This window comes from Pinus tabuliformis, chromosome 4_2 (assembly GCF_031772625.1).
Source record: "Pinus tabuliformis cultivar Carrire ecotype Pingquan chromosome 4_2, CPIR1, whole genome shotgun sequence".
NCBI classification, from domain to species: Eukaryota; Viridiplantae; Streptophyta; class Pinopsida; order Pinales; family Pinaceae; genus Pinus; species Pinus tabuliformis.
In genome coordinates this window covers 296,396,958-296,469,046 of record NC_142304.1, presented here as the reverse complement: position 1 = coordinate 296,469,046, position 72,089 = coordinate 296,396,958, and positions in this window count along the sequence as shown.

Sequence of the window (72,089 nt, the reverse complement as noted above, 5' to 3'; positions counted from 1 at the left end):
GAACAAGGTGATGGACTAAGAAAAATCAAACTTGAATTTTAGTAGTTGAAAGTTGTAGTTTCTTGGTTAAAACCCTATGAGTAAGGCTGGATGACCTTATAAGTTAAGTAGTAATTAAGATTAAATGTTGAAGGGATAGATAAAGAGATAACACCTAGGGTTTGCAGTGTATATTTTAAGGTTTTTATATATTGCACATATTTTTTAGGGTTTTAAGTTTAATATTAGGTCAAGTGACATAGTTAAGAAATTTACTATAAAAATGTTTGGGTACCATTTTAATGCAAAAAGGACATTTACCATCATTTATGAATAACCAATTGCATGATGGATATTTGGTCAATTCTACCCATGAGAAAGAAGTGATGGTCTTCTTACATGCCATCAACATCTTTCACCCCTATATTTAAAAGTGTTATTTTTAATAAACTGTATCTTTTATCTAAATATTAAATTTGAATTTTTAATTGTGTGTCTAAGGAAATATAGGAGTAAATGTGCAAAGTTAAAGCACCTTATAAACAATTTTATTCACTTAATAAAATTATGTTTTCTTTATAAAAGTGATTTATATAAAAATCATTTGCGTGGGCATTCCTCATTGTTTATTCAACGCACATTTTTGCATTCAACGTGCATTCGTCACAGTTTATTCAATGTGCATTTGTCACGGTCTATGTAGCGTGAATTATTGCATTCAGCTAGCATTCCTTGACTACAGAAATTGATGGCCTCAATTGAAACAACGTCGTTCTCTTCCCCGCAAATAATTGACACACAAGGTTCCTAGGAGAAGTTCACAATAAAAAAATTCAAAGAATGTGCTAGCACATGGGAGATACAAATAATTGTCCACCAGGTATGCTAGATATCCTAAGAATAGTAGGGGTTTATAAATTTATATTTGGATAGTTCAATTTCCAAAATGATGAGATAGATGAGGCCATAGAAAATTATGATGATAAATCCATAGAATTAAAAATATTTGGGTAGAGGATTAACCTAGACCTTGATCTAGTTGCAAGAGCAAACAAAATTCCATGCAGAGGAGGAGAAATATTTAACTCCAAGAAAACCCCTAAGCTAGAAAAGATTGAAGTGGCCAGTAAAATATGTGGGAAAACGTATATGTTCCTAGGAGCGGATTAAAAGTGCAAGATGTTCCCAAGGACTATACAAATTCTTGATTCAAGCTGTCCTTAGGACAATTATGAATCATCACAAGCTTGATATTTTTGGTGACTGCATGAGGCTATTTATTTATTGGGTTGAAGGCATGACCATAGATGTACTTCATTTGTCAGCTAAAAAAATTACATTATGCCATGCAAGAAGGTAAAATTAAGAAGGTTAAGTTTAGTTTCTTGGGAACACTGCAGAAAATTGTTGATTTGTATTGACCCGGTGTTGAAACAAGGGCTCTTAAAACTTACATTAGGAAATCAAAACCAAATAAAACCATTGAGGAAAAACTTAAACAGACTCTGGTTGAAGGTGTGGAAAATTTTGCTGATATAGTTTTCCATGCTGAAGATATAACCGCTAGTGTTCTAGTGGACTTACATATGCGCGTGGATGAATATGTAGAGCAAGAAGGTATGGACCACTATATGGAAACATGTAATGATGATTTTTCTATAATAGACAAAATTCCTTCTAAACAATTGGAACCTCAATATAATTTCCTTTTTATGGGTGATTCATCATCTACATCTCCAAGTTTAAATTTGCATAGTCCAACATACAATTTCGATAACAACTTTCTTTTATCATTAAATGATAGAATGATCCATTACAAACAATTTTTAATGGACGATTCTTCCTCTATATACAACTGGAAAGAAAATTACAAACTAAAGGAGAAGGATATTATTGAATGCACGAAGATGATTGCAGTGTTGGAACGTGCAAAAAAACAGAAAAATCAGTAAAAGACATAAACACTAAGGATAAAATTATTGATGAATTACATAATCAGGTATCCAAAATGAGTTATGAAGGTATGATGGAGATAGATGAAATACATGCAAAGTTCAAAAAATTTCAAGCTACATATGATGAAAAAATTAGTGAGCTTGAAGAGGAGTTGAGAAGAAGACCATAGGTTCTCAATATACCTCCATTGGAAACTTTAGTTACTTCTGAGGCTAAATTAGTCAAGTTATTGAATGAAAAAATAAGTTTATTGATTATTTAAAGGCTGAAATTGAAAAGAAATCTAAAGATGAGGAACAACAGAAGCATGAATCACAAGTTGAATAATAAAAGAAAATAGTGACTTAGTTGGAGAAACGTTTTCATAGGAAAACTAATAAGTTGGGAGCGAGATATCTTGAAATTTTCCAGACAAAACAAAATATTATAGAACTTGAATTGGAAAATATCAACATTTTTTAGAAGGTGGTACTGAGAGTAGGGATAAAGGTTAGGGTAAGGGTAAAGGTACAATCCAGGATAGAGGATTAAGACAAATGTCTTCAAATTAAGACTTGAATAAATCTAAGTTAAAAGCACGAGTGAAGGTTTTAGAGACCACTATCTCATCCATCAAATTTGTAGGTGATATGTATGTCTCACCACCAATAGTTCAATCATTGAAGCATACAGTAGCTGAGAGAGATAAAATAATTATAGAGATACACAATGATCTCATGAGAAACCAAAAAGCATAACATTTGGGATGTGACATGGAGATAGAAAATTTGAAATCCCAGGTTTCTGCTCTGCAACAACAATTAGAGAGGGAAAAGCAACAATTAGAGATGGAAAAATAAAAACAAACAACAAAAATCAACAACAATCGAGGGAAAAAGAGCTTGAGGATAAAGTATATCAACTCACTAGTGAATTGGCCAAATGTAGATATCAATTGAAATCTACAAAATAAATTCTTGAAAGGAATTTAACTAAGAACCAACATAAATATAAGAAGAATGTGGATTTATTGAATAGGCTAAGACAAGAAAAATATGATATGAGAGAATATTATGAAAGGAAAATTCAACAGCTTCAGTAATGATCAAAGTATGTGCTTGTTGTAGCATCCAAACAATCACAATTTTCCATAGAAGTAAAGATACAATATTCTTCTGAAGAGGAGTGCCTGTAGAATCATCCCAAGCATCCTCGAGTTTCATAATAGAAATTTTTAGGTGTTGTATCTATGTAGACACATTTCAACATGTAATTAATATATATATATATGTGTGTGTGTGTATATATATATATATATATATATATATATATATATATATATATATACACATATACATACATATATATATATATATATATATATATATATATATATATATATATATATATATATATATATATATATATATATATATATATATATATATATATATACATATATATATATATATACATATATATATATATATATATATATATATATATATATATATATATATATATATATATGTATGTATATATATATATATTGGCTTGAGGGGTCCTAACCCAGGTTCAAAGTTAGCTGCGCCAACTGACAAAACCCTAAACTTCTGGCCCTTTCGACAATAGCCTGCATAGCGTAATCTGCAGTCTCACCCGAAGTAGTATTGGGGGATGAAAGAACCAGGCTTCTGTATCCAGAGGTCTCTGTGATGGGTTTTCTGTTACTTCTAGGGCTTTATCCCGACCTTCGTGAACCCTAATCCTTTAATTGTTGAAATCAAAGTAACTTATAGAAGCAATATCTAACCCTTCGCGGAACACTTAAAACATTCATAACATCATGTAAACTATCAGATCTACTACTTTCATGCACAAATTAAGTGTTTCTTCAGATAATTGCAGAAAAACAGAGTGAATACATAAATTGCATAAGTAAAGATAAAGGCACACAAGTATAGCTTACAAAAATAGTCTTTATTGATATAATCTTTCTATTACAGACTCTTCTTCCCCATGCACACAATAGCAAGGTCCTGCATACTCAGCTTGTGGACTTACCAAGGTCTCCATGCACACATCTACAAGAACATTCCCCTTCGCCTAAGTGCATAAAATAGACTGTTCTGCCTCAGATTACTTGCCCATACAATGATTTTCTATTATCTGCTTCTTCTTATGACTCGCTATGACTTCTTTATATAGCTTCTTTTAGAATACCATGGTTCATGAACCATGGGCGGGTCACAAAACATCCTATCTTCTAACAAACTAAGGGACTAAAGCCCCTTTTGAATCCTATGACCTTCACACTCCGCTCCCTCAAAATGAAAATACTATAAATAATCAAAAAAATTGATTACAAAATTTACTCCAAGGGAACCTATCCCAATAGGCCCCAACACAATTTCGTGACTCATCCTCAAGTCACTCTTCTCGTGGTGCCTCGATCTTTGCCTGCATCTCACTGAACTCAATCTTCAAAACTTGTAGGTCTGTTGTTCCCTGCGTAGCATCTTGTTGCACTTCCTTGACCTAATTTTCAGTAGTTGGGCCTTCAACTACAAGGCCCATGGTCCTTTGAGTATGTTGCATCCCTTTTAGCTTACTCTACACTGACAGAGTCAACTAGCTGACCTCATTTTCCCATGGCTACATCCTTGAAGATTGCTTCCTTGTGACGCAGCTCATCGATTTCATTCTAGATGAGCTTTCCTTCCTGTAATCGAGCGAACCTTTTCACTGGTGCTAAGGTTTGCAATGTTGATCAAATTTCGTTAAACTTCCTTTGCTTTTCCTTGATGTCTGTGCCAATATTTTGCAGAGTTGTATCCTCTTGCAGCGAGGTCCATAACTCCATGGCCTGCTCAAATAGCTTAGTGCAAACTTTGTGTTATGAAACGAGCTCAAGAAAAGATAGAAAAGATAGATTAGCGCCTTAAAATTCAGCCTCTTCGAGGGGGCAACCTCCTTTACATTACATAAATGAACAATTCTTGGATGATTCAAATGACAAAACCTCCTTTCTATATATAGGAGTCTAAGGAGTCACAATATAATCCAGCCGACCTAACAATAATAATATAAAGCCACAAAAATAACAATAGAGGGATTCTATGGGGCACAGTAATAACAATATGGGGGTAAAAGGGGCACAACAATATTAATAAGGGGTATAACTACAATAGTAATGGGGTAATCACTAGTATTATAGGGACCCAACACCTTGACTACATCTTCCAATGTGGTCATTCCTTCTTTAATAATAGCTTCACGCTGATCTCTGACTTCTGGAGGGGTAGTTGGCTGCAACTTTAGTTGTAGCTCTAAGGTTTGCAGCTATAGCTCAAACCTGATGTAAAAACCTTTTGAATCTTCTTCGCAGAGGTCAATTCTATTAGGATCTTGAGCCTTGGAAGCTCACTGTAGGCCTGTGCAATCGCTACTTCCAACTATTGTCTTTGCTTGGTCACCTCCTCCTTTGCTTTGATAGTTTGCACCTTTTCCTCAAAGATATATTGGTTATTTATTTTTACCTCGTTGATTACTAGCAGGGCGCATTTCTCCCTATCCTTAGATCATCTGACACTCATTGGTGTAGCTCGTGTAGAGTCTGATTAGGTAGTGCAGCCAAATTTAGATTGAGATTCTTCATCTGGAGTAGTTGTGCCTACTCTTCAAGTGGGTCGCCACATAGGGATTCCTCTGGAAATTGTATCTTGTAGAGATCCATAGTCATTTATGCATCCAATACTGACCTGCTCACTTGATTTAGGCTCGCTTGCTTCTCGCTCGCCTGTCCCACGCTCGCTTGCAAAAGACCTGTTTGTACCTGCAAGTCCCATAGGCCCTGTTGTACCTTACTGAGCAATTGTTGGTACTCTGCTTCAAAGTGGCTCATCATGTCGGTTGTGGCATCACAGACCACGTCCCCAATTTCATCCAAGTCCCCCTCTATGAGGACCAAAGGAATTGTGCCCATTGTTTTGTTAGAATTTTTCTTCTTGCGTTGCACTGTGGTAGTCCTCTTCTTCCACTTTTTGACCATGAAGGGGGACTCCAACTCTCCACCCCCTTCTTCTTCTGCCTTTGTTTCTTCCTCCACCTATGTGTGCTCAATGTTTGACTCTTTAACATCGATGGTGTCCCTGCGATGTAGTCTTTTCCTGTGTTGCTTCTTTCCCCTTGGCCGCCACTTCTTTTGCAGCAAATTTTTTCTTCTACACAACCTTTTCTCGAGTGACAACTTTCTGTGCCTCCTCCTTTTTCTCTTCTACCATGGTTTGCGCTGTTGAACCTTCAGTAGCCGTGTTGGTACCTGCGTCGGCATTAGAAGGGGTGAGCCAGTCACTTGGCCACTTGATGATAACCCCTATGATATCTTCCTCGACAACCAAGTAAGGAAACTTGTGCCATATGCCCCAGGCATCCTTCTTTGCATGAATGTGTAGATTGTGGAAATCTGCTTGAAATCTGTGATGTTAGTGTACTGCGTATGCGAGGTGGGTGACAACCTTGGTCACTAGTTGATCACCATCCTTATTTTTGTCTCAAATAAGACCCAAAATATTTTTTCCTCCATTACATGTGTGGAGTCTTTAGTAGCCCATAACAAACAAAAATTCACTGCCTTCGGTAGGTATGAGTCCTTCTTAGGGAATTGGCTATCTTCGGGCAAACTCCATGCCATGAGAGCGATGAACAACAACACACAGGCATAATGAAATGCCTTGCCCTCATCCTAGGCCACCCTACAGTCCTGCAAAAACTCTTTACATAGGTATTGAGCCTAGTTATACTGGACCCCTTTACATAGGTATTGAGACAACGGGCATTGGTACTTCATCTGGGTGGTAATTTCTCATGATCTTACCAGCTAAGATTTGTGCAGCAAACTACATTGCGCCATATGATATAGACTGAATAGAGTACCCGTGCGACTTCTTGATTAGCCCAAATTCAACTTTCATTTGGTCTGCCAACTTCTTCTCTTGCAACTTTCCTACGAAAGCCTCCACAAGGTACACTCCTTTGGGATGACAACAATGTTATCCAGTGGATCAACATGTCTATTATCGAGATGGGTTCTCCCAAATAGAGGCACCCATCGTGTACAAGTGTGAGAAATTGATGCACACAGATTGTGTTAATAATGGTGTGACTAAAGTGTGGCACCCACAACATGTTTAGGAGCCTCGCACCCCCAACTCCAGCCACCCAGTTTATTGGTTCTAGGTGTGTGATGCCTGAATCTTCGTAGTAGACCTTCTTGAGGTACTTGTTCGATGCCAATTTTGGAAACTTCTCATGGTCCCCAAGGTTCCAATCCTCCATTTTCAAATTTGATAACTGAGCTAGCAATGGTCCCTCAAACAACACACTCTCTAACAATAATGGCATGGACACCATAAACTTCACATTGTCTAGATCTTTTGGCACTTTAGCAGTGGATTTTTAGGGTGGGATATGTTAGAGTCGGTCTAGTAGCCCTCCACCAGAGATCAGAGCTCTTTGCAGTTCATGATTAGGTGTCCCATCAGTGTGATCATGTTGCATTCCGTTAGGCATGCCATAACCCTGGTGGAGGGAGTTTGTGTCTTTTATTCCCCTCCGGTTTGGCACTGCTGGTTCAGGTTTGTTTAAGTAAATAAAATCTTCAAAGGGTCATTCATCTTGTTTTAAATTTTGAGGTCTTAGGTCTAGGGTTGAGTCAATTTTTGTCTCGAGAGGTCATAAAGGACCAGCAGGCCAGAGGGATGTCCTTCATAAAACATCATTTCAATAATTCTCACTATTGTACAGTTAAATTTTCACCTTGTTTTCAAAACTCTGTTTTTGAAAAACAAAGGTCATTATCTCGTTTTTGTAAAAATTGTCAAAATTTCAAATTCTCCAAATGTTGAAGCGCAGCCTTGGTCTCCTTTGCCAAAGCATCTTAGAAGCTATCCCTGCAAAAATTTTCAGAAGAAATCATCATTTCAATCAATTTTTTTCAAAGAAAGGAAACCAAAAGTCAGAGCCAATTAATTCAAAAAGTGTCAACACTCAAACATTATAAAGTGGGTTTTGGGCAAATAAAAATCAAAAGGGAGCCTATAAAAGCACATCACTCTTCATTAGCAACTCATTTGCCTCTCACAAGCCAAGTGAATCCTTGCAAAGGCGATTTCAAGAGTCATTGAGCAAATTGGGCAGTTTCAGGGGCGCGCTACGCATCAACGCGATTTTCTTAGTGTAATTTTGTTCAGGCGCTACGCACCAGAGGGGGGCTACGCGTTGGGAAAGGTGCGCTACGCGTTGGGTTTTTCGCCCAATAAACCGCCAGCAAGCTACCAAATCCTCTTTTATCTCAAGCAAATTTCAGGTAGGCCTCTCCTCCATGGCTAGTTTTGGTTTTGCAAGATGAATGAGAAATTAATATGTTAAAATGCCATGAAAATGAGAAGTCAAAACCCTACATTGCTGTGGAAGATTTAAAGACTTAATGGTGCTAGGGTTTCAAAATATTTTGCTGTCCAAGGTTGCCCATTTTTTATCCCTCTTTTCCCTCATTTTCATCAACATTCTCCTTCAAATTTTCCCATAAAATTTTATAATCTTCCTCTATAAAATCCTTAAAACCTACTAAATTCCCAAACCCTACTTCCACCTTAAAGTCCCACAATATTATGATTTCCTATGTTGCCTTCCCTAAATTCCTTATTTATGTTTATTGTCCCTAATTCCCTCATGTTCCCCTTTCCCTAACAATCCCCTTGTATTTATGTCCCCTTGGTGACAGCATTTGAAAAAGTCAAACAACAGTTAATTGGGTGCAAAGTCAGCAATACATTTCAGCCATCTTGCCTTCAAAACCATGTCAGAAACCGAATCAGATTATGAGCAGAGTCATGACAGTGATTCAACACCGGAGGTAGAAGTGCCAAGGAGGCATCACAAGGGTGGTAAAGGTGGTCGGCATGTCAGGGAGGAGCCCACTTCTTTGGCTCATTTGCAAGCTTGTCCACTTGCAATGACATGTTTTCAGTATCAATCATGCTTTGGATATTGTGAGCGGATCTCACAAATTCAACATCACAGAGAACTAGTCCGCTTGTTTGTCCTACATTTACAGAATGGTCATGTGAACCTTGCAGGAGTGGATTTCACCCTATCACCCGAAATTGTTGCTCAAGCCACTGGGATACCAAATGTTGGGGAGGAGTGGAACAAGCACCACCAGTTAGACAGATTTCATTATCAACCATATATCAAACCTGGGTGTATGAGACACCTAACTGCTGTTTTTCCCTTCAGATTCCTAAGGGATGAGTATGCACCCTTGATGAGGCTCATTATGCGCTATTTCACTTGTGAGGGTAGATTTTCACGTTTATATTTGTACCATATCCGTTTGTTGATGCATTTCACCCGGGTATGAATGATGAACATTCCATTTTCCATGTGCCGAAATATAGAGAGGATGGTGCCCTTAGTGCAAAGGAAGAACCCCACACAGCAACACAAGAGTATATATCATTATGCATTAATCAAGATCATAGTGATGCATTAGTTGGCACAGCAGGGTATTGCTTGGGAGGATTTCATCTCTCGTGACTTCTTCACGGTGCCACAGCCACCCCCTGAGATTGTCCATGATGAGGGAGGGCCTTCACATCAGTTTCACTTTCCAGAGCCCGAGCATGTCAACACTCCAGCATGTGTTACATATCAGAGAGGCCACAGGGCCTTATTTGCATCTGCACGACGAGTATTATCTCCACACCAGGTGGAAGGGGTCTCGCCTTCTTCATCAGCACAACGAGTGTTATCTCCACATCAGGTGGAAGGGGCCTCGTTTTCGACAGTAGCACAGGTACAGGAGAGAGGCAAGCAACCCATGATTGATGAGGGGCTATCAGGTGATCCGGAATAGACATTATTGACTTTGACATCAGTTCTCCTAGCTCGGAGCTAAAGGAGATCATTCAGCAACAAAAGGCTGAAAATCACTTGTTGCAGCAGAAGTTGGAAATGGAAAATTGGACAATCAACTACGTAGAGCAGCGCAACAAACAGTTAGAGGATGAACACACTCTTGATGAGTTGCGGAGGATCCGAGAAGACCGGAACTTGGCTCACAAGAGACCCGGTGATTTGACACCTATTGAGCAAGGGTCTATGCTCATTCAGGTGAACACTCATTTAGAGAAGTTGCTAGCCAACGCAAACAGGGACAAAGATATGCTCCACCACATGAAGAATCATTATTGGGCCCGCATGCATGTATGCAAAGCGAAAATGAAGGTACTCAAAGGACGATTGGCCAAGGCACTAAAACAGAGAAAAAGGCCTGATCCACTTTAGATTTTGGCCGAAGCCTCCTTGAAGGAGCATGGTGCTCAATGATACACCCCAGCTAAAAATTCAGAAAATTTGGAGCAATTTTGGTCAATTTTGAATTTTTTTTGCTAAAAACAAGTTTTTGCTCTCAACGCGTAGCGCGCCGCGCGCTACCCTGAAAATGGGGAGGTCCATTTCACAAAAACTCTGCATTTTTGGATTTTTCATGACAAATTACACTTGCTCAGCCACTACCAAGACATTTCATTGAGGTTTGGGCCCCCAAAAGGACAAAAAACAAGAAAAAAATGACCTTCTGCCACTTTTTGGACACACAAGAAGCAGTCTTGGGAGATTGCATTTTTGGAGGGGTAAATGGGCACCAAATTGAGAAATTCCACTTGGGCTGGAGAGTATACATCCAAAAATTTCCAAAAAGCACACCTGAGCCTCATTTGGATGCCGGGAAGTGCCCCAAAAGTGGGCTGAAAGGCGCGCTATGCATAGAGATTTGGCGCGCTACGCATCAGGGAAATTTTCCAGTTTTTCATCTACAGCACATGACAACGCAGCTATTTGACCAGTTTTGACTTTTTATGGGATTTTTCACCCTCTTTGATGTAATTAATGTATTTTCATGTTGACATGACACTTTTTTACCTATTCTAGAAGATTCATTCATAAAATGGCAAAAATTTAATGAATGAATTGGTTTCCTAGCTTATAGAGGCAAGTTGTTTTGATTGCCTAGATTGTAGTGCTCAGTTTAGAATTGGTTGAAACAGCTCCTAGGATGATGAGCTAGACCCCTAGAGGCAAGGAAATGTGTTAGCTTGCCTATATTATGTATCTTCTTAGTCATTTTCAGGGTTGGACTCTTGAGGGATAAGCTTAGACTGTATTACTCATTGTATCTCTGCAATTTTGGCAAAGGAAAGACCAGGGTTTTGCAGCACTATTTGGGATTCCTGTGGTGATTTGTGTTGATGGTGTGTTTCTCTCATGTACTTGTAAGTTTTTTATGTGTATCATTTTCCTACTTTTCTCTTCTGCAAATTAAGTAAATGAAGTGTTAAGGTAGAATTCATGGTTTCTATGCTCTGCCTTTAAGTTTGCTTAGTATCTACGTTTTCATCTGTTTAAGGAGAACTCCTGATAGTTTCTTGCTCTCCTTAGCTCCTCACTAGTCATACCTATCCATTCACTTCCTTCAAAGGCATCAAGAAAATCTCCTACCTTGCCCCAAAAAGACCTCTGCAAAAACTGTGTCTCATCCTCGCACCCAAAATTGCCGTGCTCAGTTTTCCAACAAAACCCTAAAAATTTGAAATCAAACTTTCCCTATCAGTTTACTAGCCTAAAATCAGTGTTCTTTATTGGTCATCTCAGCCCTTTGAAGACCTTTTGCCGAGATAGACCCGGAGAGAGCCCTCTCCTGTCCTCGTAGGGCTAGCTACGAGGCTAAGTAGTTTGATGTTGCCTTGGATTTTGCCTTCTTCAGCCTGAGGCCAAATTTGAGCGCTAACAGGATATACATCGATAGTCGAGTTATCATTTCAACCTCTTCGGCATCAAGCTCCTCTATTCCTTCGTGTAGTTCTCTGTGGTGAACTAAAATTATAAGTGCAGACACGAATGAATTCCTCTAGCCTGATAATGGGTCTAGCCACAATAGATACATTCTATGAAATATTTCCTTAGGTTAGAATCAATCAAGAGGGCCTACCTCTTTGTCGCTTATCTTACTTGATGATGTCCTCGCTTTTGCTCCAGCAATCTCTAGCTTCCTTCTTCAAGCTCTTGAAATAAGTAAACAACAACAAAACACAAACATAATAATAGAAAAATTGCAATTCAACCTACTTAATAAGTCAAGAAGCATTAAGACACGAATATGTAATATTAAAAACATGTAGGAAATTAATCAATCGTTGCATATATTAATACTCAAAGAGAGATTACAACCATTCGTCTTGATGTCGCAGTCTTCCTCTAACAAGACTAGGTTCCCACACACTTTTGCTAGCACTTCATGGTGGCTTCAAACAACAATAGTTTAAACACTCTTCCCTTTAGGTTTCACTCCAAACCAAACACACTTCTCCCTCACACAATTAGATGGCTACAACTAGTAATAGCTTGCTTGTCTAAAATAGTATATTCACACTTAGCCGAAACTCTAACTCTGATTTTCACACACTAGTCTGTACTTGGGAAGAAGGGAGGTTTATATAGGAGCGATGAATGGGAGATGGATCCCCTTCTCATTGGAGAAGGACTTATCCCTTGGGGTAGTTACATCATTATAGGGGAAAGGAGCCCAAACTGTCATCCTCGACCCCATTCGGCCAAACCATTTACCAAACTTATGTTATGGAGCTTCTAGAGATGGAAGCTTCAACTCTAATTTAAAAAAATTTCCATAACAGGACCGACATGACTGGAACACAGCTCAGTTGCATTGATTGGCACGGGGAATAGTGCTAATATCTACACATCGAAATAGGGGAGACAAAGGTCATTATCGATGGTCTTTTAAATTGAGAAAAACAAAAGTTCCAGGGGAAATGGTGCAAAAGCAAAATGATCTGCTCAGGAAGAGGGACATAATGGGAGTTTCTCCATGAAGGCAAAGTATGCGGGGTTCACTGTAGAGGTCCTCCAATATCAAGGAATGGGGATTACAGGGATAGTGACAAAATTCTGTGTAATAGATGCCCCCTAAAGCGTGAAGGCCGAGCCAGAGCGAGGGATGAAATGCTTTATAAATCAGTGCGGGGAACGGTCTGCCGTCAAAAACCTACAAGCAAGTACAGATACATATACATAAACTGAGAACTCTATCAAATGATACATGAATCATAGCATGGACGCAGCCATCCAGAGAATGATCATGTAAATGGATCCAGGCATGGGCATAGCCATCCGTTAAAGAGGATCACAATGAAACCAAGGTATGGTTGTAGCCATCCGATAATGAGAAGGATCCAAGATGATGACTCATGGTCTAGTCGTAGCTAGCCGTCTGAAAGAGACATGCATATCATCATAACCATGTCACACCACTTCGCAACCTAGAATTTTTTGTAATTTGATTCCAAGGTCTTGTGCTCCAACGTGACCCGATCAAAGTACAGATTCTAGCATGCAAATAGATGTGTTGACGTCGAACATGCTAGAAATCCACTTGATTACTAGTTAATGATGTAAACTGTTAACAAGTGCAAGAGAAACCACCAATAATGACAATGGTCCTGAAGGTACTATCAACACAATTCACGAAATGTGAATACAGGAACTGAAGTCGACCACCCGTGAAATCACTTGATCGAAATCCAATGATGTGAACTTGTCATTGAGTGTGAAGAAATTGTCATTGAGGCATGCAAGCTCTAAGGTACTGGAAGGGAGTCTTTCGATCAACTTCCCAGATAATGAGTTGATGTCGACGGAAAGTGACTGTGTCGAAGGAGGGCCATAATGAATTCCACATCATCAATGCGAGATGAGAGGATGAAAAATGATTTGGATGATACATAGAATCAAAGGTAAATGTAACTGTAGAAGGACAATTGTTGAACATATCAGCAACACAATTGGAAATTTGGTAGCTTTTAGATCCATAGGATCGGTGGTCATGATGACGTGGTAGAGATCAAATGGAAGGCAAAAATGAATGGCCCAAACCCAGGAAGGTTAATGATACAAAGGAAGATATCCCAACCCGACATGAAGCAAAGAGTGTCATGTTCAAGAGTAAGTTGCCGACACAACTCGATAGATTTCCAAATTTTCCCCCACCATTTCTGGCGAGTACCCCAATTATTTTTTAATCACAAGCTTGAAGGGGATAGCATATGCTTGCACTGTAAGTTCATCCTTTGGATGAATCCGACCTAGTAAGTTTAACGAGCCCTAGGAAGGAGAAGTTGGTGTTCATCATGATGATGAATCCGATGTTGTTTAATAGTTTAATGAGTCCGACAAAGGTGTAGCTCGATATCTTTTTCATTTTTAGAGAGTTTGAAAAAGACACGTAAAAAGCAAACTCCACATGGTCCCTTTTCGTACATTTGTGCCTCTCGAGCTTGAAAAGGTAGAAAATAATACTTGAGAGAATCGCTTGACCATTTCAGTCAAGGAGTACCTTTTTCGTAAATAGTGCCTCCCAACCTAAAAAAGGGGTAAACTTATACTGGCCGCACAAAGTTTCACATTTGTTAACGAGTTCGAAATGACAAGGGCTCGAACATATTTTCGTTTTTAAAGGGTTGGAAAAGAGCTGAATGCGGACCCCCCATTTTTATTCTCTTTAACAAGTCAAAAAGGGAAAAATACTCGCCGATCTTTTCATATCGGTTTAACGAGTTGAGAAAAGAGCTGAAACATGACTCATTTTCATCGTCAAACTTCCATCACTTGTTGCTGCACAAGTAAGGAAAAGTGTATTATCGAGTCCTTGAGGCAAAATAGGTCAAAAATATTTACAAAACCTGATATTTTCATGAAAAAATGAATAAAAAAAGGGAAAAGTAAATATATTTTTACCTTTTACCATTTTACCTTTTCAGTGAAGCATTCTTACCCTCTTTTGCCCCTTGTTTTTTTTGGAGCAGATTGTGAGAGATCCGGGAGGTCAATCGATGAGCCATCAGTTCCAGGTAACAGATGAAGCCCTGAGCTCCATTTTCATGCCATTTTTTTATATGTTTTTAGCCATTTTTTTGGATTTTTAGGGAGGTTTTTGAGAAATTTTTCGTCCTCGGTCGGTGTGATTTCCAGGCATAGGATCACGCTGGCCGAGGGTTATTTGCATATCCATTCGCGCCGACCGGTGCAACTGTTTCTAAAATAGGTGTGTTGGCACCGTGGATAGGGAAAAAACATTTTTTCTCAAGAATTGACTGTTAAAATTTGAATTTTATGTGTCAAAATTGATGATTGACTCAAATAAATGGCTTTTGCAAGATAGAAATCACTGAAAATGATGGATTGGAAGGAAAGAGAACACGGAGGTGTGAACACCCAGGCAATGAATGATCCAAATTGCCTAGAGGCTTTGAGGGCTTGTAGGCTCCTCAATTTTTCCTTACACCAGGGATGCGGGCCCAACCCGAATTGCTTCGATACTTGATAAGTCTTTGGGACATCAATCATGAGATTTTTGTCATTGGGGACCAGGAGCTAGAGTTGACAAATTAAGACATCTACTTCATCAATGGGCTATCCCACAGAGGTGAGCCAGTGAACTTGTATGGGTCACGTCTGAACGGGGCAAGCATATCTTCCCCGCTTGCCGAGCATTGTCTCGAGGCCCTGAAATCCAAAAGTGGGAAGATCGAGATTTACAGTGTACGATATTTTACACTGAGGGTGCTTCTATTGACCATCAACAGAGTGGTGAGGTCCCAAGCAGAACATGAGACTAACAAATCGAAGTTCCTTTATGCTATTGACTGCACAACTCCTACGATCTTTAACAGGGCAAAGGCCATGAAGATGAACATCAAGCACCAGTCGTCTAAGGCTAAGCCAGGAAATCTAAAGCAATTTGGCTTCGAATCAGTACTTGTGACCTTTTTCCTAGAACGAGTGCCATTGTTCCAGTATCAGTTGACTAAGGTTGATCCTCCTGTGCCATGTGATCCGTGAATGGCCCGTTGGAGTCGTTTGATGCCCAGGATCAGTGGGGGTCAGCAGATGTCCTACTGACCAACATTATTTTCGTGGTTATGATGACAGAAAATCATCATGGAGGACTGGCCATACAACAACACTGATTTCCATGGAGACCTGGATATGCCCTTGCTAGATGGGGAGGACTTTGATGACGAAGGTAAAAACCAAATCAAATTTTTGATTTTGATGTTTTTTAAATTGTTTTTGGTATATGCATGCTTATAACATTTCTCTTGTGTATGCAGATGTTGGACTAGAGCGGCCAGCCAAGATGTCCTTGATAGCCAGGCGCTATCCCCGTCCTATTGATGCTGTCACCCCTTATCAGGAAGGGAGCGATAATGAGGAGGAGATTACCAGGAACCTCGAGGGGTTGACTCATGGTATCTCAGAGTATGCTTGGATAGGAGACATGCCTCGGCGGTACTAGAGGCACATAGTGGGAGTCTCATATCGGATCTGCCGATTGATGAGTTGTGTCATACGAGCTGTCTCATGCTATCATGACCACCATGCTGAGTAGTTCCTAGGTCCAGTACTTACATATTTTTTTAGGCTTGGATGCCACGGATGTACGAGGCCTGTGAGCTACCGATGTTATTATGGGCATACATATTATTTTTTGGGGTTTTGATGTATCAAACATTCACACACACACACACACATATATGTATATATGTTGTATTTTCCTGTTTATTATGGTACAAATGGTTTGCCTTATCTTTTACATGTTTCACAAATGTCTATCCAACACGTAATTAGCTAATGCATCTGTTAATGTATTCATGTGTCTAGGAATATGATGATATGTAATATAATCAAAATGTCTTTCCAACAGATGGATACGAAGATGCATTCATAATATTTGAGGGTTCCTGATAGAATATTTCCCGTTGAGTTGAAGGACGATAATCTGTGAATCTAGGTTGACAACCAATTCTCTGATACCCAGAGTGATGGCTTTTGACAACAGTTCGATGACCACACTGTACTCAACAATGTTGTTGGTTGTACAACCTAGGCAAATACCATGAAGGTCAATCAACTCACCGTTAGGGTTATATATAGTCCATGTCGCAGATGATAAGTTCCGGGTACTACGGTAAGCACCATTTGCGAAACCAACGTGAGGAGACGCAGACATCTGCAAAACAAGAAAAGCATAGTAACCATTTGCGAAACCAACGTGAGGAGACGCAGACATCTGCAAAACAAGAAAAGCATAGTAAATAGGAAGGTTGTTTGAAAAATTTCACACAAAACCATGATGTACAGAAATGAATCACACACTAATGTACGTAAGTAACCATGCAAGATGAACTAAGCATAGTAATTTTTGAGGTAAAGCCTATTGCAAGGCTTATCAAGAGGATTTCCTTCATAATCAATAAGCTCATAGGATCCTTTCTGCAAAACACATTTTACAATATAGGGCACGTTCCACATAGGTTCAAACTTGCCTGCCCCCAGCTTATCGTCAGCTTGGTTATATAGCAGGACCAAATCACCCTCAGAGAAAGCGTGAGGGGAGACCAATTGGTCGAAATGGGTTTTGACCTATTTCTTTTGTGCTTCGATGACCATGGCAACGAGACGATGAGTCTCGTCCAGTCATTCTAAATATAAGAGGCATTCCTCTTGAGGTGATGTTTCAGGGAGGAGTTCAACAGCTAACTTAAGTGAAGAAATCTCACATTTGATCGGCAATGTTGCTTCTAGACCATAAACCAGCTGGAATGGTGTGAAACCAGTGGCGTCTTTGGTTGAAGTTCGGTATGCCCACAGAGCTTAAAAACGCATGAGATGCCAATTTGACTTGTGCATCTCAATAGTACGCTGAAGCATGGTGACCAAAACTTTGTTCACGGCTTCAACTTGGCCATTGGCCTAAGGGTAATATGGGATCAAGCCATCATGGCACAAGCCCAATGCAAATGTCAGTTTTGCCATCATGTAATCTCTGAAATGGGAGCCATGATATGTTAAAATGGCTTGCGGTATGCCCAACCTGGAAATAACATGGTTAAAAAAGAATTGAGCTGTCGTCTTACCATCTACAGAATATGTAGGCATCGCTTCAACCCATTTGGTGAAGTAATCCACATCAAAGATAATGTAGCAATGCCCCCCTATCGAATGAGGGTTACATGTCATAAAATCGATGCCCCATTTGGCAAAGGGACCAATGATAATGACAGGGTGTAGGTGAGCAAGTGGGAAGCGCATCTTGCGTTGGTAGATTTGGCATTTGTGACACTTGCGGACAGCAAGAATGCAGCATTTGAAGATGGACGGCCAGAAATAACCAGCGCGAAGGATTTTCTTAGCTGTAGCATAACCAAACATATGACCACCATATTCCCTAGAGTGGCAATCATTGAGATCTCTTTTAGCTTCCTTAATCTTGAGGCATCGGAAAAGAACATAATCAACACTGACACGGTATAAAGTATCACCAATAATGCGGTAGGATTGAGAATGATTCCGAATCCTTCGATGATCATCTTTGGTCAACGTAGACCGAAACATGGAGATTTGGAGATACATGATGATATCACCGTACCATGGATCAAGGGTGCTAATCAGGAAAAGGGTATCATCTGGGAGTTGTTCATCTGCACCAGCAGGGAGAGCTTTGGAGGGAAGGGAACAAATCAATTCAACGAAAACAAGTGACTTCTTAGATTTGGCTGCAGTGAAGACCAAATCGAATTCTTGCAGGATAATGATCCATTTAGAATATTTTCCCCCTAGCAACTGACGAGTGAAGATGTAGGTCATAGGGTTGCATTCATAAATCATTGCAGTCATTCTTAAGAGAATATAATGCTAAAAACATTGAACAACCTGGATGGCGACCAATGCCAACTTCTTGACATGTGCATAATGCATTTTGATGTCGAGGAGATTCCGACTCAGGTAGTAGATCACATGTTCAGCGCCTTCGTCATCGTCTTGAACCAACACCATAGCTATGGTGTTAGGGGTTGCAGATAGGTAAAGGAAGTAATCTCGATAATAGTCCGGTGGATGCAATAGAGGAGCATTTATGCGGACATCCTTAATATCGTCAAAATATTTTTGGGCTATCTCATCCCATGCAAAGGGTGTTCCTTGTTTGAGAAACCAAGTAAATCCTGTAGCTAGCCCGACATAGTTGGGTATAAAATGATGAAGAAATTTGGCCTTTCCCTAGAGGCTCTAGAGTTGGTGCAGTGAAGATGGAGGGGTTAAGTTTACAATGGCATCAACTTTTAGCAGATCTAGGTGGATTCCATCCTTGGAAATGATGAAGCTAAGGAGTCATCCTGATTCCACACAGAAAACACATTTGTGTGGATTTAACCGGATGTTATAGTGTCTGCAGCGTAGTAAAATCTGTCGAAGGTGGTTTGGGTGATCTCATCGCTTACGAGAATGGGTAGGAAGGTCATCCAAGTAAGGTTGGACAATGTTGTGAATATCATGAAATGAATAGGACATTGCCCATTGAAATGTGGCCCGAAATTTTTGAGGATGAAAGGGAGCTTCTTGTATGTGAACGTACCCCATGGGAAGATAAAGGTTGTCTTCTCTTGGTTAGTTGGTGCGATATTGATCTAGTTATAGCCATAAAAACTATCCATAAAGGAAATGATCTCGCTCCCGGCACATTCATCAATGATTTGATCAATGAAGGGAGTAGGATAGTTGTCTTTAGGACAGGCATGATTAATATCTCAATAATCCATGTAAACGTGGATCATGCCTTGTTTTTTAGTTACTGAGACAATATTGGATGCCCAGTCTGTAAGGGGAATGGGATAAATTAACCCAGCTTTGAGAAGATTTTCGACTTCGCCCTTAATAGCAGCGGCCTTCCTAGGGTGCACCGGATGAAGTCGTTGGTGAATAGGTTTCGCATTCGGATATGTTAGTATTTCATGCACCACAATGCTGGGATCAATGCCAGGAATTTCTTCGTAAGACCATGCAAACACATCACGAAATTCCTGAAAAAGATGAGTATATGTCTTGATCTCATATGGAGAACAAGATACCCTGATATGAACGTGTTCAACGACATTGGGTTTGATAGAAATGTCAATCGACATAATTTGGGTAATATTACCCAAATTTCCTTTTGACCATATGTCATGAGTAATAGTCGGTGGTGGAAATGGAGAAGAGGACTCTTTGAAAGAGGTAGACACAACTGTCGGGCAAGGCATGAACGAGGAGCGATGATGGGCATCGAACCATGGTAGTTCCTCGAGAGACATGATTTCCATGGTACCTTCATTGGCGAGGAAGTTCTCGGCTAAGGGATCAAATGATTCCAAAGGGCCAAGTTAGGGGGATTGAGAATACATATCAAGAGAGGTCTTCGAGATATCAGAATCAAAGAATGTAGAGTTTTTAGCCAAAACAATTTCCATGTAATTTACTTCGGCGGGACTAAGCGGCATGACGTCGCCCCAATCATCAACCAGATCCAGCACAGATATGACCCAGGGATCAGATCTGACTGATATCATGTTGATGAAGGCAACATGAGGAGGTGGGAGTGGAAAAATCCCCATTAAGGTGGAATCTTTCAAGAGACCTAACCCACACTATCAAAGGGAACACCAGAGTGCTGGACATGCAGAACGTTTCCATCAGACGAGGAAGAGGCAAAGAAAGGCAACTAATCTACGGTGACAATCCTCCCTTGATGGGGAAAATGGATCACATGAAACAAATAGGAGGCCATGGAATGCATGGCATGAGTCCAACTTCAGCCAAGTAGAAGATTATAATTGAGATTGGCGTCAACAATCTCTACTTCGAGTTGCACTGTCTTGCCTTCCAAGGTGATGGCAAGTTTGGGTAAGACACCGAAGGGTCGCAAATCACACCCATTGAAAGCTTCCAAAGTGTTCGGAGATTGGTTCAGTGCAGGGGAACCAATAGCCTTCCAGTACATGGTTGAAATGATGCAGGTAGAAGCACTTTCATCGATGACAGTGTGGTGGATGTTCTTTTCATTAATGATTACTTGAATAAGAAAGGTAATCTGATGAGGGAGTCTCAGAACATGGTTCTCTAGATTGAAATAGATCAAATTAGAATCAGTGGGATCAATGCCCCCGATAGTTGACAACAAAGATTCCCACTGCGATGGGCAGCTTTGGAGTACCTCGAGAGTTGACATAGCTGACGACTCCTGAGGAAAATCTTCAACAATATTGTAATGATGAGTGGCTTGGGTGTTGGGATTATACGAGGATTTCCATAGCACACCTCAAGAGGGCGACCGTGTAGCAGAATCAAGGTTACGGTGCTCAATTTGTAGAGGGCCAGAACTCGGGGTAGAAGAAGAAGGTGTAGCTTGTTTTTCTTTCCATGTTGTGGGAGTTGGAGTTTGATATTCTTTCGATCGGGTAGCCACATTAATGGGTGTGCTCGTCATGAACACTTGAGATCCAGAGGAAGCAGATTAGGGTTGGTCTACCATTTGGGTCTGCTGATACGGAAAAGGCTCTTTGAGGACAGCAGGGGTCCCTTTGAGAAAACGACTAACTTCGGATCATCATGGAAAATCCTTAGTGTAATGATCCTCCTTGCAAATGAAGCAGGGATACTTAGGTTTCCATTGCGAAGATTCGCCAGCAGACAAATTGGGATGACCCTGTTTCAGGGCATTGACTTCAACTTTGCCTTTGCCTTTCTTTTTTCCTTTCGAGGATTTGTCTGTTGTGGTAGATTGGACAATGTGGACCTCTGAGGTTTTACCAATGCCTAGAGGGTTTTGAGATGAACTGTTGGGAGTAGTATTCGAGACCGACTTTTGTTTGGAAGAAGTTTTGGCAGGGGCCTGACGCGGGAACAGATGATGGCCGCAGAGCATTGGGTAATAATTCGTATAAGGTGCCATACTGAGAGTAGACCAGGTCCAAGTACTAGGCACGAGTGATGGCTTGCTCTTCAATGATGCATCCACCCATGGCTATATCATGAGAAATTGGTGCTACGAACGATTTGGTAAACCATTCAGTGAAAAACTGATCAACTATCTCGAACTTGATCAATCGACGTCTACATCTCCATTCATGGCTATGATTAGAGATGTGCGTCGCGGTGTCTTGCTTAAGTGATGTGAGCAAATAGGTGCCCATTTCATAATGAACTAGTAGCTGAAAATGTGTGAGAAAGGCCATGGCTAATGAATTGAAGTCATGAAAATTACTTCGAGGTAGCTTGATGTACCATTTTGCTGCGGCACCAGTGAGGGTTCTTTCAAGAAAACACAGACGAATGGAATCGTCCACGTATGAGTTCAACGAGCACCAGAGGTGATATGTCATCACATGGGCTTGAGGATCTTCTTTAGCTTTTCCATTGAACTTTGGGCAATTACTTGGTATCCTGAATGGCACCAGAGGCCAGTACGACGAATGAAGAACCAGATCATTCTTAAGATGCGATACATCAGGAAACTCAAGTGTAGACAAGAAAGGTAATTAAGTGTTAAAAGGCATGGGAGGTCGATTGGCGGGCCCATAAGGAGGAGCCCATCCCTAATGGAAAGGATTTTGACCCCACAGTGGGGGGTTTTGGCCATATGGCATCTAAGGCTGCCCCCATTGTGGATTAACTTGACCAAAGGGAGGATTCAGACCTTGAATACCTTGAAACTATCCATGCATAGGTTATTGATGGGCAACGTATGGGTTAAAAGGCTGCTAAGCTTATTGACCTTGGACATATGGGTATGGGATCTGTTGTCCTAGAACATACGACTGTTGGGCTTGTTGTCCCTGAACAAGAGGGTTCTAGACCTACAGTCTTTAGGCATAAGGTTGATATGCTTATTGCCCTTGAACGTAGGGATTTTGTACCTGGTACCCTTGGCCGACAGGATTATGAACCTGTTGGAATTGGACAAGAGGATTTTGCACCTGCTACTGCAGGACTTGACCTTGAACATGTCCCTGCAAGGGTTGCCCTTGTTGATAGGTATACAAGGGTTGTTGTTGCCCAAGTTGGTTTTGTTGACCTTGCGGTTGCAAAATTTGTCCCTAGGTTTGCAGAGGTGGGCCCTACGAGGTTATGGGTTGAGAGGTATGTAGAGCATATTGCATCTGCTGCTACATGACCCGCTGCAACGATTGTTGTAGGTGACATTGCTATGGGATAATCTACCCTTGTTGTTGCAAAAGATGTCCTTGCTGTTACAAGGGTACTTGAACAGTGCCCGGAAAATTACCAAACTGAATCTGGTCGTGGGCAGGCTGGATGTACTACCTAGGTGGGATGTTGTAAGGTTGATTAACCAAATCTTGAGAACCGTATGGAACGTAAGGATTTTGGTATTGGACCTGAGCCCCATAGGGCTACTAATACTGAACATTTCTTGATCCAGACGGACCACTAGGATTGTGAACCTGTTGGTACTGGACATTGCTTGATCCAGTAGGGTTAGCAAGGTTGTAAATAATACTAGAAGAGGGCTGGCTTATACCAAGAATGTGAGCTTATGAGCCACTCACATTAGTGGCACCTGACACCATAAAGACATTCAGGTTCTGCCCCCTAGGCGGTGGCACAATCTGGCCACTGACTAATGGGACAAAAGAACTAGCAGTGACAATCTTTGAAACTGTCGGTTGAGACCAGCGTTTTTAAAACCGGAACCGGTGACTGGACCGGTCCATCTAATAAACCGGTTTACCGACCAGAACCAGTCTAACCGGGACTGGTTTGGTCTAAATAAACCAGTTTTAGAAAAATACATTAAATAATTAATTTTTAATTAAAAAACTATTTTTAAGATTTAAAACCATGATTCCAAGCCAATAGAGACAAAATATGCAAAGATTGCTCATTTAAATACCGTGTAAAGGTGAATATATCAAAATGGCACCAAGTGCAATACATATCATCGACAATGAGGCTCTAAATGGCCTCTAGAGTGCAAAAACAAAGCCTACTAACTATGGGGCCAGTGGTCTACTACAAGACTCAAGTCTACATATATGATAATACCATAATAGTGATCAACATTATCACTTGAAACTTCTCATGAGTCTTCATGATCAAACTCAATTGGTTGAGTCTCGACCCCCAAACTTTGCAGTCACAAGCTTCTCTATTCGTTCAGTGACTTGAGTCTCAAACTTCTGAAGGTATTCTGCCCTAATATGCCCTATTATTTCATTTGGTGCTCCACATGGCTTTACACCCTCCTATCCCAACCAAGTGTTGCTTGAACCTGTTAATACCCCCTCCTTGAATGGATTTTTGGCAATATTTGTAGATCATTTTACCATCAATCATATCACAATGAGCCCGTGTAATATCGCTGGCTTTTGGAGGCATGATGACTACTACTTAGCTTAAACTCTATTGTTCCACTACTCCAGCTAAAACTCAACACTCTCCAAGCTCCCAAGCAAACTCACAAACACTCCAAATGAGATGTGTGAGACAAATGAGAGGGAGAGGGGCCTCTTAAGGTTTGGAGAGGGTGTTTTTGGAGGGAAAGCACCCTTAGTTTCCCTCCAAAACTCCTAAAACATAGTCAAAAAGTCGCTATTTCAGTTGACGGTGGGCGTGCCTCCTAACCGGCCGGTTTAGGATGAAACATTCTGTCCTAAACCGACTGGTTAGGATTGATTTTTTGCAAAAAAAGGAGAAATGCCCCCCTGACCAGGTTTTTTGGCCGGATTCGACCTGTGGGCCTGATAACCGGCTGGTTAGACTAGTAATCGGTTAGCAAGGCTAGTTTTAAAAACTATGGTTGAGACTGACGCGTAACTGGGATCGATGATACAAGAGTGTTCGGGAGGTGGGTTGCACCAGGACTGAAGTAATAATTGGTTGGGAAGTCGTGTTTGTGACGAAAGGACCTAACGTAGGCCTGATGCTTGATGCCCAAATAGAATTATGGTAGAGTGATGAGGCACTAGGTGTGCCTAAAACTAAGTGTCCCAAAGACACATAGTTGGGTGGAAAGTTGGCAGGAATACCTTTTGAATAAGGGAAACCCTCGGGAGGGAATTGGAATTGCAATTCTTCCCCCTCAACAGTGTACGGATTTGAGACTTCAGACTCATTGGGAGAGGTGACTAGAGCATCGCCTTCGGGTTCCATGTCTAAAAACAAACGATGATGAATAGTTGAATGTGTACTGGGGGATAGTTCCAAAGGAACACTCGGTTGATCGTACAGACTGTAAGGGCGTTGTGGTGATATCTCAACAATATCAAACAGAGGGTTCAAAGGATAGATAACTAGTCCAAGCTAACTGTCAGTGGTCGACGAGTTCTCTAGAGTTCGAACGGGATTGTCTGGAGATTCCGGGTCAAGATCAGCAAATGACCCTAAATCAAAAGTAGGTGGAGGACGAGATGATAATGGTTGAACACTCAAAACTATTGTGAGTTCAAAATTTTGGTCCTCAAATGGATCTGATAACTTGGGAAGCGGCTCCTTGGACAATCTTTCAGACATAGGAGAGGAAGAGGAAATGGGTGAACCTGATGGTTCAGCCACGATGACCTTGTCTTAGTCTACAGAACAAATAACTTCAAGGCTTTAAAATGTCCTTTTAAGGGAACTCACGATTTGGTCAAAAATCTAACAGGATGTTTTGGATCGTGGGAAATCAATTATTTAAGACGCATAAATGATTGATGTTCTTTCATTTTTTAAGAGTCGAGAAAGAAAAAAAGATGACTCTATCACTTTCGATTGGAAACGAGCTCGAAAGGACAAGTGCTCGGATGATATTTTAAGTTTAATGAGTCAAAAAGATAAAGTGACTATTCTGGATGATCTAGGTAAACAGGATTACCAGGAAACTGTGAACTGTAGAATACTTCCCTGCGAACCAAGAAGTATGAGCAGGCAATTTCCCTGAATGCTATGTTCGGTGTATCACTTTCGCAAGGTGGACCACTCGGATTCCTAAGGACAAAAGGATTTCAACCTAGTGGGGTCTCCTATTATATACGTGACAGTATGGGGAGCACAAATCCGTGCTAGTGTTGTCTAATGCAATAACGAACAACAATTGCTATGTTTACAGACGTCGGAACACATCTCTAGCCTAGACCTTCTAGATGTGATCGTTAATGTCAAATGCACCTTAGGTTAATTGAATTCATTTTAGAGTTGATCTTGAGTTAAGTTTCAATTTTCAGGTCTTAGCGATGCTACTCGAGAAACCTAAAATGCAACTAAATGGGCCAAGATGCTTTCAATTCGATGAAATGCCTACACTAGAGAGGGTATAGAATACTCAATCAAATGCAAAAAATCAAGCAACTGAAAACGAAATGATCTTTCACTACTTCACTTATTCAAAAAATAAACTAATGAAAAATGCATTCCAATTCCTAATTTACTGACAAGCACTTATCTATCAATCCTTTCGAAATGAAAAAATTTCTCTTCCTTTTTCAAATGCTAATGAAATTCTAGTTTTTAAGAGATGCGAATCATGATGATGCAACAAGCTAGAATTTCATATTTTCTCATGAAACAACGAAACAAAATTTTTGCATACAGTTTTTTAATGAGAAATTTTTTGAGACTATGAGCTCTTCAAGAAGATGCAAACATGAAAAGATAAGTTCATTCAGATCATTGAAACACCGACTTTACCAAACACAAGACCGAAAATGTAATCTATGCCAGAAAAAGATGTTCAAACTAGTAAACAAAACTTTTCCAAACTTGTGCAAAAGAGGTCAAAGTTGCAAGAGGGATCAAAAAACAAATGCAAGGATCAAACACACCTACAGCCGAACTTGATGAGCCCACAAGCTGCTGAATGGACGAATAACTAGATGTCCTAGTGTAGTGGCCACTCAATGGCTCGGTCAATCAATTAGCAAGATGATAAGCCTACAAGCAAGCAAAAACCAAATGAAAAGTAGCTTTCTAATAAGGGAGAAAATAGTAAAAAACCTCACAAGATCAAAAACACAAGAGAAGAACACACTGGCCAAGATTGGGGTCTAGCGCTAATCTTCACTTACAAGGATCGACACAACTACCTAACTGACAACAAGCGCCAGAGGTGGGTCGGCACGACTGTTCCTCTGCAATTCACGTTAATCTGCGCAACTGTCAGCCAACTAAATGTGCTGTCTGAGGGAACTAAGAAAAAATTTAAACAAAAAAATCAAAACAAGGACCAGATCTGCTACTATGGATTTTAGAGTTAGGCGAGTAAGCAGGATAACAACAACAGAACAAAAGGGAAAACATGAAACTAGCAAATTTCTCACAAAATCATGAAATTTAAAACAAACAAAAGGATGGGATCTCCCTAGTGGAGTTACGAATTTGTGGTGAAGTAAAATTATAAATGCGGACAGGAACGAATTCCTCTAGCCTGATAATGGGTCTTGCCACAACAAATACATTCTATGGAAGATTTCCTTAGGTTAGAATCAATCAAGAGGGCCTACCTCTTGATCACTTATCTTGGTTGATGATGTCCTCGCTTGCTCGCTCTAGAAATCTCTTGCTTCCTTCTTCAAGCTCCCGAAACAAGTAAACAACAACAACACACAAACATAATAATAGAAAAATTGCAATTCAACCTACTTAATAAGTCAAGAAGCATTAAGGCACGAATATGTAATATTACAAACATGTAGGAAATCAATTGATAGTTGCATATATTAATATTCAAAGAGAGATTACAACCATTCGTCTTGACGTCACAGTCTTCCTTTCACAAGACTAGGTTCCCACACACTTCTGCTAGCACTTCATGATGGCTTCAAACAACAATATTTTAAACACTCTTCCCTTTAGGCTTCAGCCCAAACGAAACAAACTTCTCCCTCACACAACTAGATGGCTACAACTAGTAATAGCTTGCTTGTCTAAAATAGTATATTCACACTCAGCCAAAACTCTAACTCTAATTTTCACACACTAGTCTATGATTGGGAAGAAGGGAGGTTTATATAGGAAAGATGAATGGGAGATGGATCCTCTTCTCATTGGAGAAGGACTTATCCCTTGGGTAGTTCCATCATTATAGGGGAAAGGAGCCCAAACTGTCATCCTCGACCCCATCCGGCCAAACCATTTATTAGACTTCCATTACAGAGCTTCTAGATATGGAAGCTTCAACTCTAATTTAAAAACATTTCCATAATAGGACCGACGTGACTGGAACATAGCTTAGTTGCACTGATCGGTGTAGGGAATAGTGCTAATCTCTGCACATCGGCATGGGGGAGACAATGATCATTAACGCATGTCTTGTAAATTGGGCAAAACAAAAGTTTTAGGGGAAATGGTGCAAAAGGGAAATGATCTGGTCATGAAGAGGGACATAAATATGGGAGTTTCTCCATGAAGGCAAAGCCTGCGGGGTTCACTGTAGAGGTCCTCTAGGATCAAGGAACAGGGAGTACACGGACAGTGACAAAATGTTGTGTAACATTCTCCCTCATCTAGATCCAATGGCTCCGTCGGCTATTTGGATTTACCCATTTTTCCCTTCTAATGAATTTCTGTTGGATTCTTCCACGGCAATTGCCACACTAGTGCTTGCTGAGGTTTCTTCTTCTTCCTATCTCCCACCGTAGAAGTAGATGGATTAGGCCTTGGTGACCTAGGTGCAGTAGTACGCAACCCTATAGGTGCATATGGGGCTACTTCTGTTTCAGGTGGAACTGGCTCCGTCTCAAGGCGAGTTGTAGTCATTGTCTCAAGGAAGCTCGCATGGTAGTAATCCAACAAGTTTTCAAACTCTAGTTGTGAAAGGAGTTCCTCCCAATCCGGCTCAAACATATAGCACTATACTTGGTGCAAAGTAAGGCGAAAAATGTTAAGGCAAACTCTTAGGAAGAAAAGTGTTCGAATGTGGAGCGGTATGCCATATTTATAGATCAAAATGAATTAATATCTGATCGTTCCCTCCAATTCTTGGTCATTAATGCACATTTTGCGGTAGATTTCCAAAGATATGCATCTTAAATTCTCCCCCTGCCTTGCTCCTTTCAACAGAAAATTCTCCATCCAATCAGATATAGTGCTTCTAACGGTCACATTTTGGCCATGCTACGTGGGGCCCAACTACCTAGTGTAGCCCCTTCGGCGTAGCTCCCCTCGGCGTCATCCTTCTACTTGTCGTGTAGTCCCTTTATTTTGCCTTTCTAACTTTTGAGTAGTGTAGTTTAAAGTCTCGTACTTCCTTGCAGCTGCCTGGAGTACTAAGACTACCTTGCAACCATATAGTCATTTTGTAGGGGTGGGATCACCCTTGTACAACTTCAAGTGACTGCCATTGACTTTTCCTGGAAATAATTCCCCATTCAGCTTCGCGAGCTGAACTGCACCTCCATCTATAATTTCCTTCACAACATAGGGCCCCAACCAATGCATCTGAAATTTTCCCTGGAATTTTGTGAACTTATGGTCATATAGAAACACTAAATCTACAATTTTAAATGTGCATTGTTTGATATGGTGATCATGCCATGCCTTCTGACGGCCCTTCTACACTTGTTGATGGAATCTAGCCAAGAAGCGATCTTCCTCCAACTTAATGAGTTGCACGAGCTGTTCTTTCATAGTATTGCGATCAACCATGTCAGTAACTGCTGCAATCCGTAAATTTCCAATATGTACTCCATTGGCATTACAACTTCCTTCCCATATACCAGTCTAAACAGTGTTTGTCCTGTCAACTTTTTACAGGTAGTCCTGTATTCCAAAAGGACCACTGGTATGCGCACATCCCAGTCATTTCGCTTTGCGTTGCAAATCTTCATCAAAGCACTTTCCAGAATCTTGTTGAAGGCTTCTACTATGCCATTCACTTGAGGGTGATAAGGCGTACTCTTTTAATGATAGACCTGGAATTCTTCAAGCATTGCAACAATTTTCTCTTTCAAAAAGTGTGTGCTCCTATCACCTATCAAAATCTTAGGGAAGCTGAACCGAGACAAAATATACTCAAAAATAAACTTCACGACAGTAGGTTCACTGCAATATTTTACAGGTTGTGCCTCCACCCACCTGGTTAAGTATTCAGTCATGGTAATGATATATCTAGCCCCTATCTTCTTCCCCAATGGTTGCATTAGTCCTAAAAAATATATTGCCCACTTATCAAACACATGCAATGTCACTTACAAATTTAGTGGTAATTCATCTCTTCACGATGGTCTCCTTGTCCTCTGACAGACATCGTATGCTCTGCAATATATTTTGGAGCCTTTATGCATAGTCGGCCACCAAATTCATATGCGTCGGATATTCTGCACATTTTCTCTTCTTGCATAATGTCCTCCTTCCCTCCTCGAGTGCTTCTGCAAGGATATTTTTCTGCTCATACTCCAGAACATACCTATGCAATATTTTATCAGATCCCATTTTATATAGATGTCTAGCAATAACAAAGAAATTTGCAGCCTAGACCACCAGTTCTTTCTTTTGTTGCATCGAATACCTTTCAAGAGCTGCACCTGTAGATAAGAATTAAATGATATCTGCAAAATTATCATTTGTGATTGGACAACAAAGAGCTACGCATCAGGCAACCCTTCCTCCAGACTCGTAGGCTCATCTCCATTCTCAATTCACGATAGGTGATTTGGATCAACATTCAGGCACCCTGGCTTCACAATTACTTTGAAATCATATTCCTGGAACATCAACAACCATATGCAAATATTCCCCCTAACATAGGCTTGTTGACCAAGTATTTTAGAGCAGAATGATCTGTATACATCTTGAAGTGTGCACACAATAGATAGTGCCTGAATTTCTGCAGCACATACACCATTGCCAAACCTTTGCACTCTATGGTTGAATAGTTCTTTTCCGCCTTAGACAATTTTCTACTTGCAAATGCTATTAGATGGTCAATATCTCCTTCACCTAGTTGGTTCAGAATAGCTCCTAACGCGATGCAGGAAGCATCTACATGAATTTGGAACTCCTTCTTCCAATCGGTGAACACTAGAATGGGTGCAGTGACCATTTTCTCATTCAAAATATCTAAGCTCTTCTCGTAGTCCTCGTCTTAGAAAAATGTCGCATCCTTCTTCAATAATTTTTCCATAGGTGCAATGATTTGGGCATATGCTTTGATAAACTTCCTATAATATCTCGTATGGCCCAATGTTTCCCATAATTGTTTAACATTCTTCAGGGCTTCCAAATTGAGGATTACTGCAATGTTGGTAGGGTCTACCATCAATCCCTGCTTGCAAACAACATGACCCAAGTGTATCACGTATGGTACACAGAATATGCATTTCTTCAAATTAAGTGCTATCTGATGCTTTCAACAAGTATCCAACATGAGGAGCAGGCTAGCAACATGTCTCTTTACTAATCCAAACATTGTCTAGTCATCGAAGTAGACCTCCAAAAATTTATGGATAAATTCCTTGAAAGGCTGCAATTACCACCCTAGAGAAAGTTGTAGGGGAATTCTTAAGCCCGAAAGGCATCAATGTATACTAAAAACAACCCCATTCAATTGTGAAGGTGTTCTTACTTCAATCTTCTAGCGTGATCTTGATATGATGGTACTGTTATCGGGAAAACTAGTGTCTATGCAAAACTGCTAGTCCCATTAAGGGTGATAGCTACCTTAGAAACAAACACACTAAAGCCACTTTCGTTTTCCTTTATGGGAAATAGATGAGAGAAGAATAAAGGAAACCAACCTTTGTCTTGCGCTTGGTTCCTTGTTTGATTCCTCTCCCTTCTGATAGTCCTTTGCTACTTGCTTCCTTGTATACCTAGCTTCAAAGAGTACCTGTAGAATCAAAGTAGCATAACACTATACGAGAACATAGATCTATTATCATAAAAAATATAGGATCAGATGTATATTAACCACACAAGTGCATACAACATCAATTACATGAGAATGTGGAGGAAAACTTGAGTAACTTTATTAATAATCAAGAAAGAGCAAAGAGGATTACAACCAATTGTTCTGACCTAGCATCATCCTCTCAGCAAGAAGCCCTTCTTCACCTCATCAAAAGCTTATATCACCCAACACTATGAGATTGCACCAAGAAACCAGCAACACTTCCTTACAAGATACACAATTCTAGCCTTTGGATCTCTGAGATGAGGGATCCATATATAGATGTTTGCAAGGGGGGTGAGTCAGCTTTTGAGATTTGATTAGTGTCTTCTCTCTGATAGTTCTTGATTCCACTTGGAGATTGATGATCTCTTACTCATCCCTGGTCGAATTCAGAGAGGCAAGTGTCACAGGAGAGGTTTCTGGAAGATTCCATGCTCCTCCACCTTGCGGATTGACCTTGCCATTTGTCTCTTCTCGCCCATCGCACCCCATAGAAGGGATTTTTGACATGCATCGCACCTACTGAGTGTATTCAGGTGGGATGCAACGCACTTTGCCTATGGAGTAGGTGAAATGGTCCAATTTTGACCAGTTCTGAGTGGTTTTTCATGGAGAACTTTTGGGAGAAGATGTAATGAGTTGACCTTGTTCTTTTAGGGGTCAGAACAACACTTTTAGGGACTTAAGAGCCCTTAGTTTATGGACATTTATGATTGGGGTTGCAGTGCCCAAAAATGTCTATAACAGTTGCCCCCTAAAGCATGAGGTTGTTAATTTGTTGATGTCGGGTGAAATGCTTTATCATGAGGATCTGAAGTTCTTTCAAGCTGGAAGGAGACCTGTAATAAGATACAATACAATACATTATCTTCATAATATTTTCATGATCTAGTTGAGGCGGGCATTTCCCATGCTCAGCTTTATAAATTCATTTTCATGTACATGGGATAGACAATCATCTGAGTGTAGTCTGATGATTCTGGTAGAGCCATCATCCCTTAGGTTGGATGATTATCTGTGTAGTAATGATGTACATTTTATGTCTTTATTTTCCTGAATATATATCACAGCCCAGATGGATGAAACTAGATTCGGGGTCTTCAATCTCATTCAATCTTCACTCAAAGTACAAGTCGATCCATGTGAGAGATGTTCTGGAGTCGAACATGGAAAGACATCGCCTGATTACCAGCCAATGATGTAAGCTGTTAACAGGCGCGAGAGGAATCACCGATAATGATGATGACCCTTAAGGTATTACAGTACAATTCACGTGGTGTGAATAAAGGACTTGGTGTCGAACACGACGCAAAATCTTTCGGTCAAAGGCCATTGACGTAAACATGTCGCCGGAAGTGAGAAACTTGCCATTGAGGCATGCAAGCTTCAAAGTACTGAAAGGATTGTTCCTAGATCGACTTCTTGGATAATGAGCTGATGTCGACAAGAAGCGATCCGTCATAGGAGAGCCTTAAGGAATCCCACATCAATGACACGGAACGGAGCAAATGATTTTAATGGAGGTGAAAACGATCTGATGACATAAGGTTCAGGGTGTAGGTCATGAAAGAATGGAGCATAAGTGTATTGCAATGGGTGAGACACAGGTGAATTCTCTGAGCGACTTCTCTTGAACATATCGGCGACACTGACATGATGGATTGGTAGCATTAACCCCAAATGTGGATGGTGTGACGGAACCATGGTGATGTGACCAGTGAATGGAACAACCCAACCCGACTCGGATGCGGAGTGAAAGTGTCATGTTCAAGAGCGACTTGCTACCAACAAAGTTTCTTCAAGTTTTCTTCCCAATTTTTCCCCAGTCATTGCTGACCAGTACCTCTTTATTTTTTTCAAGCTTGAGGAGGATAACATATGCTTGTTCTATAATTCGCCCTTCGGGCAAACCCATCGCTATGTTTTAACGAGCCTAGTGATAGTGAAACTCGTTCTTGTTTGCTGTGGACAAGTTTGTCGCTATTAGGTTTTAACGAGTTTAACGACAAAGATAACTCGGTCCTTTTCAATTTTAGAGAGTCTGAAAAGGGACGTAAAGGAAACTCCACAAATCCTTTTTCGTCATCTAATCCCTTAAGTCCGAAAAAGTATAAAACAATACGAAAGGGATGAATTTTCAGTAATTTTAACGAGCCGAACAAAACAAGCTCTCGATCTTTTTGTGTAATAATCCCTCAGGTCCAAAAAGATTAAAATCTAAAGGGGAGATAGCACTTCCGATCACTTTAACGAGCTTGAGAGGCCAATGGCTCGTCAATCTTTTCATATTTTACGAGTCAGTTGAAAAGAGCTTAAAGGAGACTCGTTTTTGAGGAACGAGTGATAAATTCGGGTAGCAGTTGATTCCAGGTAAGGTTTGGAATTTTCCAATCACGGCAGTGTCACAAGGATGGCTAACAGGATCACTCTTCGCAGCTGTTCCTCAAAAGGGGTAAACAATCAAGTGGAAGTGAATGATCGGCCAATACATAGTGGAGGTGATGATGGGAACATGACCAAGGCTTTAAAGGCTGAAGTACTACATTCACAACGGTTATTTATCGGAAATTGGTTCATTTTTTTTTTAAATGAGCTTAAACTCTGGAGGAACATTTGCTCATGACTTATGTTTTTTTTTTAATGAGCTTGAACTATGCGCTAAAAATGCTCGATCCAGTCGTAAAATACAGGTGTCTCATCTAAGATGCCATTTTTGTGGAGCTTGCACCTTATGAAGCTTTGCTCCGAATGCTTTCTTTATGCAAGTTAGGAAACGACTAACCTTACGAGTTTAAAGGGTTAGAGGTCCTATAAATTTAAAAAATAAATAGCCACTCTTCACTTGCATGCGGAAAGGTTTGCATGCCCCCAGGTATAGCGAAAAATTTCCAGGTTACCAAGAAAGTTTCATTTGCGTAGCAGATAAAATTCTTTCTCGGCGATGCCTATCGAAATAGGCAAAGGGGAGTGGTGTCACCCGGCATAACCTTAACGAAGGTATCTTATTACAGTCTGTTCCCATTTTCCTGTAAGGACGGGTTCGCCAGATTAGTCATATATCCCTCGCGGAAATCAACCCTATACCCAAGGTTTTCTTGCCGAAGCAGACCAGGGTGCATGCCCCCTAGGTTTCAGTCCCATCTTCTTGAATCACTCGCGTTCATCAGGTAGACAGACTGGAATTTGATGAGACATTCCTTGCGTGAAAAGACCATTTAGGGATGGTGTTTGACTGTTAGCTATGTGTGAGCCGGGAAACGACAGTTGGTCTATGAGCTTGACCATTCTGCCTTCGTGCGGAAAACACATTACTCTAAAGAGTGAGGAGACGATGGCTCCCATGCTATAAATATAGTCACATCCAAGGAGTAGATTATAATATAAAGGTCCTTGAACTACCATAACGTTCATGTGAACAGTTTTCCTTCTCAAAGTAATGGGTACACTCGGAAGGATCCCTAAAGGTCGACTGGTTCCTTTGTCGAAGCCTGTTATATTTCTCATTTTAGGCAAAAGCGATGGCGAACCAAGCACTTTCCAAGCAGTTGAGGAAAGGATACTCATAGAAGCCCCTTCATCTATGATGGTACCAACCATGACCATTCTGTAAGCTTGTACAATGATTCTGAATGGTACACTGGCTAGTAAATGGGGTCTGCCTAGTAGATTCCAGTCGAAGGAAACAACTAGGTTGCTTGGTGGTGGGACTGAATAAATGACCGGGTAGGGCTCTGATGAACTTCCTTGCTACAATAAAGGAATGGGAGGACTGCTCCCAAGATCATTTGAGTCAGTGTTGATGAAAAGAATTTGAATGGTGTCGTTCTCTTTCTCTTCAGTGGCAGTATCGTTCGAAGATGAACATTCTGAAGGCAATACTGGGTCAACTGCCGTATCGACCCTTTGAATTTCATCTGGTATGGATTCTGAGGGTTCATTTTCAATGATAGGTGCTGCGGCTGACCACAAGGATGGGCCAGCCGGATTTTCAACCGGTGGAGGGCTTGGTAAGAGTTTTTGATATCCCGGAGGAAGTCGTAATGGTGAAACCGGACGATTATCTAAAACTCCTTTAGCCTCTTCAAGGAAGGGACAACGGTGGATGGCGTGATCACCTTCACACAGTTTACAAGGAAATCTGGGGTTCCTTTTTTGTCCAGAGACTTCGCCTTCACTAGTTGACGGTGTGTTCTCAACATGATCATCAGAGGTTGATGACACCGGGTTGTGCAAACGAGGAGACCAGTCCCTCAAGATCTGAGGGATGCAGGGACAATCTCGGTGATAGTGGTCTCCAGTGCAAATGACACATGGCAATTTAGGCCTGGTCGGTGCATTGTGTGGATTTTCACTAGATGATGTTTGGCTCCCCTTTTTCACTTTTGGTTCCTTCTTCTTCTTTTCTTTCTTCTTCTTCTCCTTCTTCTTCTCAGTTACTTGATTTTTGGCTTTATCAGCTTCATCAAGCGAAGAGGAAGGAGGAGAGGAAGAATTAGATGAAGTAGAAGCAGGGTGGCTTTGGCATCATTTAGTTGCTGATTTGACTGTTCAAGAGTTACGGTATTCTGAATGACAGAAGTTGAGAAAAGCCATACGGGCAAACCAATCGTCAATCCAGGAAGTGACAATGTAGCCATGTGGGGTGCACCAACATCTCCCCAAGAGGAGAAGGGACTAGGATTTCCTCCAAGAGGAACCCCTTGGTTGGTGGACTCCATTTTCCTCAACTCAAGATCAAAAAAGAAAGGTAATATTTATTCCGTTTAAAATAAATTTTAGACGCTTTGACACAACTTGTTTTTTCAATTTTTAAGAGTCGAGAAAAAACAAAAGATGACTCTAGTCGCCTTCGATTTTTAATGAGCCTGAAATGACAAGTGCTCAGATGGACCTTTTCCATTAAGGAGTGTAAAAAGGAACGAAAGGGACTGCTCTGGAAATCTAGACAGATGGATTACCAAATCAATCAAAAAACTACAGAATACTTTTTACGGTACGGCAGTCAATCTTCCTGAATGCTGTGTTCAGTGCATTGCGATCGATAGGGCGACAGACACGGCTTCCTATGGATAAAGGATAAAGCCTATTGTGGTCTCCCAATATATACTCGACGATACATGGGAGCACAAGTCTGTATTGAAACTTGTCGTCTCAAAGTGGAGGAATCACCCAACCAACAATGAAAGCAACAGTTACCACGTTTTACGACGCCGAAACACGTCTCTAGCCTAGACTTCTAAATGTTGTGCGTTAGGTTCCAAAGCATTTTTAGATTCATTAAATTTATTTTATAGTTGATCTTGCTTAAGAAATTTGCCTTTCAGGTTCACTGCGTGATGTAGATGTACAATTCCTAAAATGCAGTCTAAGATGATAAACAGTCATTTAATCTTCTTTCAGCAATGAAAATCCTAGCTACTAAGGAAAGAGAGAATGCGTTCTTTCAACAAAGAGCAAAGAGCACACACTATATGCACTTTCCTAAATCAAACGACAAGCAGTCTAAAAGCAAATGCACATGCATGTATTGTTTTTTAGCTTCCTTAATGTATGTGAAAGTAAGAAAGCTAAGCGCAAATCTGAATTACTTTTAAAAAGACAGTACTTTAACAAATTTCTTTTCAAAACGAAGTGAGGGTAAGAGAGACACTTAGCGATTTTTGAAATGAAAAATTTCTTTTCGACACTTTAAAATTTACGAATTCAAATCATATGCAATAGTAACTTGTATAATCGACTACCAAAGCAAGGGGATTGTCTTCTATGGCTGAAAACGATAGCTACGACACTTTCAGATCAAAGAACGACAACTCGATTATGTTACTTTTTCGCAAAAGAGAACTGAAAATGATGATAAAATACACAAAAACATTTAAAGTTCTTTGCACAATGGAGGAGGAATAACATCAAGGAAGGGGGTTTCAACAGAGGTGTACTGATTACAGGCAGCAAAACTCCTGAATAGATGTGAAAAGAGTGAACACAGAAACCAAAATTTAGGAACAAGGCCTAGTCTGATCAGCGCACCTGTAACATAGTGAAACTGAAATGCAGCACACCTACTACACTCGGGAAGTGCGATGCATTTGAGGTTCACAGAATAGAGAGTGTGATGGACCAGGGATGAAACTTTGAATGGGTTTCGGGTCACAGTTTGCATTTCAGTTCAGGGATTTAGGCCGAGAAAGTGGTAATCAGTAAATCAATCACAGGGGTAGATCCAAAGAGGTTACTAGAGCTACCACAAGGGCAATTAGAGAGCTTGTAGATCAATTTTTCAATTCATAAACAAACCTGGAGATTGACTGAAGCAACATTGATCTACTTTGCATTCGTAAAACAAATGCAGTTCGAAGGCTAGCTGGCTTGGCTTCAGGCTCTGTCTGTAAGTTTATAAAGTAAACAAATGTAGATAAACAAACAACCTATTCGCTCCCCAGCAGAGTCGCCATTTTGTTATCAGGAAAACTAGTGTCTATGCAGAACTGCTAGTCCCACTAAGGGTGATAGCTACCTTAGAAACAAACACACTAAAGCCACTTTCGTTTTCCTTTATGGGAAATAGATGAGAGAAGAATAAAGGATACCAACCTCTGTCTTGCGCTTGGTTCCTTGTTTGATTCCTCTCCCTTCTGATAGTCCTTTGCTACTTGCTTCCTTGTATACCCAGCTTCAAAAAGTACCTGTAGAATCAAAGCAGCATAACACTATATGAGAACACAGATCTATTATCATAAACAATATAGAATCAGATGTATATTAACCACACAAGTGCATACAACATCAATTACACGAGAATGTGGAGGAAAACTTGAGTAACTTTATTAATAATCAAGAAAGAGCAAAGAGGATTACAACCAATTGTTCTGACCTAGCATCATCCTCTCAGCAAGAAGGCCTTCTTCACCTCATGAAAAGCTTAGATCACCCAAAACTATGAGATTGCACCAAGAAACCAGCAGCACTTCGTTACAAGATACACAATTCCAGCCTCTAGATCTCTGAGATGAGGGATCCATATATAGATATTTGCAAGGGGGGTGAGTCAGCTTTTGAGATTTGATTAGTGTCTTCTCTCTGATAGTTCTTGATTCCACTTGGAGATTGATGATCTCTTACTCATCCCTGGTCGAATTCAGAGAGGCAAGTGTCACAGGAGAGGTTTTTGGAAGATTCCGTGCTCCTCCACCTTGCGGATTGACCTTGCCATTTGTCTCTTCTCGCCCATCACACCCCATAGAAGGGATTTTTGACATGCATCGCACCTACTGAGTGTATTCAGGTGGGATGCAGTGCACTTTGCCTATGGAGCAGGTGAAATGGTCCAGTTTTGACCAGTTCTGAGTGGTTTTTCATGGATAACTTCTGGGAGAAGATGTAATCAGTTGACCTTGTTCTTTTAGGGGTCAGAACAACACTTTTAGGGACTTAAGAGCCCTTAGTTTATGGAAATTTATGATTGGGGTTGCAGTGCCCAAAAATGTCTATAACAGGTCCACTGAGAATCCATCCGTGAACAAATAGGCTTCTTGTCCTCCAACATTCTCCAATACCTCATCCATGAATGGTGTAGGGAATGGATCATGGACACACACGTCATTTAACTTTCTTAAGTCTATGCATATCCGAATTTCACTAAACGTTTTCTTTTCTTGAACCAACATGGGAATAACTCAGTCTGATTCATTGACAGGTTCAATGATCCCGACTTCAAGCATTTTATCCAATTCCTTGCACACTTTTTCCTTATACTTAGGATTTAATCGGTAGGGGCATTGTTTCACCGACTTTGCATCTAGCTTCAAAGTGATCTTCATGACTCCTATATCTCCTACTATCATTTTTATATTAGAGAACTTGGTGGCAAACAAGTCCTAATACTCTCGCAGGAGCTTCACGACCTTATCTATTGTATCTTCATCCCAATAGTCACCTATGTTCGTGAACATCAGTTGTGCTTCCGATCCAATATTCACCTGTTTTGTCTTTAAAGGCTTTGATATATCAGGGATTTATGCCTTAGGTCCCTCGACTTTGCGCTGTCCTTCAGACTCAGGAATCTGGATGTTCTTGGATCTTCTTCACCATCCTCCGTGGTTACATTGTAGCATTCAAGTGCATTGCGCATCTGCGTACCCCAATTTGGTTAGACCCATTCAACCGGTTCTTCAGGAATTTTGAATATAGAAGTTTTGATTGTTTGAAATTCTTCATCTATACATTCAAATCCATCTTCAAAGCTAAAATTTAGCATAAAAGTTTCTTTCAAAACATCCCATTCAGCGGTTCCATGTTGCAACTCCATTTCCTGATACTAGTTCATCGGTCTTGTATCCAATGTGTGGCAAAATATATGAACCCACTCTAGCTGTGGTTCTTCTCTCCATGTTTTTTTTCCAATGAGCTAAGTGCTTGCATGAATCATCCTTCCCTATGTATTTCTTTGTTATGTGGGTATTAGCATATCCAAACCTCAACTTCATCATTTTTCGACACTCCTTCCAATATGTAAAACTATTTTTATGCGTGCCCCACCAACGGGAAGGCGTAGCTCACAACACAATATCTAGTGATTGGAACCAATGTTCCTCTAGACGTCCATTTCAAATTTATCTAGAAATAAATTGACATCCCCTAAACCATCATAATATGGTAAATTGTGTACTTGATGGATATACATTGTAGCAATTTGGTAAGCCTATTGCAACGCAATGAAGATACTTCATGCAATCGGTCTTGCCAGTGTTCGAGCTCCTCATCTGAATCTGAATTACAAGAGTTGTCCTTCTCTCATGTGATTCATCCATCCGCCATGGGGTTAATTCAATCTTCATCCCATGTAGTCAACTTATAGATCTGATCAATGTCATCATCTTCCTCATAATCGTGGACTGGTTCAGTATACTGCGCACCTTCAGCTGGATCCAATGGCATAATCAGCCTTATTTCTTTCTTTTCAAATGTCATACTGCACTTCTTCAGATTGATGATTGCGTTCATATCAAATGCCCAATCAATTCCAAGAAGTTTTGGATAAGGGTTACTGTCATCCACGATTTCGATCACTTCAAAGTCGGCTGTGGCGCGTGCCCCTTCAATATCCACAGTCACTCTGTGTAGGCACTGTTAGCGCTTGAAATTTCACCTTAGGCTGAGAAAGGCAAACTCTAAGGCAACATCAAACCACTTAGCCTCGTAGCTAGCCCTACGGGGCAGGGGAGGGCTCTCTCCGGTCTATCTCGGCAAAGATCTTCAATGGGCAGAGATAACCAATAAAGAACACTGATTTTAGGCTAGTAAACTGATAAAAAGGTTTGATTTGCGATTTTTAGGGTTTCGGTGGAAAGTTGGGGAAAGGCAATTTTAGGTGCAGGGATTGGACACAGTTTTTGCAGGGGGTTCTTTGGGGCAAGGTAGGAGACTGTATTGACGCCTTTGAAAGAGTCATATGGGAAAGAATGACTAGTGAGGAGCTAAGGAGAGCAAGTAAACACCTTGATTTCTCCTTAAACAAATGAAAACATTGATATCAAGCAAACTTAAAGGCAGAGCATAACAACCATGAATTCTACCTTAACACTTCATTTGCCTAATTTGCAGAAGAAAAAGTAAGAAGATGATTCACATAACAAACTTAAAAGTACAAAGAGAAACACACCATCAATACATGTAACCACAGGAATCCCAAAAAATACTGCAAAACCCTGGTCTTCCTTTGCCAAAAATTGCAGAGATACAATGAGTAATACAATAGAAGCTTCTCCCTCAAGAGTCCAACCATGAAAATGACCAAGAAAGTACATAATATAGGCAATCTAACTTCTTTCCTTGCCTCTAGGGGTCGAGCTCACTATCCTAGGAGTTGTTTCAACCAATTCCAAACTGAGCACTAAAATCTAGGCAGTCAAAACAACTTGCCTCTATAAGCTAGGAAACCAATTCATTCATTAAATTTTTGCCTATTTCATGAATGAATATTCTAGAAGAGATAAATAAGTGTCAAAGTATCATAAAATTACATCATTTACATCAAGGAGGATCAAAATACACTCCAAAAAGTCAAACCTAGTCAAAACTACGTTTTGCTGAGCTGTAGGTGCATTTCTGTGAAAATTGCCCAAAGCGTAGCGCCCTGATTCTGAACGCGTAGTGCGCCATTGGAGCAACTTTTGAGGCACTTCCAGGTGTCCAAATGAGGTAAAAGTGGGCTTGTTGGAAAGGTATGGATGTATAATTTCCAACCCAAGTAGAATTTATGAATTTGGTGTCCATTTTCCCCTCAAAAATTGCAATCTCCCAAGACTGCTTCCTATGTGTCAAAAAAGTGGCAGAAAGTCATTTTTTGCATGTTTTTTGACCTTCTGGAGGCTCAAAACTTGGTGAAATTTCTTGGAAATTGCTGAGAAAGTGTATTTTTGCATGAAAAATCCAAAAATGCTGAGTTTTCCTGAAATGGAGTTGCCCATCTTAAGGGTCGCGCGCGGCGCGCTACGCGTTGGTGAAGGAAACCTGTTTTTAGCCCAAAAAATTCACAAGTGACCAAATTTTCTCCAAATTTCTTGAAATTTGGGCTGGGAGTCCCAAATAAAGTACCATGCTCATTAAAAGAGTATTTGGCCAAAATTTGGAGTGGATCGGGCCTTTTCCGTCGTTTTAGTGCCTTGGCCAACCTCCTTGGATCTAGCGATTGTATTTTTGACATTTCTCTAAAACCATGACACCTGTAAAAAAAGTGAAGGAGGTTTTTCTTTTTTGGCATGTTTTGGACAAAAACCTCTCTCAGTTTTCCAAAATTCATCTTTTATTTCTCTAAAACATCTTTTGAGTGAAACTTTTCCCGATGTGTGAAACAAGGAATTTTGTCGAAATGAAGCGAAATGAAGGGGATGAGGGGCTTTTAAATTCTTGTGGAAATTTTTGGAAGTAGGGAGGGATGTTAGGAAGCAAGGGAAAGTGGAATCTCAGAGATCGAGTGAGGGGAAGGGGTTCAAAAGGGCAAAACACAGGCCCAACCTAGAAAATTGCCAGGTTGTAGCAAGAAACTAGGGTTTGTGCGAAAATGAGGAATTTGGGGGATTTCAGTGATGGGAAGCATTTTATAAGGTATTTTAAGGATAGGGGAAGGTGTATGAACATCTGGATACAAGTTTTTCTGATGATTTGACCGTCCAAGAGAAATTGCCTTCAAAACCCTAGGAGAGGGAAATGACCTTACCTAGGCGCAACTGAAGCATGAACAAGCTGTAAAATGACCCTATGGAACTTGAAATGATGATGAAAACCCTCTGAATGATGATAGGCTCAGCTGAATAGTGACATAGATTGGCATTTGGGCAATTTTGAAAAGAGTGAAAGAAAACCCTAGACCTAATGCCTAGTGACCAAATTTTGCTTGAAGACTTCACTGAAATGACAAAATTTGACCTTGACACTTAAAAATCGCTTTGTAAGAGCACGTTTGATCACTGGAGGAAGGCTGGAAAGATTGAAACTAACAGGCACCACATAGGAATAATCTTCTGCTAATTGGCCATTCTCAGCTGGATCAGGGACCACTGTATTGCTGACCTTCCCATTGTTTCCTAGGTTTGTTTTCGCAGAAATTTGCATCATACCCTAAATCTAGAATTACCTGGTCCATCCCATATTCTCCAATCTGCACAGTTAATCTCATTTCATGACCAATCCTTTTCTTAATTTTTCCCACCTTATGTACTACGCGCTGTTCTGGTAGAGGTTTGTTCTTACCAGTGCAATTATCTATCAACTCTTGCAGTCCTTCTACTACCTTCTTATCCCTTAGGAGTTTCATGCAGGTTTTCAAAAATGATGTTAATAAGCAGGGGTTTTCCTCCTGCGCAGTACTGGTATCTTCAGGTTTTCCCGTATTTTGAGTCCTTGATGTCGAATTTCCTTCATTTGCGAAGCTCCTTTTTTCTTCCATAAACATTTCCTTCACCTTATTTACATCAAACCTCATCTCCTTATCAACAGGCTTGTGAACCCACACATTGGCTTCTAGTTTTTTCCCTTATCCTCTCCAGTAGCTACACCGCTTCACGTAACAATTTTGACACTAGGCCTAGGTTCGCAACGATCTAACCTCATCATTTGGATGTTATGTGTAGGCTATTGGGACTAAGTCATATTTTTTTGCATCATCGCAATAAGTACTGGGCAGTCCTCTATAACATGATCAAACTGGAAAAAATACTGACAGGAAGGATGTGTTGGATTCTGACAATCACGTGCAAAATGTCCCACTTCCCCACAATTATAACACATGATCTGACCACGACCCCTTCCAAATCCTCCTCCTTGCCCTCTTCCTTGGCCTTGGAATCCTCCACACGCTGTAGTTGCACCCTAATCTTGAGGATGAGTCTCTAGTTGCATTCTATACGTAGGCATCCTATCCATCATTAATTCATAACTTTGACAATGACGCTCATCATGAACTACAAATTTGTAGAAATTACAAAACAACAGTTGGCGGTCTGTAAAAAATTCTGTAGTAGATGACAATTATATGTCGCATGTTTTCCTATAACTAGACAAATAGTGCACCAAAGTGCTACTCCCATGCTCTGACCAACAATGTTCTCTGGCTTCAGGGAGACAGGATCACCCCCAATAAGATTAATTTGATAGACCGGGAAATGGTCCTTATCATGACCATGGCCCTTGCATTTCAAGCACCAAAATTCTGTGTGAACCTCAGTCTGGACTTCCTTTCCCTTCTTTAGGCTCTGCAACTACATATGAAGTTTAGCCAGCTGTGACTGAATCTGTTGCACCCCTAGATTCGTATCCTGAATGGGTGAAGCTTCCAATCTCACAACAATCTCTAATGTTTCAGCTTGCGTGCCAATTTTCTATTGTGACAACGAAAATCTCAGATGGGGCAACATCAAAGCAATGTACCAATCCCTATGTTGATCATCCATGATCCGCATATTAGCCTGTTGGAGAAGACACTTCAACCTCTAATCAAAGTCCCATGCAGACTCATTTACATTCTCCTAGATTTCTTTGACCTCAATTACTAACTGGGCTTGTGACTTAGGCTTCTTGAATTCACTATTGAGCACATTCTCTGTCTCATCCAACGCTACATTTGGATGCGTTGAGAAATACTTAATGTACCAGCTTAGTGTTCTATCTTGCAGTGTTGTAACCAGCTGCACTTTCTTTAAATCATCATCTGTAACCTACTATGAATTCCACACAGCATCTGCTACAAACCAAAATTGTTCAGGGTATTCTGTCCCCAGGCCCTTGAATATGGGCATCTTCATCGCGTTGACCATGTTGAATAACGGAGGTGGATGTGGAGGTGGAGGTGTCGGTGTAGGTGTGTGAGGCAGAGGTGATGGTGGAGGCGGAGTGGATGAATTTGGTATCCCTACGATACCCTACTTTACCATCTGTAGCACACCTAGATGCATCCTTATAATACTACTTTATTCATGACTATCATACGCTCCCAATAGGGAACTATATTCAACACCTGAATCTAAGTCTCTTCTCAATTTTTTTCCACTTCGCGTAGCTCCTGTCTGATCCCTTATAAACATTAATTCAATGGCATAACCCTTTTCTTCCACAACAACATTTTAATCCAAGTCTTCAATGATTTCAGATACTTACCTCTAGGTCCCTTGAAGAATTGACGTTCAACTTCGCTATAACTTACAGATGTATCGATTGCGAAATCAGTGATGAATCCGCCCAAAATTCTATCTATCTAGTAATCGACAGTCCTTGCGATCTTGTTCTCTGAAGCTTCCAGATGCCTTACCAACTCTAGAGTCCACACAATAGGGTTGTCCAACTTCCAAGTACCTTGACTGTCCACCAATTTAGATAACCACTAGTGTAATTTGCACAAAAAAGAGCAAAAGAAAATTTTATGCTCGTCTGTATACATATATCTTTTCATCCACTCTTCCTTTGACAAATGCGGATTCCTATTTTCCCGTGTTGCAAATTCGTGCAACTTCCGATCTATCCACTTCTTGATTTATTTCTTAGTTGGAAAACATTTATTTGACATCACACATTCCTCAGACAGAGCATGGTCTTGACAACGAAACCATTTTTTGGCTTGAGGGGTCCTGACCCAGGTTCAGAGTTAGCTGCGCCAACCCAAAAAACCCTAAATTGCTAGCCCTTTCGGAAATAGCCCACATAGCGCAGGTTTCACTCTCACTTGAAGTAGTATTGGGGGATGACAGAACCAAGCTTCTACATCCAGATCTCTGTGTGATGGGTTTTCTGTTAGTTCTAGGGCTTTATATTGACCTTCACGAACCCTAACCCTTTAATTGCAGAAATCATAGTAACTTATAGAAATAATATCTAACCCTTCACGAAACACTTAAAACATTCATAAGATCATGTAAACTATCATATCTACTACTTTCGTGCACGAATTAAGTGTTTCTTCAGATAATTGCAAAAAAACAGAGTGAATACATAAATTTCATAAGTAAAGATAAAGGCACAGATACACAAGTATAGCATTCAAAAACAATATTTATTGATATAATATTTTTGTTACAGACTCTTCTTCCCTGCACACACAATTGCATGGGCCCGCGTACTCAGCTTGCAAACTTACCAAGGTCTTCACGCACACAATTGCAGGAGCCTTCCCCTTCGCATAAGTGCAAAAAATAGACTGTTTTGCCTCCAACTACTTGCCCATACAATAATTTTCTATTATCTACTTCTTCCCATGACTTGCTATGACTTCTTTATATAGCTTCTTCTTTTACAATACGATGTGTTAGAGTCGGTCTTGTCAGTCCTCCGTCAGAGATCAAAACTCTTTCTGCATTTTGTTTTTAGATGTCTCGCTCCATTCACTCAGCTGCATTCCGCTAGGGGCATGCCATAATCTGACGGAAGGGCCTTATCATTCATTCCCCTCATGTCTTGTACCTGCTGGCTTAGGTCTTTTCATCAATGTTTATTAAAGTCCATGACAGTCAATGTTTGATTTTTTAATGGACAAGAGTCATTTCGGTCATTAGGTCTAGGGATTAGTCATTTGGTCTTCAAACAATGTCCAATAAATCCAGCAAGGCTAGAGGGAGGCTCTTATAAAGTTGTGATTCAAAGATTTTCATCATCATGTTGATAGATTACGACTGTTCTTTAAAACTCTGTTTTGAAGAAAAGTCAACATTTTGTCATTTGTAATAATTTTCAAAAAGTTTCTCAGTTGATTTCTCCAAGCGCAACCTTGGTCTCCTTAGCCAAATTCTATGTCGGCTAGCCCTGCAAAAAATTGCCAAAATTTTCATCATTTTAGTCAAAGAAATCAAAAGGAAGTGTGAAAAGCAGAGTTGTATTAATTGTGAAAAAATGCCAAAGTGAAAACATTACAAAATGGGTTTTGGAGGAAGAAAAAATCAAATCCAACTCTTGCAAGATATTTCTCCAAGTTATATAAATCATTTGTGTCAAGTTACATTCATGAAATCTTATAGAAAAGTCAAATTTGGAGGTTGAAGAACAAACTACAGTTTGAAAGGCCGTGACTGTGTTAAAAGTTGGAGTGCGGCGCACAGGTGGAGTGGCGCGGCGCACTGAGGGAGCGCAGTGCACTGGGCGTGACCACACAGTGTTAAATAACACGAGTGCAGCACACTCAAATGGCGCAGCGCACTGGGTATGTTGCGCGGCGCATACACATAAAAGCCCGATTTTGCTCAGAATTGCAACAAATTACCTTTCAATCCCTTGAATTTTCTAGGTGGGGTCGATCTCTCAGTGTTTCATCTATTTTTATGTTAGTATGATGATGGTTTATGGCTACTTATGGTTGAAACAAAAACTCTTAAACCCTACCACTTAAAGTCATCAAAACAATTGCTGCTAGGGTTACAAATTCATTGTGTTGGCGCCAAGATTCCTCCTCCATTTCATTTTTCCTTCTTTCCCTCATTCCCTTCTTCCCTATTCCACTTTTCCCATTTTTCCCTATCCTAAAATGCTACTAAAATCATATTCCCTATCCCCTCCGCTCTTTTTTCAAAGGTAAAACCCCAAACCGTACCCCATATAAAATTTCCTAAACCCCCTACATTGTTGGAAATACTGAGAGGGGGGGTGAATCAGTATTTCTTTTTCCCACTATTGTTTTACCAATTGAAACATATATATTCAGAACACAAGATGAACAACAAGAATAAATGCTTTTATTAATATAAATTGTGCAGTAAAATAGATACAATATATAGATGGTTACAATCAGTTGCCAAGCTCCAACTTAGACTTTGGTGAGGCTCCAACCTCTAGAGCACCAACTCTATTTTGCCAAGACACCAATCTTGGACTTAGGAGCACCAACTCCCAAGGACTACAATCAGTTGCCAAGCTCCAACTTGGACTTTGGTGAGGCTACAACCTCCAAGGACTCCTATCCTTCTTGCTTCTGAGGCACCAACCTCAAGGACTCCTATCCTTCTCACTTTTGAGGCACCAACCCCAAGGACTCCAATCCTTCTGCTCTCAGAACTCTTCTCTGCTAAGTTCTGTTTATTTACAGCTTCACTGTAGTCTCCAAACTACAGTATCAATGACAACCATGTCTTCTTATGGATGACTCTTTACAGCTCTGCACACTGCCCATGCATAGTCTCCAATAGCCTTCATGCTCTCTGATAATGTCTTCACATAGCTCTAGTCGGTCTACTGTTAGCTGCACTAAGCTCTGCATAAAGAACAACTTCTAGTTCAAGCTTATAATCTCAGCTGGTTGCTTCTCCCCTTCGACTGTCTACTGTCTTGTTAGCCTTGCGACCCTCTTTCTGTTCTGCTGGATCCTCTCGCTGCCTCTGTCTCCTCCAGCTTATTTCCACAGCGTTCAACAGCCTTCAACAACATTCACCACTTCTGCTTCTGCTATCTCACATTCTGATGCTTCACCATGCCAACAACAGCAACCAAAGTCTTCTGTTTTTACTATTTTATGCATTCCTGTGCCTCTGTCCATTCGTTTCCTCTTACATCGCCTCTTGGACTTCCTCAACGCTCGCTGTCATTTCCTTTGTGCTCGCTTGCTTCTTCATCTTCCCATCTTTCAGTTTCTTTGTCTATTCATGCTCACAAGACACGTTGAATCAATGGCCAGGTCCAAGTCATACGCAGAGGACACATATTCAGAAAACTGTAACAACGCTCCTGTCTTCTCATGATATCAGGCATACACAGGGGCCACTTCATTTAACGGATAGCCACATCCTTTCGACAATGATAGTACGCATACACAGAGCTTTACGGTGTAACGGACATGCCACATCCTATCGCAATCGCAACCGGCATGGTTCAGCCTCCTGATATATCGGGACCGTTATCATATGCATTTTTGCCTCACAAGCCCAGTGTAATACATTTTTGAGTTACACAGGAAATATATGAAAAACAGTAGAAACTTATTAAAGATCCGGACTTCAATTTAATTCACCCGCAACTATAATGTATCGGGTCCGCCTTGTAATCGCAATCGGCAGTCGCCAATGGCTGATGGACGATGGGCCGATCCTTCTATGGACGCGATATAACATTGAATCATGTTGTATATGCCTGTCGGGTCCGCAGCTTTCATCGCTATCGGCGATTGGGTGTGGGAATACTTTATAACATATCTGATTACCGCGGATGTGATATTATTATAGACTGTTTTTAATGCCTCCATCGGGTCCGCAACCTTATCACAATCGGCACTCTTGGACGGACAACCCTCTGTGTAGCATAGCGATGGATGGATACGATAATATATTAACCATAACTAATATTCTCATCGGGTCCGTAGCCTTATCGCAATCGGCGATCGAAAAGGGGCACCTTAACATTATGTGACTTCCGCTCCGAATTCCCGATGCGATGATCGCTATCGGTGATCGCAAAGGGGCAGGGCTCACCGTTAACATAGGTCATTTGCTTATAGCGATGCGATGTGCCAGACCCGATAGGATCCAAAATCTCCTGTGCATATATTTTCAAGTCCGGTTTCCACCTGCGTTAATGTATTTGCCTATGTACACGCCTTAGCCTCCATTTGCGCCTCCGATAGTGTTAAACACATATATGCATAGTTTTTGTTGCCGATGGTGTATTTGCATATATAACCAAGTCTTCCGCCTCTATTTGCATTAAATGCATATTTCTATGGTTTTTAACCGCCGATAATGTTAAAGCATGCATACAATGGGTTTTACAAGCCCGATAATGTAACTAGATATATCTATATGAGTTCTGCTCCCGCTGGCTCCCGATAACTCGGTCTAATGAGTTCTGCTCCCGATGGCTCCCGATAACTCTGTCTATATGAGTTCTGCTCCCGATGGCTCCCGATAACTCTGTCTGCTTCCTCTAATGCTCTGTCTACTCCTTTGTTGCTCCGATGGCTGTGTCCTCCACTCTTTCTCTATGCTCCTTTGATCGGTCTCTGTGTGCTCCTCTTCTATGTCATATATATGTGACATATACATATATATGGCTCCATCTCCTCCGCTTGGTGGCTTTGTCTATATAATACTCCATTTGCTCTATATTGCTCTGTTTGCTCTGTTTTCTCTGCTCCCGATAGGCTCCCGATAGCTGTGTATGCTCCTCTTCTTTGACATATATATGGAATATATATATATTGCTCCTCTTGGCTCCTCTTGCTCCATCTTCTCCTCTCGGTCTGTCTGCTCCATTTGCTCCTCTTCTTTGGCTACGATATGCCTCCTTGCTCTGATATGCCTGTTTTGGCACATATATTACAGGCATCGTTCCTCTTGCTTTGACATGGCTCTCAAATGGCTTTGCTCCCGTCTCTTCATGAATCTGCTCTGCATCCCCTAGGCTTCATGTCATCCTCTCGTATCCATAATATTGCCATATTGACATCAATGACAACCTGGGTCAACAATCTCCCCCTTTGTTATTGATGGCAATATTCTTCTTCTCTCCCCCTTTGACATCAATGGCAAAGGAGTGCTCTAGGGCTCCCCCTATCAAACTTCTTATGTTCTTCATGAATGGTAGATCTTCATGGGTCTGTGACTCCCCCTGTCGTAGTGCTCTTCTTCTTTTTACTCAAGATAAAAAGATTGATATTTTATCATCAATTTACACATTATTCGTTCTTCATGTCTCAGAACTGTTTTATCATGGCTTCAACAATGCTTAAGGATGCTCTACTTTAATGCTTTCATTCAGATTGCAAATGGCCATACACCAAGTGTCCAAGTTCAGGCTTTCATGCTCAATCCATATTGATGTCTTCATAAGCATAATTGAGAGACCTTCATAGTCTGAATCAAGGGAAACTACCACTGAGATTGTCTTTCTTGCTGTCTTTCTTCAGATATGAGTTCATTTGTGCCTTTTTGCTTCTTCTTAACTCACTGCCATCCTTTCCTTGTGTTCTTGTACATATCTCTCCAGATTCAGATATCCAATCTGTGACTGTCTTTAAATTTGTTCTGCTGATTTGCTTCTATTGATTTGCATCTTCATGCAATGCTTCAGTTTTGTTATATGCTGCCAGTTGCTCTTACTTCAAACTCCATTCCAGATGTATCTATTTGTTTAAAGACTGCCTCCATTAGTGTCCAGAATTTATCTGTTCTCACATTAAATTCCTAAGTTAAGACATGAACTTCCGTGATAATAGCACCATGGTTGTTTGCCCTATTTCTTTAACAACAATCCAAAGGATGGTTACAGGATCATATGCTTCAATGGAGTGCTCCTGAGACATGATCTTCATCAAAGAATGATTGTTAATATAGCTAAACAAGGATTTCATAAGGACCCTTTTACTAATAGCTTCAACAATAATGATCGAGAATCACAGGCTCCCCCTAACTGTATGCATCATCTCCTTTTGGCAGAGTCTTCTCATAAAATTCTTAGATTGGCTAGAGAGCTCAAGGGACTTTCGGATTGTATTTCCTTCCTTCTCCATACTTGTGCAACTTTCTTCTTTTGCATGGTTATAGCTTGTGTAAGAGCCCATGTTAAGTTACAATCTCGTGCCATATGACCAATGTTATGACACTTGAGGCATTCTACATTGTACATGAATAAGAATTCATGATTTCTTCTTGCAAAATTGTTTCTTGTAGATTGTTGGGGACTATAGCATCTATCTCTATGAGATGGTTGGGGACCATAACATCTATCTTTATGATATGCTTTACAGTCTTTTGCCATGTGACCAAAGTTTGAACAAGAATAACAATAAGCAAAAAATGAACTTTGGTACCTGGGAGATGGAGGTTTCCTTGATGTACTTCTGAAGCCTTTCTGCCTTGAGATCCTTTGATGATAACCATTTCCTCTCGCATCTTTGTCATCATCTACATTTCTTCTTGGAGTTGGTTTTCTTCTTGGAGTAGGATTTGTTCTATTGTAGCCTTGATTTTTCTCCTTACCTTCACTGGAGCTGGGAGCATTACCATTTCTTTCTGTCTTCTTCATATCTCTTTTGTTTGAATCATTTTCATTCTTGTTTGAGGATTCACTTGCATACCCGAGACCTGATTTATCAGATGGACTTCTATGATAGCTAAGAATGTCATCCAAGGCCTGAGAGCTCTTCAAGATTTTTTTCATCCCTTCAACCTTTTTTCTGAGGAGGACAATCTCTTCTTCCAATCTTTCACACTCATTATTCTTCTTAGCAAGTTGTTTCTCAGTTTCTTCCTTGCTACGAGTAGCTTCATCTGCTACTATTTTAAGGGAGATGATATTTGACTTCATTTTGAATATTTCTTCATTCTTTGCTTCACTACTCTCCATTCTCTTCTCAGCTCCTTGTACCGGTTTCCTGGATTCTTGTAATTGAGACTTAAGGGAGGAGACTTCTGCCTTGTACTAATCAATCTCTTCTTCAAGTTTGTTCAAGCTCTTGTGACTTTGTTCAAGTTGACTTGACAAGGCATCTTCCTGCTTCTTTGCTTTATTCAATTGATTTTTCATGGATATGACTTCTTCATGATGCTTTATTTTGCTTTGATGAAACTCCTTCTTAAGCTTGGCAAGCTCTTCATCCCTTTCTTGTACTTGAAGCTTAATGAGGTCAACTTTCTTCCTTGTTTGATCTTGGTCAACAACTGGAGCTATCTTCTTAACTGCCTCATTTTCCTTTTTCAAATTGTTAATCTCTTCCATGGTAGTCATAAGTTGAGCAAGGAGTTCTTCTAAAAAGTATTTTTCATTCTCTTCATCTTCTAAGTCTGTTTTAGCCCTGATATCATCATTCTCATGTTCAGCGTCTATGATGGGTTCTGGATTTCTTTCTAGATTTCCATCATCTTCTTGACTGATGGTCATGTTCAATGCTCCTTTTGAGTGAAGGTCATGAAGTTTGTCCCATATACCCTTTGCTGATGAACATTTTCCTAGATTGTTCTTTATAGAATCAGGTAGCCCATTCAAGATTTCCTTTATTGCTTTTGCATTGTACTCCTTGGATTCTCTATCCATCTTGCTATCAGCAATCACTGATTTCCAGAATTCAATGCCTTGAGTCTGTAGGAAATTCCTCATTCTTGATTCCCATATATTAAAGTTCCCATTGAGCCTTGGAGCCTCCTCAAATTCATTGTCTTCTATTTTAGTAGTAGAGGGAGACACATCCTTAGGAGGATTGGAGACTTTCTTCCTTGACCTCGCTATTTGTGTTCTAAGAGTCAACCTTCAAGCTGTTAAGCTTTGAATGAAGGAACCTGCTCTAATACCAATTGTTGGAAATACTGGGGGGGTGAATCAATATTTCTTTTTCCCACTATTTTTTTACCAGTTGAAACATATATATTCAGAACACAAGATGAACAGCAGGAATAAATGCTTTTATTAATATAAACTGTGTAGTAAAATAGATACAATATATAGATGGTTACAATCAGTTTCCAAGCTCCAACTTGGACTTTGGTGAGGCTCCAACCTCCAGAGAACCAACTCTATTTTGCCAAGACACCAACCTTGGACTTAGGAGCACCAACTCCCAAGGACTACAATCAATTTCCAAGCTCCAACTTGGACTTTGGTGAGGCTCCAACCTCCAAGGACTCCTATCCTTCTTGCTTTTGAGGCACCAACCTCAAGGACTCCTATCCTTCTCACTTTTGAGGCACCAACCCCAAGGACTCCAATCCTTCTGCTCTCAGAACTCTTCTCTGCTGAGTTTTGTCTATTTACAACTTCACTGTAGTCTCCAAACTACAGTATCAATGACAACCATGTCTTCTTATGGATGACTCTTTACAGCTCTGCACATTGCCCATGCATAGTCTCCAATAGCCTTCATGCTCTCTGATAATGTCTTCACATAGCTCTAGTCAGTCTACTGTTAGCTGCACTAAGCTCTGCATAAAGAACAACTTCTAGTTCAAGCTTATAATCTCAGCTGGTTGCTTCTCCCCTTCGACTGTCTGCTGTCTTGTTAGCCCTGCGGCCCTCTTTCTGTTATGCTGGATCCTCTCGCTGCCTCTGTCTCCTCCAGCTTATTTCCACAGCATTCAACAACCTTCAATAGCATTCACCGCTGCTACTTCTGCTATCTCACATTCTGATGCTTCACCATGCCAACAACAGCAACCAAAGTCTTCTGTTTTTACTATTTTATGCATTCCCGTGCCTCTGTCCATTCGTTTCCTCTTACACCGTCTCTTGGACTTCCTCAACGCTCGCTGTCATTTCCTCTGTGCTCGCTTGCTTCTTCAGCTTCCCATCTTTTGGTTTCCTTTGTCTATTCATGCTCACAAGACACGTTGAATCAATGGCCAGGTCCAAGTCATACGCAGAGGACACATATTCAGAAAACTGTAACAACGCTCCTGTTTTCTCATGATAGCAGGCATACATAGGGGCCACTTCATTTAACGGACAGCCACATCCTTTCAACAATGATAGCAGGCATACACAGAACTTTACGGTGTAACGGACATGCCACGTCCTATCGCAATCGCAACCGGCATGGTTCAACCTCCTGATATATCAGGACCGTTATCATATGCATTTTTGCCTCACAAGCCCAACACAATACATTTTTGAGTTACACAGGAAATATATGAAAAACAGTCAAAACTTATTAAAGATCCGGACTTCAATTTAATTCACCCACAACTATAATTTATTGGGTCTGCCTTGTAATCGCAATCGGCAGTCGCCAATGGCCGATGGCCGATGGGCCAATCCTCCTATAGACGCGATATAACATTGAATCATGTTGTATATGCCTGTCGGGTCCACAACTTTCATCACTATCGGAAATTGGGTGTGGGAATACTTTATAACATATGTGATTACCGCGGATGCGATATTATTATAGACTGTTTTTAATGCCTCCATCGGGTCCGCAACCTTATCACAATCGGCGCTCCTGGACGAACAACCCTCTATGTAGCATAGCGATGGATGGATGCGATAATATATTAACCGTAACTAATATTCTCGTCGGGTCCACAGCCTTATCGCAATCGGCAATCACAAAGGGGCAGCTTAACATTATGTGACTTCCGCTCCGAATTCCCAATGCGATGATCACTATCGGTGATCGCAGAGGGGCAGGGCTCACCGTTAACATAGGTCATTCGCTTATAGCGATGTGATGTGCCAGACCCGATAGGATCCCAAATCTCCCGTGCATATATTTTCAAGTTCGGTTTCCGCTTGCGATAGTGTATTTGCCTATGTACATGCCTTAGCCTCCGTTTGCGCCTCCGATAGTGTTAAACACATATATGCATAGTTTTTGTTGCCGATGGTGTATTTGCATATATAACCAAGTCTTCCGCCTCTGTTTGCATTATATGCATATTTATATGGTTTTTAACTGCCGATAATGTTAAAGCATGCATACATGGGTTTTACAAGCCCGATAATGTAACTAGATATATCTATATGAGTTCTGCTCCCGATGGTTCCCAATAACTCTGTCTGCTTCCTCTGATGCTCTGTCTACTCCTCTGTTACTCCGATGGTTGTGTCCTCCGCTCTTTCTCTATGCTCCTTTGATCGGTCTCTGTGTGCTCCTCTTCTATGGAATATATATGTGACATATACATATATATGGCTCCATCTCCTCCGCTTGGTGGCTCTGTCTATATATTACTCCATTTGCTCTATATTGCTCTGTTTTCTCTGCTCCCGATAGGCTCCCAATAGCTGTGTATGCTCCTCTTCTTTGACATATATATGGCATATATATATATTGCTCCTCTTGGCTCCTCTTGCTCCATCTACTCCTCTCGGTCCGTCTGCTCCATTTGCTCCTCTTCTTTGGCTCAGATATGCCTCCTTGCTCTGATATGCCTGTTTTGGCATATATATTACAGGCAGCATTCCTCTTGCTTTGACATGGCTCTCCGATGGCTTTGCTCCTGTCTCTTCATGAATCTGCTCTGCATCCCCTAGGCTTCATGTCATCCTCTCGTATCCATAATATTGCCATATTGACATCAATGACAACCTAGGTCAACAATGTCCCTAAAAAAAATTCCTCTTCATAGTCCCTAATCCCTTCATATTATTCCCCTTCCTAATAGTCCATTGTTGCATTTTTCCCATTTGTGGCAGATTTCAACACATCACAAAAGCAGTCCAAACACAGTTTTATCATCGGCATCTTTTTCTCTAAGACAGTGGAAAAACAGCAGGCATGGCATTTGAACATGCATCGGAATATGAAATGGAAACCCAAAGCGACTCATCCTCAGAAGAACAGGCTCCCCGGAGGCCTCACAAAAGTGGCAGACATGTTAGAGAAGATGTAATGCCCCACTTAAATCTTATCCTACAAATTGTGTTAATATTTACATTATCTGAAAATATTGAGAAATATTAGTCTAAAATAAATTTATGATTTCCATTATTCAAATTCCCCACTTACCTTCTCAATTTGAATATTGTGTAGGATATGGTCTCCTTCCATTAATTCAAAATATATTTATTCATTTCACATTCCCCAATGTACCCTCACATTTAATTGGGAGAAGACATAGTCCTCTCCATCTTATCATCAATATATATATATATTTATTCATTTCACATTCCCCAATGTACCCTCACATTTAATTGGGAGAAGACATAGTCCTCTCCATCTTATCATCAATATATATATATATATATATATATATTTATTCATTTCACATTCCCCAATGTACCCTCACATTTACTAAGGAGAAGACAAAGTCCTCTCCATCTTATCATCAATATATATTTATTCATTTCACATTCCCCAATGTACCCTCACATTTAATTGGGAGAAGACATAGTCCTCCCCATGTAATTACACTTCACATTCCCAAATGTACTTTTCAGATTTACATGGGAGAAGACATGATCCTTCCCCATTAAATTCTCAATTTTAAATTCATATCACAATTCCAAATGTACTCTAGCTTGGAAGAGAAGTCAACCAAGGATGGGTGAGAGTTAATGACATTAATGAGAGGTGGTTGAGGAAAGAGGGTATAAAAGGGAAGGGGGAAGGAAGAAGAGGGGAGTGGGGAGTCTTGCTTAGGATTGTGGGGGTTGGTTGTGATTGTTTGGCCTTGTTATGATTTTTGGGAGACCTTGGAAACCTGTGGAGGTTTCTTGGGTTGAGGGGAGGAAAGTATCATTTTCTAGTTTTGCACATTCTTCTTGAGGACACACTATACCTGGTTGGACTTGGGCACGGAGGGCTAGGGAACCTGTGGAGGTTTCCTGGGCTAGGAATTTATTTCCTAGTTGGCTGGGAGGTAAATCCGGTTGGGTCGGCCAGAAGGAGCGTTCAACTGGAGCTATTAGACAAAGGTATCGTCATCAACCGCAGGAACAGGTATTTTTCCATGGACTACTCTTGTTAAGTTGATATCAATGGAATGCTCACCTTAATTTATGTTGCTTATGATAAAATGATTAGATGTTAAATGTTTAAAAATATGTGAAAAGGTCAGCAAGCTCCTTTTATTATTTATAAATTAACAGGAAAATAGATATGTTAGTGTATAACGAAATAAAGGCTCTAATAATAGGATTCAGGTTCTTACACATGGTATCAGAGCTTTGGTTCAAAATCTGGACCCAAAGCCCACTAAACCCACAATTTATACTTTCCACAAGTCTCCTTGTCATTTGATGTGAATCCCCACCCATGACTACTGGCCTTTACTTCTGCCAGGATCCCATATTCCATTCGCATTTAGTTTGAATCTGCCCTTTCCTCCACCAATCTGATGGCTAGTCTGAGGAGCTTCTGTGTTTTATAATTGATTTTTTTTTGCGCTAGCCAATTATCTGAGGACAACATAAGGATTAGACTCTCTGCAAGATAAATCTGGGCATGTGCAGTTCATAGAGGGACCAACAAAGTCTAGCAGAGGCGGTCAACAATAAGCTGAGCTTCCCTCTTCTGTGATTTTATTTTACCACCGCTGAGTGCTTAAACTTGGCCACAAATACCTGGAAATTTGAAATCTTTAGAGCGTAATTTGGTGGAAACTTAATGCCAGCGTTAATGCACCAGGCAATCGATACAGCTGCTATACTACAAGGCTCTGGATTGGAAAGCCGCCACAAGAATTTTCTCTAATTGTGGATTCAGGAAGCACTGTTACATATGTTCCCTGTTCAACCTGTACACGATGTGGCAATCACGACAAGTATACATTTGGTCCACATCAAGGGAGTTTAAAAGTCAGACTAATGTCTACAGGTTAAAACTCATTGTTTGGTGAAAATCCTGCATGGATTCTGTAAATAATAAACAAACTGACTTCTGCTTGGCTAATTCTATCCATCATTGTTGCTTACCAAAGTGTGGCGAGAAATTTGTTACTTGATAAACAAATTAATGTGTATCTCTATCTAGAACATAGTAGCTTTCCATGGACTTTCACTTGTCTAGTGGAGTGTTGGGTTGTGATGTCATAAAGAAGGCATTGCTGCTCTGAGCATATGTTCATATTTATCCTTGATGTCTCAATTAACTGAATCCCTTTGAGCTACAGACTATGAGGAGGAAGTAACTTTTACGATTGGGTTACAAGAATAAGCAAGAAGCCTGAAATCCGAGGGAGAGGTTGAGATTCCTGAAATCCGAGACAGGCCTTTGCCGTTTCTGCTTCATGGTCCATCTCTCGCAGGCGAAGCAAGCGGTTCCGTCATAATATCTGATCGCGTTTCTGGGCCTAGCTTTAGCTGATTTAAGTCGCCGCATTCCTTTTGCTAAAGTAGCAGAGGAGGTTCATAATTGTATTTTGTGGATCGCATGCGGTAGAGTTCCGAGGCAATTTGTATCAAGCGTAGTAGTCCAGATGTTTTCGAATTTTATTTTTAAAGATGTTTTGGGATTTTATTTTTAATATTTTTCTGTTATATTTATCATTTTTTTATAAATTAAATATATTTATATAATCAAAATATATAATTTTATAAAAAAAAAAAAATTATTAAATTTTAAGAATTAAAAAATCCCATGCTTAATCGTATGCTCAGATTCCTTTGTATTATAGTCGATAGATTTGCAGTATCGAATGCTCAAACTCTTTTGTATTATAGTCAATAGATTTACAGTAGTCCCACCGTGTTCACAAATTTGTGACGAACGACCGATTTACACTGTACAGTCGCCCAGTATTTCAGCGGATCTGTCGGTCAAAATAATATATTAATACATAATATCCCTCAATAATATCGGTAAAAATTATCCCTCAATGATACTGGATTCATGACATAATATTCCTCACGAAATTTATGCTTTTGTGACGGCAGATTTATAGTGTCCCACTGTTTCTGCGGATCTGTCGGTCAAAATCAATATATATTATATTAATATATATAATATGATATAATATAATGGGTAAAAATTACAGATTTACTATGGTTCATTATTTCTGTTTATTTAGTGTCATAATGAGATTTAGTGTCAATGGGATCTTGACTGCTTGTAGTCCGTCAATGATTTATTGTTTTGCAGTTTACGCCCATTCCTTAGCACTGGCTTTTGTTAAGTTCCTCTAAACCCTTTGATATCTTCGACCGTCCCAAAAGCTGGTAGCGAGGTGTAAGTTGTAACTAGTAAGGATTAAATCCCAATTATCCTCATTTGATGAAAGGAAATGCTGAAAGTTAGTGCCATAAGAAGAAATTCAGGAATAAAAAAAAAAACTAAATTCCAGACGACCTTTTTATGCACATTGCAGCCAAGCACTTCGAGTTTGCCAAGTAGGTTACATACTGTGTTGTGTTAAGTTTCTGTTTTAAATGGAGGGTGACATGCGTATTACTCTAATGCAAGCCACTTTTATGCAGCATATACTTATTACTTGTGTTGTAGCCATTTGTCTGAAGTGGATTATGATAGAGAAGTTGCTGGAGACTCATTTAATATTTTAATCCATTCAGAAGTAAATATGTACCATTTCACTCAGTGGTTTATATATATAGCAAATCAGAGCAAAAATTAAATTCCAGATGACCTTTTCATGCACACGCAGCGAAGCACTAAGAGCTTGTCAAGTAGGTTACATACTTGTTACACTAAAAAATGTCACCTTGACTACTTACAGTTAGTATGGCTCAAATCAACAGTCATGCTACCCTTTTAGGCAAGTCTTATACCTCTGTTATCCATCTCAAACTCAAAGAAGAGAGAAATTCTTGTAAAAACTATGTTTATCTCTGGGGTCGCAGGTTCTCTCTAGCCTTACCTGCGGGGACGCTGACCATGTTCACAAAAGCTGCGTCCATGGACGCTCTGTATGTTAAGGGACAGGTGCGTCCTTCTGCAAAAGGCAAAATGCGCGAGTTTTATCTTTTAAAAGTTACTTGTGGTTACTTCTAGAACCTTCTAGAGGTCGGTTTGATGAAATGGATGCGCCTCCAGTTGGTTCATGTATCTCTATTAAGAGGGAACTTATCCCATCAATAAGGGAGCTATCCCACCCAAAGAGGGGGATTATCCCATTGATGGTGGACCTGAATAACCTCTTTACAGCACTATAAATAAAGACATTGAGCCAGAGGGAGGAGAGGTTGGAGCTATACATTTTCTTTGGGTAAATGCTGCAGGATTTAGGTCTCCCATTTAGAACCTTGTGAGGAGAGATTGTCTTTACTTGATTCTACTTGGAAGTGGGTGAGCTTTGTCAAAGTAGAGGAAAACCCTTGATGGACCCTGGGAGGAACTTGCACAACACCAAGGCCAGGTTGTAAGAGTTTCTTTGTTTCGTTATTAATACAAACTGGTTTATTTTTCTCAATAGCTTGTGTTAATGAGTTATTTCATGTGTTCCTTGGTCTACATGTTGAATATATGTTTTATTATATGAAATACAAGTGCTTGGTAATGGTTTGATTGTTGGTGGTTGCAGGAATTGATGTGAAGGAGGAGCTCATCCGGATCGGCAAGGACGGACTTCAACAACAGCGTTTTGGAATAAGGTAAGCCTAAACACTTGTAGTTTTCATGTTGTAAAAGGTATATTTAGAGAAAGATCACTCCATTTTGTCTTGTTTGTCGCTAGAGAGTTTAGACTCCTAGGGAGGTCAGTTGTGTCCGCACAAACGACTTGTTCCGCCACGACAAATTGGCGACTCCGCTGGGGAATCCATTAATGAGAGAGTCTTTTCCTTTATGTGAACTTTGCTTTGAGAAAATCATTTTTATTTTCTGGTTTTTGACTGTGAGAATTAGTATTTGGGTGGCTTAGCTTTAGATTTAGTTAGATTTGGTTTTTCTTCATTTTTCCAGAAGGACGCACCCTCTGAGTACTGCACAGTGCGTCTTTGGACGCGCTGTTGCCGTCTGCACAGAGAGGGCCCGCACCTGTGGTAACGGGTTGCCTGCGTCTTCCTGTAAAATTTAAGAAAAATCTATTTTTGCTTTAAATTGCTTTTAGATTTTGATTTTTCTTAGTGTTTTCTGCCCAGATCCTTTAGTACCCTGTCAAAAATTTTCACCTGAACTTGTTTTGTGAGCTTTGAGTGTTTTAGTGGATTTCAACGAAGTTTAGACCTAGGGTTTGATTTTTGGATAGGTTCTGTAGTGACTTTGATAGTAGAAAGTTGTCCAGCCTTAGATCTCTCTGGTTAGTCAACCTTCTTAGAAGTCGGGCCTGTCGTAAAGTCTCCTTGTGTGAGCAGCTTGCCATTTAAGTTGTTTTGGGTCAAATTTCGAATTACTTGTTTATAAAGTGTTGATTTCCATTTTACAAAAAGAACAAAAAGATTAGAGTTTTGTTTTGGCTAGTTTTTGGTTCTGCAATAAGCTAGTCCTTGATTTGATTGTGATCAAGTAAAACACCTTAGAATAATCATTGTTAGTTTTGGCCTCGCTAAAATTGCTTAGAATAAATTTGCCTTTAGTTTGCTTATGAGTGGATTTTCGTAGATTTTAATAGTCGTTAAGATTGATTTTTGGTTATATTAGATTTATTTGCTTTTATTAAAAGAAAAATACAAAAACATCTTCTTTAAAAGTCTTGTTTCAAGTAGCTTTTTGTTTTTAAAAAAAAGAGGAAAAGAGTTTTTTCGTGCATGTAAAGAGCGGTCGTGTTTTTATGCTTTGAAAAGACAAAAGAATTGTTTCTTTGATTGTCTTCAATTAAGAAGTTGCTTTTATAAAGATTGCATTCTCTCAACTTTTTAGTTAAAGCAATTCATCGAAAAAGCAAAGTAGTGGGTAAATCATCCTAAGTGCATTTTGTAGTGGTTTCGAGTCGAGTCAACACACCACTGGTTTCACTTCCATCACCTTTTGACTTAAGAAACAACCTTAAAAAGTAACGCTTAAAGTAAAATTGAACTAGTAACTTTTATTTTCTAGGGCTCTGAAACACCAACATAGCTTAGGCTAGGGTCTTGGAGTAGGTGAGTACTTAACTCTCCAAGACTACAAAACCAAACAGATAGTCTATCTTGAGTAGAACAAATCCAATTGTTTCAGTTACATTCTGGGAAAGCTCCTCTTAAAGGAGAAGCACGAGCTCGTGTCCGAACCAGTGAGGGGATCATTCCTCCCTCGTTGGGAACGACGCCAGACAGTACGTATTACAAACGGTAAACCTCGGATTAACCATTGTCGAGGAGCCAGGGGTCACTTATCGGTAAACCTTGGATTACTGTCAAGGAGCCGGTAAGGGGATTGAGCTTGTTACTCTGCCCTTGCGTGCTGTCGGAGTTTAGACTGTTCCCCCAGGTGTAATTGTTGTGATTGGTAACCTTAGTGGCCATAATATCTAGGATTCTACCCAAGGTGACGGTGGAGGGAAGGTCCCACTGTACCTGGAGCAGACGTCGGCTATACTCACTTGGATTTTCTGGGGGGTTCGCTTCACTTCGAGACGGTTAAAGTGGAGGAACTTGGTCCAGTCTATTCATTAAGCAGGTTGTCGGCGTAACTGTTCCACCCGCCATTTCTGTACTGAATCCTGCGAGGTTGGACCTAATCACCAACTAGCGCTTTTGGTCCGGAAGATACTGTTTGTGTGTGGTTTGATGCTCTAGATTCTTTAGGCGTGTGCTTCAAATTTGTTTGCTTCTTTAGAAGACTTTAGGTGGTTTGATTTGAAATTTTTACTTTGTTTTCGTGTGTTGTAGTTAAAAATCTTTAATTGTGGCGGAATTACCGAGACAGTCCCGTAGAATTCGGGGCCAGTCTCCTGAAGTTGTTTCTGTGGCCGAATTATTGAGAAGATCCCGTAGACTTAGGGGTGAACCTCCTCGAGACGACCCCAGTAATTTAGAAGGTTTAAAGGTCCTTGTAACTCCTCCTAGTGGCAGTAGAGTAGGTTCACCTGAAGAAGGAGAATCTTCCTTGGTAGTCCATCCAGATTACCAAAGTTTAGAAACAGGTTACAATCCCGAAGCTGTTACAGTTTCCGAGCTTGCTGGTAGTTTTTCATCTGCCAGTGAAACAAGCGAAGAACCTGAAATTTCCGAACCTGTTACTCCAACTCCTAGTGTTCCTGATTCACCAAGAATAGAAAGAATTATCACCGAAAATCTTCCTGTTGGATTAATTGCTATAGAAGAACTTGTTCCAGAGGAAGAAATAGGCGTCTTTAATCCTGAAGATCAAATTACCCTTGATCTAAGGGAGCGTGAATCCATCTTTTACAGTCCTCCTAGAAATACTTCTTGGTACCTTGCATTAACCAATTTTTTAGACAACTCAGTAGGTTTTTCTACACCTCGTACTCCTTTTCCACCTAGAGGAATTCATACTCCTGTAAATATGTCTGGTCAGTCATCTGTGTTTACGCAAAGTCCTGAATCATTTTTACATGGCGGTCCTTCTGTTCCTACTGGGTATCAATCACTTTCTGGTACCTTTGCGGGAGCATCTCCTCAACCCATTGATCATGGGTTATTAGTTGGAAACAGTGGTAATGTACCATTGAGTATAGGTGATGTTTATATGATGTCAGGTTCAGTTCCCGTTACCCAACCTCAAGGTGGCCAATTACCGCCTGGGGGGAAACCTTCGTTAATGCCTGGGGGGCAACCTCAAGGTACTTCATTCGTGTCTGGGGGGCAACCTCAAGGTCAGTACGCTCCTATGGGGCAATACATACCTCAAGGTCAACCCCAGCCTCAATATGTACCCCAAAGTCAACCTCAGTATCAATATCAACCTCAAGGATGGCAACCTCAAGGATGGCAACCCCAAGGGTATCAACCCCAAGGGTATCAACCTCAAGGATACCAACCTCAAGGTCAAGGTCAACCCCAGTACTCGTATTTACCTCAAGGTTATCAACCTACGGGTCAATACCCTGGTCAAAGTTATCAACCACCTCAAGGGCAATCATATGGGACTGCACCTTACAATTATCAACCCTATCCTCAATACGGCTATGGATCTCAGTATCCTCAACCTGTTACGGGTCAGTACCCTGGAATGTTAACATGGGATCCGTCACAGGGTCAACAGATGTCGCAACCAAGTATACAGTCGGTACCTCAAGCAGGACAACCTGTAGTTCCTGGTCCACCCCAGCAACCGCAACCTGTCCAGTCAAGTGTTCAGACCCCTGTAACTTCGGTAGTTACTCAGCCGCCAATTGCACCTGGTACTCCACCTCACACGGCTGCAGCAACTACCGCTACATCTACCATACTTACTTCTGGAGTATCGGAAGCTCCGGTTTCTACTGTCCCTGTAACCACTCCTCAGACATCTGTACCGTTGTCTGGATCTACGGTTCAAACCACAGTCCAGATGCCTGTAGGCCAACCTGGTACAAGTACGGTTGTTACTACTCAACCTCAATTTGTTCAACCTCCGTACCAGGGACAGTATCAACCTGGGCAAGCTGCCCAACAACCGGTTTACCAGTATCAACCGTATCCTGGGTACACTTATCAACAACCTCAGCAACCCCAGTACGGTCCGGTTAATCCTGGTTTTCCAGGAGGATATAATATCCCAAATGCGACTCCTGTTCCTAGTTATCCTGGATATCCTCCTCCTGGGGCTGGTATTGTGACTCAGAGTTTTAGAGATCCTAACCGGCAGTTACCGTTTATTGCGACTTTAGATTTACCCGACTTGACGCGCCTAACGAACGATCCAATTCAATATCTTCAGTTCTGGCCGCCAATGCCAAATAAGTTGCCCAGCGATATACCCAAGTTCGAAGGTAAGTCTGGAGAGGATCCGTCCAATCACGTGATGACTTACCACCTCTGGTGTGCTTCAAATTCTATCTCAGATGATTCCATCCGCTTACGTCTTTTCCAGCGTACACTCATTGGTCTCGCGGCTAAGTGGTACATTGAGTTACCACGGGCCTCTTTTTACAACTTTAGCCAGTTAGCTACCTCGTTCTTAACTCATTTTTAGTTACCAGTCAGATATGATAATGGTACAGAATTATTAACTTCGCTAAAACAATCGACATCCACGTACATTTCTGATCACATCCATGAGTGGAGACGTCGAAAGAGATTAGTGAAAGTTTTTATCCCGGACCAAATCTTAGCTGAATGGTTTGTCAAATCATTATTACCAAGAATTACTGAAGATGTAGCTAAGGCCGGAGTAGTTACTGAGGAGCAAGTCATTGCTCAGGCACAATACCTTGACTTAGTTTACACTCAGTCGGGTACGTTACACGAGAAAATTCCGGATCTTCCAAAGTCAAACCAAATCGCTGCTGCTCCTTCGGGATCTCATGCCGCTGATGGTATGATTGGTATCGTGACTACGAAGAGCAAGAAGAAGTCTTCCAAGGCTTCAACTACTCCAATTATCACTTTGCCTGATTCTCCGACGGGAGAGTCTTCTCCTGAACTCACCGCCGACATTCACGCCGTAGAGTCATCTACGGCCAAACCAAAAAACGGTGGAAAGAAGAAAGGAAAGAAGAAGACCAAAGCAGACAAGGCTCCAAAGGAGAAAACGGAAAAGTCGGAAACCAATGACGAAAAGCGCAAACCTCGATATCCTTGTCTCATTTGTGAAGAAGATCATTTTACGAGAGACTGCCCTCATCGGGCCGAGGTAGTGAAAATAGTCAAAGGTTCTCCCACTCCTGCTGTGTTAAAAAATCCATTTCCAGAGCAGGAGAATAAGATGATAGGTTCTTCTTCGAATGCCAGTGAAGAACCCATTTTGATGATGTCTCATGTCAGGATTGCGACTCGATCGCAAGATTATGGTAGTAAGGCTCCTGTTGATGGCAAGGAAGCAGAATCTTCTCACTCTAACCCATCAACCTCAGCTCCTGGTTCCGATCCACTACAGATCGAAAAACCTAACCCAGACTTAGTGATTAAGCCGCCCGCCAAGGGTGTACTTCGAAGGTCTGCTTTCAATCCACATGCGAGAGCAGCCCAGAATTACAACATTGTTGAGGACTTAGCTGTTTCACCTTCAGCAATGTCGGCACTCGAAGTGCTGCAATCATGTCCAGCGCAACGAAAATTGCTTTTGTCGGCTATCGGAGCTGTCGATGTTCAGGACCCGAACCTAATGATCTTTGATCTAGAAACTAGTACACCACGTCTCCCCCATCAAATGGCTTTCCAAATCCCAGTGATAGTCAAAAACAGGCCTATTCATCGGACTGTGATTGATGAGGGAGCTTCTACGTGTATTATGTCGATTCAATGTTGGAGATCGCTTGGTTCTCCTTCGTTGAACCAATCCCCCACCATCCTTAAGGCCTTTGATGGCCGTGGGTTCCGTCCGTTTGGTATTCTACAAGAATTGCCTATAGGGGTCGAAGGTAAAATCGTTAGTCTGGATGTGGAAGTGGTTGATGCCCCTCTAGACTACAACCTTCTTTTGGGTCGAAGTTGGTCATATGCTATGACAGCGGTCGTTTCATCGGTCTTCAGAGTAATTAAGTTTCCACATAACGGTAAGATCGTGACTATTGATCAGCTGACATACTTTTCATCCGACCCAGCCTCTTCAGAGACTATCCAACATGTTGGTAAGACGACAATCCCTTATAGGGACATTGGTGTAGGTTTAGTTAAGGATTCCAGTTTACTGGGAACTTTTCCTCTCCCTCCACTCAGCGTAGACCCTTCGTTTGCAACGATTCATATGATCACGTCAGAAAACATTATTTATGATGATCCTTGGTATGTTCCATCTGACTCTGAGATAGACTCGTTCGGTGATGTTATGCCGTTGAGTCCATATGAAATTGCTTATGAAGCTCTTATGTCTTTTACCGATTTTCATTCAACCGAAACCGACCAAATGAATGTGGTCAGTGAAGAGTCACTTTTCACCTCACCCTTAGAACGGATAACGTTTCCCGAAGACGTGTCATCTGACGAACGACTTCGCGAAATCCTAAGTGTAGATGATCTACCATGGGAAGATCTCCATCACAGATCTTCGTTTTTACCTAAGGGCGATGCATTTGAAAATGATTTTTCATCTATCTTTACCGCTGAATATGTCAAAGACGCTCAGGATCCAACGAAACATTCTGATTCAGAGTTGAATTTAGGGAATATTTCTCGTACTATTCCCATTGATATATCAGTGAAGCCCGGAATCGAGGAGAACATTCATATAGGTGCCGCATGTACTGAAGAAGAAATCCAAACTTACAAGGCCCTATTCCAAGAATTCCGCGACGTGTTTGCCTGGTCTTACGAGGAAATGCCAGGAATCGATCCTGCCATTGTTGTTCATGAAATCAAAACCTACCCGGATGCTAAACCCATTCGGCAACGGTTGCGTCAGATTCACCCTCGAAAAGCGGCTGCGATTAAAGCAGAAGTCGAAAAGCTGTTGAAAGCAGGTTTCATTTATCCAATCCCGTTAACGGATTGGGTATCGAATATTGTTCCCGTCAATAAAAAACAAGGAACAATAAGAATCTGTATCGACTATAGGGATATTAATCGAGCTTGTCCAAAAGACAACTATCCTACGCCTTATATCGATCAAATTATTGATGATTGTGCCGGAAGTGAGATGTTTTCCTTCATGGATGGTTTCTCAGGCTATAATCAAATCAATATTCTACCTGCCGACCAACCAAAAACGGCATTCATTTGTCCATGGGGGACATTTGCTTATTGCAAATTACCTTTTGGGCTTAAGAATGCCGGTGCTACTTTTCAACGGGCGATGTCTTATGCATTTCATGACATCAAGCACATTGTGCAACCCTATCTCGATGATTTGCCTGCTCATTCTTTACATCGAGCTGATCACCTTGTCCATTTACGAGCAATCTTTATGAGGTGTAGGCATTATCGAATTCGGTTGAATCCCCACAAGTGTGTTTTCTGTATAGAAACAGGTCGATTGCTGGGATTTGTTGTTTCAAAAGCCGGCATTCGCGTCGATCCCTCGAAAGTCGAGGCTATCATCAAATTGCCTCCTCCTTCGAGTTTGCGCCAACTCCAAAGTTTGCAAGGGAAAGCGAACTTTTTACGCCGATTCATCCCAAACTACGCCGAGGTCACTAAAGGTTTTACACGGTTGTTGAAACAGAACGCACAATTCTTTTGGGACGAGATTGCCCAACAATCTTTTGATGCATTAAAACACGCGTTGACCCATGCACCGTTATTGCATCCTCCCAACTACAACCAGGACTACTTCTTATACCTCGCAGCTTCGCATTCCACCATTGGAATGGTGTTAGTTCAAGAAGATGAATTCAGAGCAGAGCATGTGATATATTATCTTAGTAGAACCTTAAATCCCACTGAGTTAAAATATTCGCATGTGGAGAAATTGGCCCTGGCAGCCGTTCAAGCTGTCCAGCGTTTTCGTCACTACATTCTTCTCCGCAAAACTACCGTTATTTCGGATTGCAACCCTATGATTTATATCTTGACAAAACAACTGCTAGGGGGAAAGTACTCTAAATGGATTGTCATCCTGCAAGAGTTCGACTTGGAGTTTGAGAAGTCCAAGTCTAAGAAATCCTTAGTTTTTGCGGAATTAATGTGTGATTTCCCGAGTGCTGACACAGAGACTGTGGCAGAAGAGTCCATTGCGGACGAATCTTTGTTTCTTATTAGCACTTTAGATCCGTGGTATGGGGATATAATCATCTATCTCCAAACCCAAACCTTTCGGCCTGAAGCTTCCAAGGAAGACCGTCGAAAAATTCGGTTTCAATCCCAGCAATACAGAATTATTGGAGATACGCTTTATCGTCGGGGGGCAGACTTAGTTTTTCGACGTTGTTTAACTCACGAAGAGGCTGAAAGAGTTTTGAATGATTGTCACTCTGGAGCATGTGGCGGTCATATGTCTGGGTATGCCACAGCTCAGAAGGTGTTGCGCGCTGGCTATTTCTGGCCGTCTATGTTTAAAGATTGTATCCTTGCCGTCAGAAAATGCCACAACTGTCAAGTGTTTGATCGAAAGATGCGCGCTCCACCTGCTCCTCTCCACCCTATAATTGCCGCTGGTCCATTCGCCAAATGGGGTATTGACTTTATTACTTGTAACCCTCACTCGGCCGGGGGGCATGCGTATATCATCCTCGCGGTTGATTATTTTACTAAATGGGCCGAGGCGATGCCTACATTCGACGCAAGCGGCAAGACAGCTGCAGTTTTCGTATTCAATCATATCATAACTAGGTTTGGTGTCCCACAAGCAATCATTACTGACCATGGGAGCCATTTTCGAAACGTCATGATGACTGAGCTTACAAACCAGCTTGGTTTGCGCCACGATAGCTCTACTCCTTATTATCCGCAAGCCAACGGTTTGGTTGAGTCAATCAACAAAGTTCTAGTCATCATGATTCGACGGATCATTGGTATCCATCGAACGAATTGGCATAACATGTTATTTTCGGCGCTATGGGCATATCGAACTTCAGTGAAAAATTCAACAGGTTTCACCCCTTTCCAGCTAGTTTATGGCTTAGAAGCTGTGTTACCTATTGAATGCGAAATCCCATCACTTCAAATGGCTGTCGAATTACTTCCAGCTACTTCCGAAGAGGAGAAACGGTTGTTATACTTGGCTAAATTAGATGAGACTCGACGTGACGCTACTTTAGCTATCGAGACTCACGTGAAACGAATGAAAGCTCAGTACGATAAAAATGTAGCCCCTCGAAGTTTTTCGGAAGGAGACCTAGTACTATTATATGATCAAGCTAACGATAAGCTAGGTGCCGGAAAATTCGTTCCCATGTGGCATGGGCCCTACATTGTAAAGCGAAAGCTAGCAAAAGGGGCTTATGAGCTAGTTGATTTTGATGGGGACTCTTTGGGTAAACCCAGAAATGGACTTTACCTAAAGAGGTATTATGCTTAAAATGATGGGTATGGAGAAATTTTTAGATAGGTTAGATTTTCTTTCTAGCTAGCAAGTGTGTTAGTTTAGTCAGTGTGCTTAGCTTAGCGAGTGTGGTTTTTCGTCATTATTCTGGCTTATCTTGGTTTTACTCTTGATATTGTAGATGTCGACGCCTCTCCAAACATACATTGGATTTGCTGATGGTGCTTGTCGTAGTACACGGAATATCTCTTCCGCAGCTTGGGTTATCTATTCACCCTCTGACGAGTTAGTTTCTATGCATGGGGTAAGCCTCGGTCAAACAACGAATAACATTGCGGAATACAGTGCAGTGGTTGAATTATTATCCGAATCTATTTCATTTGGAATTCGACGTTTGATAGTGAGGTTAGATTCTGAACTTGTTGTATTACAGCTTAATAGAGTTTATGCCATTAGAAATCCTGTGTTATTAAGGTTGTTTTTGAGAGTGCGTCTCTTGGAACGTGAATTTGATTACATTGAATATCAACATATTCCAAGGTCCTTGAATACATTGGCAGATGCAATTGCTTCTCGAATGTTGGACAGACATTTACAATAATCATGCAAGTAAATTTAAAAACATTTCATCATACATGTTAAACAAGATAAGCCGGTAATAGTGATATATATAGATAGAAGTGTGTCAAAAAATATATACATCGTCTTCGATCATAGGTTGAAAACACCTTATGATCGGCAAAATGATAGTACAAAAAGTCAAAAATGTCACATGTGACTACAAAAAGTGACTAGTCAATCACTGGTGGTGCTCTCTGTATGACACCACTGCGCGGGCTACCTTACGCAAAAATCTCCTAAATGGTCCAGGGACCGCGACTACAAAACGCTGAAGCCTGATAGGAATGTCGTCCATAGTAGTCTCAGGTATGTCTGCCGTGAGACGCTCTAGATCATGCTCCAACTCAGCTAGTACGTCTGCAGCCGCGTCCTGTGGGGCCGGTACCGGTGCAGCTGGATGTAGTCTATCATAAGGCCGGAGGTTGGCTGGTCGCTGTGGACCAACATCTGCATTTTGAAAAAAGTTTTACTATTAGTTTTGAGACGATATATATAAAAAATAAAAAATAAATAATTAGGAAACTTGTGAAAATAAAAGTACCTCTGTCGTCCCATTTTTCTCCCTGTGGAAGAACCATGTCCGGATCACCTCTGAAATCCATTCCGGCATACGGAAAGTCCTGTACCGCAAAAACCTGGTCCTCTAACCAGTGAAAGTAACTATCTGAGAATCGAACCACTGCCGCACCCTCGTCAGGATGCCGGGCCATCACCGCAACCCATCGTATCAGCTTTGGCTCCCGAGGACCCAAGATATCAATAGTGAGTTGCTGAGGGATCAGCATTGGAACTCTCTCCAAGGCAAAGCTCACGACTATAGGCCCATATCCAAAAGTTTTTAGTCGTCCGTTCTTTGCCTTGGTCAGTTGGCTCTTCATATGAGCCGACACAGCTTCACACCAGTTGAAAATGGTGCCTTGGTAACAGTCAATTGCCATCCGCATTTGGGATCCGGAAGCAATGTGTAAAGCGGCCGCGCCGCAAATCCTGGTG